Genomic DNA, 56,653 nt, shown 5'->3' with positions numbered 1-56,653 from the left:
CCAAACTTTTATAGTCCTCTCTCTTTGTTTGTTTGGCTGTGCCACTTGAAAATGAGAGGTAGCTTTGCTTTATTTTCTTACTTCTCTTGCAGTAACTGGTGCAGTGGCAAGGAAAATGAGCTTAAAGTCAAGTGGCAATATTGCGCTAGAAATCAAGTCAATTAATTTTTATTGTGACAAGAGGAGGGCTGTTTGGAGGGATGTTTTTTTTTTTAATTGATGAAAAATAACATTACCTGATATTCTTGTCTTTTGTGGGTCCGTCTGGCAGCTGGGCCCAAAGGCAGTTGCCTACCTTTGCCTAATGAATTCCTCTGCCTATAATATGAGAGAGGGAAAAACCTCTCCACTGCCCTTGTTAAAATGGAACAAATACGGTGCCGTATACAAAGGGAGAGAGTGACAAAGAGAGAATATAAACGCAGAGCATTTCTGGTAGGGTTTGTTTCATACAACGTTTCAACTAAACATTGTTCAGAGATACTCAGCAACATCTAAACGTGAGCATTTAGGAGAACGTGAGCAGCAGTGTTGATAAGTCAACATACTGTAGTTTACAGTGGAAACTTTGACATTTACCTTCCCATGTTGGCTGATGATTGAAAGTTTTATGTTACATTCTCTTACTTGCCTGCCAAAATTGTGGATATGATATGGTGATAAAATTGCTCATTGCATAAGCAGTATTATCACAACTTGATACCAAGTATTTTAGGCTACACCTGCAAACCCTGACCAATGTATACATAAGCTAAGCTAAAATGAAACCATTTGTAAGGGGTAAAAAATTTGTGAGTACACTGAAAATCAACAGAAATTAAGCCGTGCACATGACATAAAAACACATTTATTATGAAAGAACAAAGAACCAACAGATTTAAAGCTGATGTGGAAACAAGTACGAGTGGAGCATAGTATTCATAAAAAGTTTTTTGCTTTGTTTTGATGGTTGAAACAATGTTTCCGGTCCCACAGTTTGACCTACCTCAATTCAGATTGACGTATACAGTACAAGATGGAAATGGGAATAGAGTGATTTTCTGGGGATATGGGTGCATTTTTTTTCCCACAAAAGTTAATCCTACTATAAGCTCATTTCAGCATTAAAGCATCAACAAAAATGTCATCACAGATTAGGGGTGTGGTCCACAAGTTTCTACTTTTGGAAGAGAGTTGTTGTTCAAGTTCCCAATAATTAATTGATCTGCAAGCCACAGGAATGTCTCATGTAAATTCTTAAACTGAGTGGCATTCCCATTTAAATGCCGCTCTCAATAAAGGTCAGTGAAACCCCAGAATGGCACTTTATAGGTCTCATCATAAGTCAGTTTTATGGAATACATAAAACCTCAGTTTCCACAGCCAAGAATGGATATTGGCACATGTCTGCAGGCTAATAGGATGTAATAACGCCGGAGACATTGATACAGGCGATAAAGCTTGGTTTACGGTTTCTCAGTATCCCAATAAAAATCATGAGCTTCACACACTGTAAATGAGCTGGGCCTGGTTTCTGAAAGTGAGATCACCATATGAGGTGGCCTGGTTGTCTGAGAGACTGTTCAGCGATTGGAAAGTCACAGGTTCAATCCCCACGACAATCTATCACTCTGTCCAAGCTGCGGTGCCCTTGAGCAAGGCAGTGAGTGAAGTCCTGCCTACTCCAGGAGTGTGAAGTGGCACAGTCCTAATTAAACTGTGTGTAAAATGGCAGTTGGGTGCTGTCACTGCCACTGCTGTCAACTGTCACTGACTGAAAGCAATACTTAATACTTCATGAATGGACAGACACCAATATTAGCTGCCCAGGCTATGCATAGTGGCGTCATTCACTTGCTCCTGTTTTGCTTCCATCAGTCTGAAAACTTAATTTCTGGCACAGAAAATAAAATGGGGCAGCAGAGATATTACAATTTAGTTCTGCTCTTCAAGAAATAATTTCAACATAGGGTTATTACATTTGAATCATTACATTTAATATACATATAGCTATATGAATATATATATCCTGATAATCCAATAACAAAATCTGATCACAAAAGGACATATTTATTAACTCTTTGTAATCGTCAGTAAAGAGATTCCACAAACAGTTGTCATCACCGGCAGTTGAAGCGCATCCCAGTGTTAACTCATGTCGGGGGTTGACTGTTCATGGAATCGTATCAAGGTGAGCGAACTGGAAAATGAAAATGTTGTGCCAAGGTGGAATATCCCATTAAAATGGAACGGGAATAATGCGTTGACTAGAATAACTGTGCATCCTCACTGACAGTTCACAGGAAGGATGGACAGAAATAGACCTCTGAAGTGACAAGGAGTGAGTGTGTTTATGTGTGTGTGTGTGTGTTTGTGTGTGTGTGTGTGTGTGTGTGTGGGGGGGGGGGTTATGTACAGTATGTAGGGTGTGTGTGCTTCTGTGTGTTTGTAGTTTGTGTCTTAATAATTTTCCTGATTATCCAACGCTGAATCAGCTTGAGCGACTGTCCCATCCACAAAGGAGGGACTGTGCGTATGTGTCTGTTTGTGTGTGTGTGTGTGTGTGTGTGTGTGTGTTTGTGCACTGAATTTGTGTATTTGTGTTATAATCATTGCCATGCCACCTAATTCTCTCTCTATTTATATGCCTGTTGTTTTGACAGCTGACTCAGAGTGGAAAGTCTTGGTGGCAATGTGCTTAGGGAGCAGCAATCAGTCACACACACACAAACACACACACACACACAAGTTTGTTTGTCTGTATAATGTCTTTACATTAAAATACATACGAAAAAGACATCTGCACACATTTGCGTGAGCACACACACCTGCACACACAGAGATGATGGGCAACTCATCCTTCATATTTTTATTTATTCTTTTTAAACTTTTTTTTAATTAGCTGCATTCACACACACAAACACACACACGCACACGCACACACATACACACACACATAAAGCAGTGACTATTAAACTTGTGTTGGCATTTTCCAAGAGCCAAATGTGACCCTGATCCACTCTCAGGGAGTGTGTGTGTGTGCCAGGATTTTAAGCAGACGTGTGTGTGTGTGTGTGTGTGTGTGTGTGTGTGTGTGAGTGTGAGAGAGAGAGAGAGAGAGAGACCCTGGTGTCCAGCTCAGACCAGTATCAGATTCAGTGCAGCGTTATCCCCATGTTAATACCCTGCCTATCTATTTTAGCTGCAGGGCTACAGGGGGTCTTACGTAATCGGTCACGTTTTCTCCATACCGCTTTCTTAACCACCACTTTCTTATTTTACATTGAGCAGGTGCTCCTCTTATCAGAGTGAACAACCAAACAAAGTGTGCTACTCTGCTGAATCAAAGCAGAGTGCTGATCAAGTACCAAGGGCAAAAAGAAAGGAGTGCAGTTGGGGCTGGAGCAGAAGGTTTTGGGCACAAGTCCTATAAGGATTTAATCACTATCTTACCTCCTTTGAACTGCCTTCTTCTCCATTCATCTCCATTTAATAGATTTGATAGATTTATTATACCTAGGCTAGTGGGCTGGTAAGATTCTTGGATACAATGGTGTGCAATACAAAGTACAGCACATGAATTCGGGTGTGTTCACACCAAGCATGTTTGGGGCACTTTATTCAAACTCTGGAGTGCGTACTCCTTCAGTTCAGTTCATTTGGGCGGGTGAGAACTGTGACATTTGAACTTAGGTGGCACCAATTTACTGCACCAAGACGCATGGAAATGCAGGTCTTGGTCCTCTTCCAAGAGAGTTGTAAGGTGGTTCATTAGGAGTGAGACTGGAGAGAGGAGTGAGTGAGAAACCCAACTGCAGAAACTGATCCCAAAACATACAGTTTTATTGGTACAAGGAGACGGAGGTTGACATCTGATAGCCAGTAGTTACTCATGCTTGGAAAGCCGAGCATAACAAAATGAACCGAAGGCAAACTGCAGTCGCGACCTATGCTCACAAATAATCAGCTATTTCTTGAAGTGTTCTTACCTGGTATGAACACCACAAATTAAGACAAGGAGCACAGACAAGCCCATCATGCTTAGCTAAAGTTACAGGGACTGGAATCAGATTTGTTTTGACTCCCTCCTGCCGCCGAATGCTCTAAACTGGCAGGATGACAGGCTACAAAAACTCTGTCCAATACACAAGCCACTTGTGAGTCCATTGACTTTTATTTACAAGCCCTGATTCACTTGTAATTGGGCAGTGTGAACCTAAATGCACCAAATACAAAAATGCAACAAAGTAAACTTTTCCACCATGGCTCATCAAAGAAAACAGACTGTAGGTGTTATCACACCTTAGGTATGATTAACTAGATTTAAGCTTGTGTCTCCCACAAGGGGAACCATGCATCTGCTAGTGAAAGGGGAGTCCTCCTCCTCCGTGACAACAGTGTAACTCTGCTATCGTAAAAACACATTCACAAACCATGTTTGAGGCACTTAACCTCATTATGTTACATTATGATACTCATGAAGCAAATATTCTCTGAATGACTGGAAAGTTCACAGTGAAAGTTGGTGAATGTACCTGACTCAGGTCTTTGGTCTTTGGGCATGTACACTGATTTCATTTTCTCTCCTCCTGAATTTGATTGCTCTGTTCTCTCTGATGTCCTCGTTAAGAGGGCACACTGGAAAAAGACAGCTTGCTCCTGTTGTGTCCCTCCCTGTGAAGGTGGAAATTTATTGATGATTAGTTGATTCCTGATCCAGTAAATGTGAGAGCTCATCCTCCTACCAATCCAGCCATAAAGAGGAGCGAGGGATTCAGAGAGCAATCTCCTCTGCTGCCTTGGTGACCAAGGACAGAGAGAGAAGGAACTCGGACAGAGAGAGCGAGACAGACAGAGAGAGAGAGAGAGTGAGAGGCTATACTTGTCGTGTTAATACAGCCATCTGATTCTGATTCTGGAAGTCAGCCAGACAGACTCAGAGCTACAGAGACCGAAAGAAAGACGGGGACAGAGACAGAAAACCGAAAGAAACATGTATTAAAAAAACAAACAAACATAAAAAGAGAGATAGCAAGGCAGAGAGGCAGAGAGAGCGGGAGACAGATGGAGACAAAGACAGAGGCACAGAGAAAGGTGTCTGGTGACTGAGGCCAGTTCACCTGCAGGGATTCGGAGACAGACAGAGGAGCAAGCTTAATGTAGGACAGCTTTCCAACGGGGCTTTATTCAGCCCTAAATATAGACGGGACAGAAGTAGGCTGAGCTGACAGTACTGCCAAAAGGCCAGGAAATTTAGCCATAATGTGAAGTCTTGTGTACAGTGAGTGAGGGTTGAGTCAAATGTTTTTTTTCTTTTTAATGTTTCCTGGTGACTCAGTGGATTAAGGTGCACACCACATACTAGTGATGTCACGGGTTTAAATCCAGCTCATACTGTTCCTCCCTCTCTCTCTCTCTCTCTCTCTCTGTCTGTCTCTGTCTCTGTCTCTCTCTCTCTCTTTCTTCCTCCATCTTTCATGTCACTGTATAATATCCACTGTATCCTGTCCAGCTCATGAATAATAACAAAGCGATACTTGATTGATCTCAGCAGGGAAATTCTCCTTTCGCTTTCCTTCCTCCAGCAGGGTGGAGGCTTGAACCAGGGCGCTCCGGTTTGATGGGCGACCTTTCTACTCACTACACCCCCCCCCCCCCCCCCCCCCTGCTGTGCTGAAAAAAGAAAATACACCATAAAAGGCCAGAAAAATGATCTCTTAACCAAATTCAGCTTTTACACACATATGCACCGACCCACACACACACACACTGTCTCCTACAAACACACCTTCTCCTCGGAAAACCCCGCTGGCTAAGACAACTAACACACACACCGCCTACAGTACCTGTGACTGCATGCTGGCTCATCCTAAGCTGTCATACCTTTCTCATAGCTTCTTTCCTGCTTTCTACTTCATTATACTTCTGAGTATCCTCTAAAAACACTCCCTCCCTCTCTCTGTATCTAGCTGCTCTCTTTCCTTCTCTGTCCATCCCTCTCTTTCTCTCCCACTCTTCACCCTCTTTCAGCCTTTGTCACCATCCTCCACTTTCCAAACGGAGCTGACTGCGCTGTTAACCTCCTGTGCCCATTTTAAATGGAGCCGTGCCACATGAACGCTCACATGTTTTACACCCCGCTGCGACAAGCCTTGACTTGTTCTGGGCACTGGGACCTAGAAACACCTAGACTGTACACTTCACAATTACCGTCAATGACTGGTGTCGACATTCCTGCCTGAGATCTAGGTTAACCGAGCTTAACACAACTGAGAGAAGTGGTTGGAGAGAGAGGAAGAGAGAGAGAGGGAGAGAGAGAGAGAGAAAGTTGGATGGATGATTGTCCATTTGATCTTTGATAGATTTCCCAGTAATATATCATTGTCCTCTCCCAGTAGGTCCTCTGGCTCCAAATTAAAAACACTAAAAATAAACAAATAAACTGTACTGTACTACTTCAACTCGTGTCTTTATTATATTTAGAAAGTGGTTCTGGGTGTGGTGATGATACAGCAAAACAGAGCATAGTTCAATGACACTCCTCAGAGCAGCTCCCTGCGAGGAAGCCAAACCAATTCACATGCACATCAAGAAACGTGCTCTTTACACCTCTCTCTCTCTCTCTCTCTCTCTCTCTCTCACTCTCTCTCTCTCTCTCTGTATAACTGCTTCTCTCAATCCAGCTCTTGGTCCACATCCAAAATAAGTTGTAGTCTTGTTTCTGTTGGGCGAGAGCAGCAATAATGGTTTCAAAATGCCTGGATGTCAGAAAGAGAAGTTGGCCGCTGGACTGACAAAATATTCCCCCGGAGGTTATGAACTCCTTGTATGTCGATCATAAAAGCTCTTACGCACAAACACACACACACACCTAAATAGCGAACCATAAAAAATATTTCCTCAAACCTGCTCCGTTCCTCCTACGCTGGCTAACAGACACTCACACACACACATACCTAACAGTGAATCATTAAGACATTCCCAGCCTCCACCTTGCTCTATATTCTAACAAACACTGCTGGCAGTGACTCACCAGATAGAGAACATTCAGGATAGGTGTGACATTCTGGGACAGGCCGCTGGCTGCTGCTAGTGCGGAGGAAACAGGTGGTGAGATCCTGACTGTGGAGAGGAAGGGGTAAAAAAAAAATCAACTTCAACAACTTCAATCATCTGTTTATTTGAATTAAAGTAACAAGTTTTGGTTTTCTATGATCTTCACCAGACGAGGGACGACTGACAATTTGATGATTGAAAGGCAGAAATTGTTTTTTTTTTATTGTAACCAAGAAATTATGTACTTAATGTGATAAATAATTTGTAATCAAGTGAGTACTTCCCTTCCTTTTTCTTTTCATGATGAAGCTCTAATGTCAAGTTGTTAGACGACAGATGATCTTAGGCCAGGACCACTTGGAGGATAAACCTAGACAAATGTTTCTCACAACAGACTCATAAAGTATCAGAAAAATGTCAGAAAAACTGCTTAGCCACTATATCTTTTCCACATGCTTTTAATAATTGTTACAGCTAGTCACATTACACAGTTTGTGCTGCCAGAGTAAAAATCACAGTACAAATCTAGATCAGGTTTTGTGTACTGTACCTGATAGGAACAGTTCTTACAGTAGCAAGAACCTCAGGTGACCCCTGAGCAAGATAAAGGTTTATCTTTCTGCCAAATGACAAGGTGGTGACAGAAATTTTTCATTTCCAGTAATAAGGGTTACAGCGAGAACCTGTAGAACCCGTTCAGTGTCGGTACCTTATAGGGACAGTTCCTCATGACTGAGTGGGTACAGATCCTCGGTCCCTCAGCAAGGCGAAATACTGCAAGTTCTCTGCAATACAGCCAGTCAGCCAGTCAGGCACTGTTGCCTTTACATTGCTTTAAATAAGCGTTGAACCAACAACACGTCCATCATGTTTCTATTAGGGATATTTCTTGGAACCAAGTGGATGTAGGGCATCAGCAACTCCTTTTACAACGTCAAAGGTTTCTGTGGCTACATTCCAGTCCGGAGGGGTCAAGACTCCCCGCTGCCAGCTCAAGTGTCTGGTTAAGAGTCCCACTGCACCACAGCGTACTGGGAGCATAGGGGGAACCAGCCTCGAAACTCATAGTGAAACTAACTGGCACTATGGTTAAGTCATCTAGTTTAACTTTCTGTGAATGAAGCAATAAAACTAATTTGTTGAGTTTATTTCTTATCGATAATGCCGTTTTTGCCTGTAACTGTGACATTTAGTTGCAATAAAAATTCACATAAAATCAGGGATGATTTACTCCCCAAGGTCTCTGTTTGATGATGTCGGCCATGTTTTGCAATAATGAACACCGATCTCTTCATTCCCAATAGCCATTCAAAGCAATATTTAGAGAAAACTCCCTTTATGTGCATTGTGTTCACCTGAACCTAGTTTTCAAGTATCTTCTTATCAATTTTAGTCAGTAATGATTGGAAGCTTTTTCCCACTGCGAAGTGCCCTTTCCTTTATTGTAAGGGCTCTAAGGGTAGATGTATTTTAACAGCTATTTCAACTAGGCCATCTCAACCACACAAATAAAGATTGAAAACAATACATGTGACATTTTCACCTCGTAGCGCCCTGACCATGAAAATTTGGCTTGCACACCAAGTGTGGTGCTTCTGTACCTCAGGAAATCTTGCAGTATGCCTCAACCCAAGTTAAATGTAGACACCGACATGTTATAACTGTACTGTAGCTAAAAGACATCGACCCATAAGCTCACCAAGCTAAAACGTTTGACCTTAAATTCCAAGCGCTTAAACCCCCAAAACAATAGAGAAAAAAAGAAAATAAAGACACTTGGACGAGGAGACAAGTGCAACATGGGTTTATTGTCAAACTGGTTCTTAAGACATGAAATTGATTGATGCCATATCAAATCTTAAACTCCGTTGTAGTAAAGTGCAGATTCAAAGCAAGTTGCCCTGGGTGTCCCCATACATTTTCTATGTCTGGTTTTGAACTGTCAGGTTAAATACATTGTAATATGAAATCCTAAGAATTATGAAAAGCCCTTTTTTAAAACCACACATCTAAAGCTAATGTGCAAAGATAATTCACAAAGCTTAACTATTCTGTACGACAAGGCGTCCTCCCACTCTGTTTCTGTTTCTTCAATTCTGATACAATTGGACGATAGTTGTACAAATTGGGTTTGAACCGTCCTAGCTCTAGTCTAGGTTTGTCAGAGTTCTCGTAAAAGGTATTCTGCAATGACTGGTTGATATGCTGTTACACATCTGACAGTTGTCAACGAAACTTGCTGTAAAAAAAATAAAAATAAATTTTAACTCAAAACCGCACATGCACAGTTGGCCGTGTTAGTAACCTAACCTACCCAGACTTTTCTTTTGATCAAGATTATTAAAAGAACAATGGCATTTAAAAATCGGCCATGTATGAGCATGAGAGGTCACTTCTGTGTACAAGCCTGTTCGCTCCAATAGTTGTAGACAGACAGTTTTGGCCACTGCAGTTTCTAGTGGCAGTCATGTTAACCCCACAATCGTGCTTTATGGTATCGGCATGAGTGCCACTTGACCAAACTCTTGTCAGTCAATGGTTTTGTATGCTCAAAACACTCTACACACACACACACACACACACACAAGTAATACACGCCACAGCACTCACTCTCTCAAACACACACACACTCACATGCGCGCGCACACACACACACACACACACACACACACACATCCGTACGTACAATCACCCTGATCCACTCACTCCTCTAACAATCAGTACAATGGTTTTGCATCCCCCTCTTTGCATGAAGTACAGGGATACACAAGAAAACGGCAGCAATGAGGTAAACAAAAAAAATCATGATGAGAGATATTGCACAGACAAGTGCCGGCACAGAACACAACAGTCTCTCTTTCCAACAGCCTAGCCTGTGCATAGGAAGAATAAAGCACTTATGGTGTTTGCAGACATTAAACCCTTCTCGTAAAGCTTTGTTATACACTACATCGGGAACGACAAATGAGTCTACGTACTAGAATCCACACCACTCTGCAGATATCCAAACTTGCATGACAACCACGTAACTAAATGTATTGTAAAAGTACAAAAAAGATTACCTAACAATGACTGAGAAAGGGTCCATGACTGTTGGCAACAGTGATGGGACAAACAAAAAATAACCTGAAGTCCCAGCGTGTGTAGAAATGCCTCCGTCTTTGCTTTGAGAGAGAAGCAGGCAAAGTTGAGGCAGGGTCGGGGCCAGCATGGAGAAAAATCTCTCAAGGTTAATTCAATAAATAGCATTGTGGAATATGCAAAAAATCCATTTTGTCTAAAGCAAAAATAAGTAAACCCCTTGCCCAGTTCATCCAGAGATACTACTGTGCATGTCCATGTTATAATCCCCTCCTAATACATCCAAACCCCCATTAGATAGGACTGCGACCATCACCAGTCATTAGCTGCGACTCCATGAAAAGGAGGAACAGAGGAGGAAAAATGGTCACTTCATTCCTCCATTTAGTCCATTCATTTTTCAAACCAGCCCAATCGAACGAGAGCATTTTTGTGTGGACGAATTGCCAGTTCCATCTCTCCGAATCGTGGGTTGTTCGAATATTCAAACCCGACCCACAACACTTTGTCTTTCAGCCTCCCTTCATGCCCTTTGGGTCAGTATGCTTGTCAGCCAGACGGCTCCAGTCCGGTCCACTCATCTCATCACACCCCTCCCGTTTCCATCCATCCATCTGTTTTGTTCCCCCACCCCCTCCTCCCCAGCTTTCCGATCCGTGCCATCCAGTCACTATCTGTGGAGCAGGACGAAGGCCTCCAGCTTCTCGGGGATGTTTCCCCGGTAGTCGAGGCTGTGCTTGACGATGGCCCTGGCGGCGAGGCACTGCAGCGTGGTGTGGTTTATGGGCTGGATGACGTTCCTGGCCAGCTCCTTCTCGTCCAGCAGGTCGCAGGCCGTCTGCTGGAAGGCGTTGGTGCTGTCGAAGTGGGTCCCGCATGAAATCAGCAGGTTCATGATGTCGGGGTGACCGTTGGAAGCTGCCACGTGGAGAGGGCTGAGGGGGTGGCATAGATAATATAGTATTATTATATAATGATTCATTAAAAGACAGAAGAGATAGTTGATTGAATACTGGTCTGGAGAAAAAAATAACAAGTTCACAATGTTGGAGTAACTGGTGGAGGCGTGCTGGTACAATGAAATAGATTAGCACATCATTTCCCACTTTATGGATCTTATTGTTGTTCTACTACTTTCCACTATGTTGTTTCAAATGAACTAATATGAATGAGGAATATTCATCCCAACTAACTCACAACTCAATGTATTAAACAAAACATTTTACACCCCCCAAAAAACAAACAACAAACAACAACCGCTGAAAATGTTAGTAAAATTTGAATAGTCCAAGAACAGGGATGAGAATTACTAAGGCTGAAAACAGCGAAGAAGAAAAACAACAGACCTGTTGTCATCTTCATCTCGACTGTTGACATCTGCTCCACACTCCAGGAGGATGGAGGCGACTGTGAGGGAGGGGAACTTGCAGACGGGGTAGCGGCCCACACAGGTGGTGTTTCGGTCGACCGCCAGGTGGAGTGGACTGTAGCCATTCTTACCACACGGCTGGAGCTTCAGGAACCTGCAGGGAAGGAGAAATGGACGTCAACTTTTCATTCAAGAAACGGCAATGAACTGATAATGGACCACGAACACATCATGGTTACGTCATCTATTTTTATTGCATGCCACAGTGCGCATCACCTCACATAATATTCGGTGTAACATATCATGGTGCATAAAGCTGGTAGAACTCCTGAATTGACAACCTTCTGTCCTTGAGGCTCATCCCACAGTACAAGACAATTTCTGAACTGGAAAAGTAGATTTTGAGGTTTGGATGCTTTACACTATGGAGCAGATGATCTCATTCAATTCAGACAAAGACCAGTCATCTTTATGCACTTGGTTCATTGACGGGAATTCACAAAAGGCATGAAGCAGAGGAGAAATACATGGTTTAGGTTATTTGAAGCGCTTTTCTTTGACAAAGGGGGCTGTCAATGTGTTGTAGCACCTCAACTGGCATAAATTCACAATACAAGAGCAAATACAAGACACTGCATGACAGGCCTGCGTAACTGGCTGTAGCTGCACGTGGGTTTCCAAGGCAATTTTCAGAAATGAGGTCAAAGAAAATCTCACAGTCACAGAAATTTTTGCTCTCTCAAAATAACCATATTTCATAAATGCACGCACACACGCAGATAGCCTCCCTCTACATAGTTTGATAATTACTAAGGCCACTTATAAATGATCTTCCTCACTACAGACAATAAATTAATGTTAATAAATGTATTAATTTACACACAAAACACACACCTATAGATGGTTTCCTTCTTGAAGTGATCCTGCTCGGCAGTACACGGCACCTTCTCCAAGAGGCAAATGAGGTGCAGGATGATTGACAGTGCCTTGCTGAGCTGGGCGGGGTCAGGCGGCACCGGCCCGCTCTGTTTGACCGCCCGCTCAATCTCCAGTACGCTCTTGGTCAGGATCCCCATCAGGTCCTCAAATGACACAGAAGTCCCCAGAAGCCCCTTGGCCCTGTCCTGGAGCATGAAGGAGAAGAGCTCGGCGAAAGACAAGAGGCTGGAGGCTGTCATGGGGCTGAGGGGATCCAGGTTGCTCTGCTGCATGTCCAGTGCGTACTTCCACAGGTTGATGCAGCGCTCAAAGTTCCCCGAGTCGGCGTAGACCGCGCCACGGTAGCGGATGTAGTAGGACGTGTCCGGGTGCTGAGGGCCGAGGATTCTCTCACGGATGAGCAGCGCCTGCATTCGCATCTCATCTGGGTCAGATATCAGCCCGTCCAGCTCTTCTCCGTTGTTTACCTGGGATGAGGATTACAAGGTTAAGACAATGAGTGGTACAACAGCCAAGTTTCTCTGAACACAGTCTAGGAGTTTCCATGTAGAAGACATGGGGAAGTCAAATTTTGCGGAAGCAAACAACTCAAAAAGCTGACATGACACTGCTGCAGTGGGTACTCCATGTGCAAAGCTCAATCAACATCAGTTACAGTTTTCTTTTGTTTCCTTTGTGTCTGAATAACAATTTTGTGAAACAATTCTGGTCTAGTTCTCTTTTTACTATTCCGTTTTACTTTTCCTGCCCCTTTTTAGAACTCTAACAAAACAGTCTCCATTCACTCCAGTTGTTTTAGAGACAGCTGAAATGAAGCTGCGCCAGCTGGCTCACTGTGTGTTATATTGACATACAAAATTCACAAGTGTTTCAACTGGCATGAGGGTGACTAGATAATGACAACATTTTCATTTTCGGGTGAACTATTCCTTTAAGACTGAATCATCTATCAAAGAAGCAAAAGCACAAATAATCATTACACATAAATTGAACATGAATTCAAGAGCACTGGTCCAATTTCAGCCAACCGAGTCATTTACTTCCTCAAAACTTCACCTCGTAATCCTCAAGCTAATACTCACCTCCCTGGCGTAGTCGTATGCCATGATCAGCTGCTTCGGTTCCGGTTTATGGATAATGTTGTTACTGTCCATGTACCTGAGGTCCATGGCCCTCTTCCAGTACTTTAAAGCTCCGAGCAAATCTCGCTTCTTGTCCACGAACGTGGCTCCCAGGAGCTCCAGAGCGTCGATGCGTTCCCTGTGGCTCGTCTGCAGAGGAGAGAACAGAACTTCATCAAGTGTAATTTGTCTTTTTGCGTATTCCTCCAACATGAAATTCATCTAAAGGTCAGACCATAGTTTCAACCACAGCGCCTTGCTGAACGGCACATGGGCAGCGATAGTGGACCCCAACGATTCAATACCAGCTACTATGCAGTTGCCAGTTTACAGCAAGTGTGGACATGGTCAGGTTATGGTCATTTTGTACAGAGCTCTGTGTCTGCACCAAAACCCCTATTGAAAAAAAACTAATGGGCGTGGAAAGATTATCCGCAGAAACAGAGAATCCTTTTTGGAAATACAGAGTTTGGCTGCTACAGCCAACAAATTATAATGCTGGTGACCCCGATATCTTCCCTTCAGTAGAATATAGTTTCTCATGTTTGAACTAGTTGAGGTAGCCCTGAATTATCTTGCCAGACAGATTAATAGCCTCAAAAACAGACACATCACTTGCAAGTTAAACAAAGCACTGCTCATCAGTTTTGTATCCAAGTGTTCAAAATTTGCCCAACAGCTGTTTAGCCCAAGTCTGGTGAATCCAAGCAATGATTGCAGTGGTCACTGCTAATCTCTATAAAGAGCACAGCAGACTGAAAAAAACAATCAAAAAAAAAAATCTATTACAGGGTCACTGCAACTAAAATAGAATAATTGACAATAATAATATGGAGTTGTGCACATGTCTTGCAGATAAACCCTCCATTGTTAGTGATGTAAAGTCTGACCTGCTGGTGTGTTGTCAAGTAATCTACGATGTTAGTGTGGCCTGTGACGCTGGCAGAGAGCAGGGGTGTCATGCCGTAGCCATCCCGCTCCATGGACGCCCCGTACTGCAGCAACATCCGCATTATCTCCAGACTGCCCGACTCCGCACAGTCGTGCAGCGCTGTGTTGCCTGGGGACAGAGGGGAGACAGGTCTTATAATAGGCTAATCAAGATATTTATATTCAGTGACAACACAGACGAACGCAGCGTTTCCACACACAGATTTGTACCTGGAATTTGGTTTTAAAGTATTCATTCAAGTATTAATTCACTGACATCAATATTATTCTAATAAACAACACTTAATTATGATTTAATATTATTTTAATATGCATCGGTTTTACATTCTATTTGTGGTGGTCACCATAAATAAAATGATGTATGGGAAACACTGGAAGGACTACAAACACATTTAATTCTAGCTCACAGCTCCACGCTGCCTAGGGAAGAGCAAGTTGTGGCCCTCGCTGTTGCTATGCAACTATTGGAAAACCCCAACTGAGGCACGGCGCCCTTTTGATAAAGCTGAAATGGTTTTTACTTCCACTGCCTGGTGCGCAGAGGGGCTGAAAACATTCTCCATTCTCAGTGCTGTCCAAAGTGCATCCTTTCCATTATAAATAATGAAAAAAGGTCAATGCTGAAAAAGAGAAGTGGACACGGAGTGGACGATGATGCCAGACTCAACGCTGGCCCAAACAGACTATTGTGATGCGGATTCACAATTGTTGAGTCGCTCTGTGCAAGAGCCATAGTGGGTTTTCTACCTCTGAAAGAAACATGTCAATACTTACTTCAAGGGTGATATGAAACTTTATACGTCTTATAGCTAGTCAACATGAAAATACTATCACAAAACCACTTGTTTATGCTGTGTTTGATGTCTCAAAGCACTCAACGCTACATCGTTTCCATCAAAACACATTAGTGCAGTGTTTAAAAGGTCTCATATTATTCATTTTTCATGGTTTTGTTTTCAAATACACAATGACTCACAATAAGAATAATGTTTTTCATGATGTTTTGCAAATAGGCTAAATGCATTTTAGTTAAAAGTTGAATTGGATGAATGTGAAGACTCCTAACAGGCAGAACAGTCACAATACTGGACCCTGATTGGCCGACTACATCAGCTCCTCTTATTCATATGATGTAAATCTGCTGAGTGGATGCTTTCCAGTGGGTGTGTCAGCTCAAATGCTGCAAATTGGCCTGATTGGAAGGATTTCTGTCATTCTTAAGTGAGGGAAGCCAATCAAGATTAAGTCCAGCTGTGATACGTTTACTGGAGTTAGTCTGAAACTGCCTGTAAAAAAAGGATGGCTTTTTGAAAATGAAACTTAAAATTAAATTAATTAAACAAAATCAAACATTAACAATGTCTTCATTAAACATGTTTAATGTTTAACAGGTCTCTCTACCAAGAAATCAGGGCCAATTACGAATTGTAAACATTTCAAACAGTTTGAGCTGTTGAGCAGTTGCTTTGGTCTGCCTGCTGTTAAAGATGGGTAGTGAGTATTTTGGGGGAGAGAGCTCATATTTCCTTAAAGTAAATGAATCCATATCAAACTTTAAGTTCCTTCTTGTCTGCCTATTTGGTGATGGCCTTAAACTCTTTTTTTCTGTGTAATGCAGCTCTGGCTTGCCTCTGACCTGTTCTCTCCATCAGTATACCATCTGAGGCTAACCCATATTCAAGCAGACAGGACCAAACAGGGTTAGCCAGGGCTTAGGCCTACTCATTATTTGTTCCCCAGTTTTTCCCAAAACTACATTCCTGAGATTTTCTGCTCCTCTCGCTCTTGACAGAGAAAACTAATTGGCTGGGGGGGTAGTTTAAAATAAACTAACTCCTGGGTTTCCTCCAGTGTATTACAGGCCAGACAGGCAATCTGGGCTAATTTGCTAATTTGCTCCCTGCATGTCCAAAATATTGGAGAAAAAGAAGTACCTAGGATCTGTGTTATGGCTTGGGTTGGCTGGCTACTGTCAAATGGACAACTGATACACTCACCGAGCACTTTATTAGAAACACCTTATTAATACTGGGTAGGTATCAACTTTTAGCTCAGTGTAAACCGGCAACCAAAGTGACATCCACCTCAAGGTGTGTTGTGCATTCTGAGATGCTTTTCTGCTCACCACAGTTGTAAAGAGGTTATCAGCTCCAACCAGTCTGGCCATTCTCCTCTGACCTCTCTCATCAACAAGGCGTTTCTGTCCGCAGAACTGCCGCTCACTGCATGTTTTTTGTTTTTCTCACCATTCTGTGTAAACTCTAGAGACTGTTGTGCATGAAAATCCCAGGAGATCAGCAGTTTCAGAAATACTCAAACCAGCCTATGTGGCACCACCAACCATGCCACGGTCAAAGTCACTGAGATCATATTTTTCCCCCATTCTGATGTTTGATGTGAACATTAACTGAAGCTGCTGACCTGTATCTGCATGATCCTATGTATTGCACTGCTGCCACATGATTGTCTGATTGGATAATTGCATGAATATGAAGGTGTACAGGTGTTCCATGTGCCAGAAATGGGTTAAGTTTGGACAGTTGTAGCCCACTGGGATGGGACTGGGGGTAGGACTGGGTGGTGGGTGGATTGGGAGGATGAGTAGGAGAGATCAGGGGGTTTGGAAAGGGGAGGGCAGTTTTATATTTTGTGTATTATATGATGATCTTGTATTATGTATACCAGAACCTTTTGAAAATTCAATAAAGAGATGTTTAAAAAAAAAGAAGAAAAGAAATGGGTTAAGTTTGACCCGTCGGGAGGACAAGTTCACATCCACTAACAAAACAAGTTAATCCAGAACCTCAGACAACCTCTCCAAAAGCAGGGATTAGTCTGGAGACTAATTATGGGCCTCAAAACAGATTTTAGGCTATCGTAAGCCTATGTGAGGGCATCTCACTGACAGGTGGGAGAAGTGGTAGCCTATATTGGATAAATTCATAGTCCAAGAAGTAGTGGTTTGTCTAGTGAGGAAGAGTGCTGGCCACAACTTTTTAGGCAGTTCGATAAGCTGTAATTGTGGTATCCGAAGCACACTTTTTTTTTCTAACTTGCCTGCCTTCCTACATCAAACACTATGTCCATTGGTTTTTGCCGATTTGCCATTTCATACCTAATTCATACACATGTATTCTTGGTCGGCCATTCAGTTGTGGGGGAAGGAATATAATATATTCTTCAACTACGGCCAATTTTTCCCAGTGATTAGACAAATACAATTCCATTTACACATTACATAAAAATAAGAACAATACTATCAACAATTGAAGAGAGTGAGCCCTGTTTTGTGCTGACAAGGTATGAATTTGGCCTAGCATTGAAAGGATTTAGGTAGCTCCAATAAGTAGTCTACCCAAACTTCTGTACATAAGTAACTCAGAGGCCATCTCAAATCACTGTGATCGTTTTTTGTCGTTTTTTTCATACACTTAATTTAATTTTGTAAAAATCTTCCAAGAAACATTGTAGTGTGTATCAAGTCAGACAAGACAAAGGCATCAAAGCCAAAGGGTCAAATCAACTACACAGAAAGTATGAGCTTTCAGGTTTCGGACACACCCACTGAATTGGTCCAAGTTGCCATTGTCTGCTCCAAAGCCTTCCATTGTGAAACCAGAAATTAATTTTATTCTGTTGAGTCATGTGAATGGAAACATGCAAATGTACAGGTTACTGTTTCACATCATTCACCACTGAGAGTTTATGTGGAGTACAGAATTGAAACCAATTGAAATGATAAAATGTGCTCATCTGTATAAACAATCACAGCTGATCTTATCTCAGGGGACAGAGGATGGCTGTGAGTCAAAGAGGCCACTATATCTCATTGGTTGTTATTGATGTGTGTGTGTGTGTGTGTGTGTGTGTGTGTGTGTGTGTGTGTGTGTGTGTGTGTGTGTTTAACAGACCATGTGCATTATGTATTGCGGGTGCCCTGAACCCACTCACCTTTTACACTTTTCCTGTTGACATCTGCACCTTTCTCCAGCAGATACTGCGCTATTTCCTTGTGTCCTTTGTAACAGGAGATCATCAGACACGTGTGTCCGTGTCTGTTGGCCACCTCCAAGTCAGCTTTGTGCTCCACCAGGTATTTCACAATGTCCAGGTGGCCGTCAAAGCAAGCCGCCCTGAGGGGGGTTGAGTTGGTAAGAGTCGTGTTGTTGACAGAAGCCCCGTGGCCCAGAAGGGACTGAACCACCTTGAGGTGCCCAGCCGCCGAAGCGGCCCAAAGAGGGGGGGCTCCCTCGATGGTCTCCCCGTCAAAGTTCACCGACCCCCCGACCTCGACTGGAGCACTGCAGCACTCCAGCAGATACTCCACCAGGTCCAGGTGTCCGTACCGGGAAGCCATCAAGAGCGGGGTGGCCCCGTTTGTTTTCTCTCCCATCAGCTTGATCACCTCGTGTCCATCTTTGTTCTCCAACAGTTTCTGGAGCAGCCGCAGCTTGCCGTCCCTGGCTGCGTTGAATACTGCCGTTTTTAGATCCATTTCCGATGGGATTTCCTTCACCGTTAAGTAAAAAGACAGCGACGTCAGTATACAATGTCAGTGAACGTTAGCTCGGGGTGTAGTTTGGACAGGTGGAGAGCGGAACCCTTTGTTTACAGCTAGCTATGACTTTCTAGCTAAACCAGCTAGCGTTTACATACAAGCCCGACACAATGTTTTGATTCCCCAATGTCAGCTTTCTAGTATAAGCATCACAACTATTAACGTTACGTGTATCATTAAAAGCGACTAACGGAGACGTTTGGGACGAGCCTTCCCGTAATCGATTTGTATTGGGACGCTAGCAAGGTGGCTAGTCAACTTCCTTGATTAGCTAGCCAGTTAGCTTGGCTTAGCTTACTTTACAACTCAGTGTCTGTTTTGGTCATTCTAGCGTTACTCTTCCACCGACATTTCTTTTCCGCCAATAAGTCATCTTCCATCAGATCTTATTCCTGCCCTTGTCATTGTTAACCATATATTCCTGCGACGGCAATGTTTGTATCCGTTTTCAAAGGTATACGCCGAGGGCCGAAAAATAACAATCCACCCCCGCTCGTTACGCTGTATTGCTAGCTTAGCTTGCTAGTTTAGCTTGGCTACAAAACGACGTTTCCTCAGTTGATCAACCAAACAAGCTAAGTGACAACAGCACGGGAAATGCCCAATATCAGCGCCCTTTTTTCTCTCTTTCTCGTCGAGGCACGGCAGGAGATATTATCCATCCATGTAGCCAGTCACCAAGCTGGCTCGACAGTAATCTCAATGGAGGGGAAGGTAAATTGGGCAGGTTTTCCACCCACTGCTCCACCGGATGATCACGACTCAGTTCTGTCAAATCGAAAACAATGCAGTCTTTTTTTCTCGACTCGTTCGACGATTGACGTGTGAGCGCTCCAATCACAGAGCTGCCAGACTCGGACGCAGCCAATGAAGAGCAAGAAAAAAATGAGGGCGAAATAAATGAAATAAAAATCCTGCTCTTCGAGTAACCTGGAATTTTGCATAGTAACTTTTTTGGTGGATCTTCGGACCGAGATACCAACAGAACTGTTACAATGCTTTTATCCGCCGGTTAGAGAAACATTGAAAAATGACTTGAGATGGTAGGACTGACTATGAATTACTTTGATTATATCACACCCTACAGGCTGAAAGAAGAAACAACACCAGAGTCAAAGTGACAGAGCAATCAATTGTGTAGGCTAGTGAATTACCAATACAGATTCACATTACTCTACCTGGGAAAGTTGTTCCTGCAGTTCCTTTAGGTCACTCAAACAAATTTAACCATCGTTATCAATAAGACACACAAGAAGTCTTCATTAATGAGTAAATAAATTAAAAACCAGACATTTACCAGAAAGTTTATTCAGCTATGCCAATAAGTTAACAAGTCCCCAGAGTGCCTAAGAAAAAAAAAAAAGTGTCTAGAGACAGTGGACAAACCTAAAGTAAAATGACAACACCGCACCACTGACGAAAGAAATACCTACTATAAAAGGAAATACAGAATTTTACTTTTAACACACCAGATTCTTATTTATCTCCTTCAGCCAATTATATCAGAAACAAAACTAAGAAGAGCATAGTTTTAACTTGAAAATGAACATAGCATAACATAGGAAGAGAAGTCAAACCACAGTTAACTAATGGCCAAAATAATAAATCTTTCAATTATGATTGTTAAATCTGTTAATAAATTGTAATTTCACAGGGTTCCCACCACCCTACAGACTTGAACAAAAAGAAATACATTTTTGGTCTCTTTTCAAGGTCAGGTGTAAGGTATAAGTGAAGTTTATGACAAAACTCTCACATGAAGAGAGTGATGTGCTCCTGTGTTGCCAGCAGGTGATTTGATCTAGATCGCCTTCATTGCTGTTGTCTGGTGAATCTCAGAGCACCGGGACAAGTGCTTAAAACAATTACATTGTATTAAATGCATCTCATGTTTTCAGCCTCATCTATGAAGAGCTCAATTTGCCATTTGATTTTTTTTTTTTTTTTTTTACAAAAGGTGGCATATCCTAGAAAAACAACAGAAAGAAAGAATCACTGATTGTTGCATAAATCCTGGCTGAAATGAGGGCTGCCTGCTTGGAATTAACCCGCTACTGTGTAATGCTTCTTGCAGGCCTAAATGTCTATTTAAATCTCATGTCAAAACAAAACACAGAAATCTAGGATGATAAGAGCACATTTTCTTTCCATATTGCAGTTTGAATCTGGTGACCAAAGAATCAGGTAATGACAATGGGAGAAGTCAGAGCCACAAGTTTTCAAACACATTTCCTCTTGATCCTCCCAAGCCATCTAAATCTTTACAGTTCCTTTTGAAAAGGAATTTGTTTGCTGTCCAAATGGCCAGTGAGACTATAACCTTTCAAATTACCAGTATGTTCTTACATTCAAGCATTATTTTGCAAAACAATATTCATTTTACAACAGTGTTGTAAAAGCCAAGAGAACAATATGAGCCCACACAATATAAGCTGTTACAGTTTAAATAGCAAAGGCAGAATTGGAGATATAAACATAGTAAGCGATCCTATGAAAGACAAAGTTTTAAAAAAAGTTGTTGCATGTGAAACTGTTGACATTGCCACTTAACTCACAACATGTTTGTTATTTGCAATCACAAGTATCATGTTTTTTTCTTCCTGTCTTCCACACTAACATTCACATGGGTGTAATACAGAAGAGCCTACCTGTAACTATACAATTTCAAGGAGCTAATTCACCAGGGTGTGTTAAAAAGTAAATTTGTAGCATGACCTCATTAACGCGTATAATTCAGCACATGTAATCCAAAAATATGAAATGAAAAACTGCTTTGAATGTTTGTTTGTTTTTGAAGGAATTGTGTCTGCAGCCCCTCAAGGGAGATGAACTGGTTCTGCACCTCTGATTTTTACCCTTCAGCCCAAATGCAAACTTGAGTGCGACTGTTTCAAGCAAATATTAGGTTAAAGGTGGCTTGTTTGATTCTCTCTGTAACATACTTCCTTCAAATAACCGTGTCAAATAAACTGTCATCTTAAATACAACTGATGAAAGGGAACACAATGGCTAGACTGTCTCACACAGTTCAATCAGGTCTTATTAACAAAAGGGAAGGAAAAATGCCCGAGGGTTTTCCTAACCAAATACAGCCTTTGTGGGGAACTCCCTTTACCTAGCCTATGTTGGTTTTAGTGATCCAATGGTAAGGAAAATGTCTTACACTCTGACTATATTTAGGTGCAACTGCCACTCCCTTGGCTATCACAGTGCACACTTTGGGCTGAGAAAGGGATAATAGATCTGGGACAGAGCGGAAGAGATGATGGAGGCAGACCTGGGCAACAAGAACACACTTAGAAAAAAAAAAAAAGAAAAAAAAATAGCACATTTAGAAAAAGAACACATTTAGAAATTATTTCAAATTGTTAAAGTACTTGAGGTTTGCTTAAGTTATTTGACCAGCCACTTGAACTGCCTGCAATATAGATACTTAAAAGCAACACTTAACCAAGCACTTCTTGTTTTGTTTTTTTTACCCCTCAAAAACATTTGAAACATATCTAACTATTTTGCAGAGGGCGCGCTTGCATAAAGCTTCTAAGAATAAGAGTGCTGACTGAGGATGACTTGTCAGACCTTATGAACTGACAGTCTGATATGATACAATCTCAGATAAGCACTGCTATTCTGACCTGCTTTATGCGTACGAGCCCAGATCTGGATGAAGGAAGTGATGACATGGCTTCCAGGGTTCAGAGATTGTTACGATCCGACGCGTGTTGTAGTGGTTTTCTTGTCAGAGAAGAAGCTTCTCAGCAGCACCACCTGGCTGATGCTGACCACCAGAAGGATGAATGCCTCTCCGATGGACCAGAACGCCACACGGGTGTTGAGGTCCTCTGCCCGGCTGCGTCCCTGGGCCTCGCGGAGGCGGAAGTGCGTCTGGTAGTCGATGACTGACTTCAGAGCCTCATGGATGGACACGCAGGCCGACTCCATCTAGGAATGGAGAGGAAAGGTGAGCCGAGACTTAGGCTGTGGCTGGTACTTTGTCTCATCTCCTTAAACTCCATCAGTTTAAAGATCTATTCCATTTATAAACTAGAGGGCACTTTGAGAGCGAAAATCTCTGCCAACGCTGAACAATTCTCCAACATGCCGTTATACCCAAAGACATAATTCCTTAAACAGATTTTCTTGACACTGCAAACATATCCTTAGGATTTGGAATCAAGTCTCTATCTCAGTTAAGTTTCATAGTTAAGGCTAAAAAACAATGACCATCTAATGGCAAAAAATCCCTGATCTGAATCACAGCCAAAATCGAATCAATTGTTCCTTGGCCCAAGGCCGATCTGTCCACAAATTTCATGGAAATCTGTTCATACGTTTGAGATATCCTGCAGTGCTGACAGAAAAACAAACTAACCAACAAAACATAATAGGCATAATAAAACTTTATGGGCAATAATGAATCAAATAAAAAAAATCAATAATAACTATAGCTGATAAAATAGTGACAGCAGACGTGAAGTTCTGAATTAACCGGCCACCGTGGCTGCTGATTAAAAGAGATATTGTCCATCCTGGCTAAAACTGTAGAACCTAGAAGGTGACAGAAAGCCTTTATCGTGGTATAAATTGTGTTTTTATTCATAATTAACTTCAAAATACATACATTATTTTTTGTGATTCCGTGACCATATAGGAAATGTAACTTGTAGATTCAAGAACTATATAACTTGTAGTAGCTAGTGCTCCCTGGGAAAAAAGTATTGTACTGACTGAATTTATTTTACTTTGTTAAAATAGCAAAGTCCAGTTTTTTTTGTCAATGTTACACAAACAAACACATAGCAAATAAACATATAGATCATACACATACAATTTTTGAGAAACATAATGAAACACACTCCCTAACACACAAACATGTGACTCATAAGCTTGTGCAGACACACACACATACACACCACTCACCTGGGTGAGAGCAGTGACTCTGTTCTCATTGGGGAAGAGCGGGGGATCCTCGCCGACCTGGAAGTCAAAGTAGACGGTCTTGTGTGTGAAGGTGGAGAACTCGTTGCTGAAGCAGAACTTGTAGGTGCCGTTCTTGGCTGCTGTGAAGGTGAAGCTGTCGTATTGTTTCTTCATCTCCTTGTAGAGGACAGTGCCGTCCGGATCCTCCAAACGACAGTCCACATCATAGTGGCCACCGGTCACAACCTGGGAAAACAAAAGGCAAACGGACCGTCTATTCAGCAACATCCTGACACGTTACTGCTGGTTTGTCTTTCAACTGCCTTTAAGCAATTAGTGTATTAGTAATACATAGGCTTTTCTTGGAAGTTTTCAGCATTGCAAAGGACTACAATCACAAAGAAGAAAAAGATCAGCCTGTGGCTAGCTGCTACTATTTGGTTTAAATGATGGCAATGCTAACAAACTTTTTCAAGACACAGGGAAATGTCAGTAGCAAAACGTTTCTGACAACAGTCTTAAGAAATTAAATAACAGGCCAAAATGTTTAGCTTTTTGGACATTTCAGTGAAGATAAGCCATAGGAGAGAAAGGTGCCAACAGAATCGTGTGAGCCAGGATTCAAACACTAAAACTACATGAATTTAGGCCTCTGAGTGTAAATGCTGTAAGCTTATTGAGAGGAAGGCTCAGGTTTGATGTTCAAGTCTTAAAAAATTAAAACTTGGGCCTAAACAAAGCCATCCGCAGAGACAGCTGGGTATAAGGTACACACGCACCTGAAACTCCAGTGTACATTTGGTACCAATGGTGATGTCCTCATAGAAACACTGCTTGGCGTTGTCCGGCAGCTCGAACGTGAGCTCGGACCCCAGCACCCACCCACAGAGCAGCTGGGCCCAAAGCACCTGCAGCAGCACCCTAATCGATCCGTCCATCTTGAACACCGAGAGGTAGCAGGTTCAAAGTAAAACCGTAGCGGACCTGCTGAAAAAATATGACGACAATTCAACTTTGGATCAGTGCTGAGGGTGACAACATGACAAAAATGGTGACAAAGCAAACCCGGACGTTAATATTAGCGACAAGTAGCTTAAGGCTAACTAGCTAGCTAGCTAGCTGTTAATACCGGTTTACGGCAAGGGAACCACTTGGGATTGGCAACATTTACGTATATTGTACTATACATTTGCGTATTGTGGCCGCAATCATGGCCGCTAAAGTAAATGTAAACTGGAACATTTACAATATTTAATTCAATATTTTGTTTCACTAAGCATTAGCTACTCACCTCAAATCGCTCACCCGGATGCAAGAAATACTACGTAACGTATCATCAACGTGAGATGCCATTGGCTGGCATTTTTGGAAGCCCGCCTCCTGCCGTCTGCTATTGGTCCAAATAAGCAGCGGAAGCGCTGCAAGGTTCTCATGGGCCGTATTCCAATACTTTTGAAACACATCTTCCCTTTTGCTCTGCTGATCTCAATCACTTGTCTGTACGGAAAGTCCACTTCAACGTGGCTGCTTCTGATCAGCAGGCTTTTTCAGAATACTGAATTTGAAAATTGTGTAGGCTAATAGGTAATCTTTGTACAACGTACATACAATGAAAATGCTAGGATATTGAAAATACCTGCATTTGTATGATCTATAAAAAAAAAATCTAAAAATCTGGATTAAAAATAAATTTAGTTTATCACTGACTCAAAGAAACATGTATTGCCCTTAACCTTGCTCTTCAAGGTTTAAAGAAATACTCTTTAACTGATCAGATCAGTCTCTAAAATCTTCTTAAAATGTCTCTGCTCTCTTGGTATGGTAAACCAAAATTAAAAATAGAACCACTGCTTTAAGGTATGGCAAAGTCCTTTCACCTAATATAATTTCGCACTAAAACCTTGAGTTTTCTTATATTCTACTAAACTTGACTTGACTGATGACTGACAAAATATTAATATTTGGTCAATGTTTTAAATTATTAGACGTAGGTCACCAAGCTATCAGCTTAGAGCAGGAATGGGCAATCAGTGGCATCAAGGGCGGAGAGTCTGCAGGTTTTCATTCCAACCAAACACTACACCGGCTGGTTTTCATTCTAGCCATCCAATCAGGGATTGCTTCACACTTTGGATGCAAGGTGAGTGCAATGAACAGCAATTAACCGCCTGGTAGGATGGAAAAGCAGCAGTACTCTTGAGTCCTGAGTACCAGGCTTGAGAACCACTTGCTTCGAGGGAACATTGGTCCTGGATGTTCACTGTTCTTACCTTTTATATGGCTTCCAAATAAGTTTCTGGCCTTTTTGCTTCATTTATGTTCCCCATTACAATGATAAAAATTACAAGCTCAAATGTGGACTACAGTATGATAAGTGCCTCACAGAGGTGTGACCAAGTCAGCTTTACTTGAGTCCCAAGTCAGCCTCAAGTCTTGAGGCACAAGTCTCAAGTCAAGTCTAAATGTAGAACACCAAATCAAGTTTTGTAATTGTAACTGTAATGTCTACCTAGTACAGTAGCACTTCACCTCTCTGAAGGGCCTCTTCTGTCATGGGCCCCCCTGAAAGTGCTCCTAACCCCGCCCCTGGATGACGCACCTTATCATTACGCACCTTATCTTATCGTTAAAAAAAAAAAGATGCGCTTTAACTGCGTCTTCCTGACGGTTGTGAATACACGTCTGACCCCAAAACACACAATCTCGCGCGAAGCAGGCAGCACCACGAGACTGATGCTGTAGTCAAACGAGGGAGGGAGGGCTGCATGAAGAGCTGGCAAGACAAAACAAAAGCCACACATTTCAACAGGCGCTGGTCGCTTTTTGTAAACCAAGACGTATCGATCCACCATCCGCATCGATTTCCAATTAGCTGCAACACTATATAAGTTTTTTGGACCATGCCTAGTAGCACGTCTTTGCTGGAGGCCGACGAGGGAGAGTCGGAGGTCCCACCACCGCTAGTGCACGCTTTCGCCGGTATAGGCCTCGAAGAGCACGGCACCCAAAACCAGACCACCGAACAAACCGGCGAGAGCCTCTCCCACCACCGCCAACTCCCTCCCGTCTCCCGTTACAGCCTCCTCGGTACGGTTCTAGACTTGAAGCCTCTGTCGCTGCACCGGCCCCCTTCGGAAGAAGAAGTAAACATAGCAGCAGCGCCCGAGGAAGAGACAGAAGTTGTAGCCACCGACTCCGACAACGGGACCGTTAACGTTAGCGGCTGCACTGGTAGCACATTGCTAACGCAGGCCCGCCACCACCACGTCCCGTCGGGGCCAGGCGGGACTGTGATGCCGTCTGGGATGGAGCCGCCGCCACCAACGGCCGAAACCATCTTGTTGTATAACGGGGATGAGCGGGACGATGCCGGTGTGCTACAACAGGCTAACGGCGGGATGGTGATTTTACCGTCCGGGGTGTACGGGGAACCGAGCTACGAGGCCGAACCGTCGTTGTTGATGCGGCGAAAGAGCGTCAACACGACCGAGTGTGTGGCCGTGCCGAGTTCCGAGCACGTCGCGGAGATCGTGGGGAGGCAGGGTGAGTCGGTGTCGGGAAGTTGAGATTGATTGATTGATTGATTAGCTGACGGTAGTTTGGATAAAACTTCAATGATCCCCGTGGGGAAACTGGGTCGTGGCAGCAGCGAAGTTAGCAATGGCTGGGATATAAACAAGAAGAGAGCAAACAGAGGGGAGGAAATGTACCGCGGGCGGTAATTGCAACACGTAACGTTAGAGCATACTGAGGAAAACGAATGTAACGTTAACTGTTATATTCATTTATAACATAGTCTTTGATCTTTTTATCTTTTTTTGCAGCAACATTGCCAGCATTGTTGTCTCCCGCACTTGATTGATTCGCATTATATGAGGCACGTGCTGTCTTAGGTACAACACTTAACATATCATTTTTTTTATAAATTCATTGTGATTTGGTTGATCCAGTATGCTTAAGATGCCAAGAAAAACTTAAAATCTGTGCTACCGCTGGCAGCAGTAGCAGTTAACGTTAGGTTAGCTTAGCAGTCTTGCTAACTGGGTCAACACCACCCAGCACCCTCCACTAAAAGTTAACATCAAAACTTTCATCGACAAGCAGATCCTTCTATATTTTTAGGATGTCACGCTTTAGTGATGATAATATGTATGTTTTGTCTGTACTTCGCTGACAGGGAAACTGTGGTCAGCCGAGCATTGCCGTGCTGCCCTGATTTTGCTTTGTCTCGGTCGAGAACATGAACAGTGTGTTCATGTTGGTCACCATTGCTTTGCCACATCAGCCATAGGTTATAGTTAGCTCCGTATCATAACCATGGCCGACTACTTATGTATTTAGCTAAATATGGCTGTCTTTTCTTAGAAATCAGCCTCTTTTATCTGGTCCTTTTCCCTAAACTTTGCATAACGTAATGGTAGGCTTGGGAGAGTGTTATTATGTCGGGTGGGGGAGGGTGCACACACTGCAGTGTTGACAACAACAGGAAATGGCTCTGGTAATGAATGTTGGACTCTCAACCTCTGAGAGAAATATCTTAATCTGTAAAACATCTACAATTTTTTTTAAATAGCATTACTGATGGCAGACTTGAACTGCGAATGACATGATCTGTTATTACTGAAATTTGAAAAAGGATATTGAACATCAAAGGCTAACTTGATGTGTGTCTCATCTAATGGGTTTATTAAAAAAGTGTGATCCAAAAATGTCCCCCAACTTCACCCCCGTCTTTGTCTTTCTCTCCCTCCCCCTGCCCCTGCCCCTGCCTCTCTCAGGCTGTAAGATCAAGGCGCTCCGAGCCAAGACCAACACCTACATTAAGACACCGGTGAGGGGCGAGCAGCCTGTCTTTGTTGTAACGGGACGCAAGGAAGACGTGGCCATGGCCAAGAGAGAGATCCTGTCTGCGGCCGAGCACTTCTCCCTCATCAGGGCCTCTCGAAACAAGGCGGGCCCTCTGGCCGCTGTCGCCGGCCCTGGACTCCCAGGGACCCCCACTCTCCCTGGCCAGACAACCATCCAGGTCAGCATGTCCTATAATAAGTCAATGAAGTTACATTTTACATGTAAGCAGTGCAACGGACATTCTTATCTCGTGACTGTGAAGTGCAGTCATGATAACTAAGCGTTGGTGTGTCACTATCAAAACATTTTGTGTGTAATGAAAAATCTACTTTCAATGTTTTCTTTGCTTTTAGATCTGTTGTCATCACTTACTTGCATAGACTTACAGCATGTCATTCCAACCCTACAGGTGCGGGTGCCATATCGTGTTGTGGGGCTGGTCGTGGGTCCCAAAGGTGGGTCCTGAATTGATTCATCATCATCATAAACTTTGCTTGCCCCAGTAGGGGAAGCCTGTGCTGTCAAGAGTGTTCATAAGTAATGGTAGAAGTAGACGATAACAGAAAAATCATGGACATGGCTAGCAAACACAGCTATGGACAATTGTACACTCACTATATTTTGCTTTAAAAACAAACACTTTTTACTTCATTAGACAAATTATGTGTTTAGTAATGATAGTTCTTAAAGCCACACACTGACTGTCAGATTTTGGTGCACATTTACTTCCAAATTTTGGGACATAACTAGTCACCATGAAGCCATGATGGACACAGTCTCACTTCCTGGTCAAAATCATAGGGTTGAGACTAAAATTAGGCTCAGCGTGTAAGCTGTGTTTCAGTAGAGACATGAAAGTGCACTTTTTTTTTTACAAAATGGATCTGAATCTGGATGTAGACTGTAACATGGTCTTGATAAATATCTAAAATCTGATCACTTTAAGCCATTTTGGTAGAATTGCCCGAACACAGAATTTGTTTTTCCTTCCTGACCACCTAAAGGAAAATGTGAACTGTCCAATGTATCGAGTATTTTTACTTCTTCTGAATTAGTTTTAATGTGCTCATCTTGACTCAGAAGGTTATTGTTTGCTCTCAGTGAGTCTTTAACCCTCTGCACCAGTGACATTACCACATCAGGTCTGGAAAGACCTGGGGTTGATTTATGAATTAGCGTGTACACTGCAGTGGTTCTCATGTGACAAAGGTCCTAGGTCGGACTCAAACCCACGATGTCGCGGTTCCCTGGTATGCGCCATAACCAACTGAGTCACCAGGACACTCAGGATCTATTTTAGTAACACAGGCTTTGTGCTGCTCAACATTTTGTCCAGTTTGAATGTCAAATTTTATTGCCAAAAAACACAGCTTTTCGTGTTACTGAAAATATATCAGGCTGCTGATGAGGTTGTGCAGTCTTTTATGTTACACTTGGTTTGTTGTGTCAAACTGACTGAATTTGCAATAGAGTTTACAAGATGCGTGACAGATTCCTATGCATGTGGTTGTTTTTTCCCCGTTAAATCCTCATTATGTCAGGACATGTCTTCTAGACTCCTGATATTCTTCCTGTGTATATTCTTTTCCTCTTTTTTTTGGTTCCTTATTTCACTTGTCTGTGCTCATATGTAGCATTTTTCTCAGGAAAGGTTATGCAGGTCATATGTCAGACTAATTTTAATCTTGTACTTACAATGAAGTCAGTGACCAAACCAGTGATTTCAACTTCAGTCCTCCACTGAGAGTAATTTGATTAAATAAGAGCCCTGGTCATCTCTTTCAGGGGCGACCATCAAACGTATTCAGCAGCAGACCCACACCTACATCGTGACGCCAAGCCGCGACAAGGAGCCGGTGTTCGAGGTCACGGGGATGCCGGAGAACGTGGACCGGGCGAGGGAGGAGATCGAGGCGCACATCGCCCTCCGCACCGGAACCTGCGGTGGCATGGAGGTTCCCGGTGCAGACGACAACGACTTCCACTTTAACGGGACAGATGTCAGCTTCGAGGCTTCCGCGGCGCAAGTGGGTTTGGGAGAGGCGGCGTGGCTTCAGGCGAGCACGGCGTCGCCCAGCGGTGGCATACCGCCGATGAGCATCAACGGTACTCAGCGAATCAACAGCAATATTAACAGTGGTGTCAGGATGTCTTCCACCTACCGCAACGACAGCTCCAGTTCCCTCGGCAGCGGCTCCAGCTCAGCCGATTCGTTCTACGGCGGCGGGAACGGTAACCGGATGGCAGATTTCAGCCCGACCTGTCCGTATAACGCCAACGCTAACAACAACAACAACAGTAATGACGGACGTACTAGTTTCTGGTTCGGCGAGAGCCTTCTTCCTGTGGGGTCTGAGGAGCTGGTCGCCCTGGGAGGCGGGGGTGGGGGTGGAGGTGGAGGTGGAGGTTCCTCGTCAGGATTCGACCCCTTAACCATCTCCACTGCCCCAGGCCCGCACCCTGTCCCGCAGCCCCACATCTGGAGCCCCTTCGTGGACCACCAAGGCGTCCAGGCCTTTGATGCCCGTCAGACTCAGGTGTGTGCTTTGGTAAAATGTTGATTAGATATATGTATTTGGAATGATTAGGATTTTAACATTGCATTGATGACGATAAACGATAATAGTGAATTATCGGAGCAGGAGTGTGTAAATTTTGGCCTCCTGGACTGATCCTGCAGTTCAATTCAAACCGAGTGTGTGCTCCAGCTGTTGCCTTTCGTCTTTATGGTGTTTGGATAGTCTGCATTGTGTGATGGGTATGATGTAATGGTATCAAATCACGAGGCTACCACCACTATGCAGTTAGACTGTTGAAATTCATAAGTCTGACATCATTGCATAGTACTTGATCATCTAAAGATCGCTTCAGTCACTTGAAACCTTTTAACTTTTAACTTTCTTCACTTGGATTGAAAATTGACTGGCTTCTTGTGATCTGATGAGCCCTAGAGCCTTCAAAATGCATTGAAAATCCATCACATAAATTCAGAAAAGTATAGTTTTCAGTGTTGGCACACAAACGGGCACTTGAAGATACAAGGTTTCCCCTGATAGCAGTGAAATCTCATGGCCTAATAATTTAGTCAAGTAAATTAATTAATGCTGTCATCCGTATCTCCAGACCAGTCAGCCAGGGACGCCCCGCCTCTCCCCGACCTTCCCCGGGACCGAGGCCTTGGAGCACCCCCAGGCCCAGCGCGTCCACCGGGGGCCTTTCGGTTCGGCCGGGGCCCTCGATTCCCACCGGTTCCCCGCCTACGGCCCCGCCTTCTCTTCTTCCAGTGAAAGCACCACTTCCGCCTCCTCTTCCTCCCCTCCTGAGTCCTCCATCCCGTACCGACCTGGGCTCGGACCGGCCGGGAGAGGACAGGAGATGTGTATCCACTGTATGGATAGCCAGGTGATCGCTGCCTTGGTTCCCTGCGGGCACAATCTCTTCTGTCTAGAGTGTGCCACCCAGATATGCCAGGGTCCAGACGCTGTGTGTCCTGTGTGCCTCTCCCCGGTCACGCAGGCTATTCAGCTCCGTAACATATGATTTTAACTCGTTCACCTGTAGTGAAGTTGCCCTTGACAGCTGACGAGGGATCAGCTTCCCCACCGCTTCCTACCCTAACTTATAACATGAGTGGGGAAATTACAAAACTGGCCCTGTATCGGCGTCAAGGCGCATCCTCACCCTGAGACAGTTTTGTCCAAGCTGGTGTATGATTGACAAATGAGAGGGAGAATAGGTGAATAAGGAAAGATATGTATTTATGGCATGGGTTAGGGTGTTAAGCCCGTACATGTGCCTGCTATTGTGAAGTCTTCTTCCTAGATTTATGATTGATCAATGGAGGGTTGGAAACTCTCTGTGTAGCATCGGGTGGGGTGGGATTCTTTTCTTTGCTCATGATTTTTGATTTTTTTTTTCCTCCCTGAAACATTTAGTGATCATTTTCTGCCTACCTATATTTTTATTGTTTTTTAAGTATGTATTTTGAATTCTGTTAGATGAGTTCAGCTGGCTTTTGAGTCAACCTTTAAGTTGTTTCTCTTGACATCTCAAAAATTTTATCTTTTTTTTTTTATTTTGCTGCTACAATTGTTTTTATGTGCTGAAATTCTAGCCCCGCCCCATTGCCTCTCATTCATAGTGCTTAAGGCAGGAACAGTGGAGGAGAAAAAGAGGAGGGAGTCATTGAGCGTGTTTACATATCCTGACCACAAGTATACATGAATTAACAGTATTCCCATGATTACCAACTACAGTTACCAGCAGTAAACTGGATATAATGTACATGTGCTTCTTTATCCTGGCTAATGCCACTATATGCCAGATATCTTATTTGTGTTTGTCATAATGAGGCTAGAAGTGAATCTGTACTCTTGTAAACGAGATACGTTTACATGTGCCAGCTCAAAAAAACCCTGAATCTTTAGTGTTTCCATTAATGACAGGATATTGCTGTGCATGCAGACACACCCACACAGGCTTTTTAAACTAAGTGGGTCAAACCTGCTACTGTAAAGCTGTCACACTCCAATAGCAAAGTCCCATTGCCTCAGTGACCCCTCCTTCTCTTTACTTCCTAGACCAGAGCCAACAGGTGGCTAACTCCTTCTTTTAGAGTACCAGGATGTTATGCCACTTCACTACCGCCATGTTGCTTTCCATCGCTACTTTAAAAGAACTCTGTTTACAGTAAACTTGTGCCTAATTCCGTTCTGAGTAATCAAAACAAAACAACTGGTTCAGTGGACACACAATGTTGCTATGTCTTAAAACAAACCTGTGGCCTTTTTGGAAAGCCTGTAATTATCTGACAACACTATCTCCAAATCCAGACCTATGCTCGAAAGAACTCACACTGACAAAAGACTGAAGTCTTAACGTACTCATCGAAGTTCAATTTCTTAAATGCATCTCGGCACTACAAGTTTCTTTGTCCATTGCCTTATAATGGAACAAAGCTTAGTCCCCCATTTCTTTGAGAGGCTTTTTTTAATGTTTATCACCTGTTGCAATTTTTACGTCTTTTCACTAACAGACACTCCCATTTAGTTCATTTTTTTTCTTGTCTAATTTTAATTTTTTTGCCCTTTCCTGTTATTTTTGGCTTTTTTGTGTTTTAATCCTGGTCGCATCCCTGTTTGGGAAACCATGCCCTGGTTTTGTGATCACCAGCAAGGTGTGCACAACTTGTACCTTTGGTTACATTCCGCATTCCCTGATTTGCAGTCACTTTATTGGTTAGTATAACATATTTATGGTTAATTGACGCAAACCTCACTTACCCAGGAACTGCGAGGGCTAGTATTCTGTGGAACTGTACTGCAATGAAATTATTTAATTTGAAACATTTCCCTATACTATGCAGTTGGGCTGCTGACATTTCAGCCATATCAACAGCATCTTGCTTTCACGCGAGTGTCACCGCTCCCAGCTGCAGCCATTTTGTGTTCCCACTGGTCACCATTGGGGACACAAAGTCGGGAATCTCCATTGAGGAGATGAAGGCTGCCCATTGCTTTACTCTGTTTATATTTAATTCTCCATTTCTTGTCTACCAGGCCTATGCAAAAACGGTTTCAAATATATTCAGTACTTGAGGAAGCACTTGATTTAACTTAGAGGCACATCTGACCTCGGCAATAGTAATACCGTTAGTTGCAAATTAAGATGAATCAAGCGCTCCTCAAGGGTTTTTAATTACAACACAGGCTTCAGGCCAGAGACAGGTGATCTTGGATTCAAACTAGCAGACAGACATAACCCTTCTATTCTCAGATTTTTATTATTATTATTATTTATTACACACCATTACAGTTCAGCCTAGTTTAGCCTTCACAGCCTGCCCTAATGCATCGATGAGCTGAGCTCCTCTCTCACTGGTACACACTTATATTGCTATACTCATAGCTGGAGCTGCCTTCTCATATGTCATCGGCTTATTTTCTGTCGTCCTGTGCCCCACCAAGCACAAACTTCCCCTTATCACACTATTGACTAATGAGACTCAAACACATTCTCATTTTGTTTTTGTTTTTCCCTTCAAAGTGTGTATTTGTTCACTCCTCTGCCTGGAAAGTAAAGGAAAGGTACAGTTCGGTGGAAATCATCTCAAATCCTAGCTTTAAACACCAGTGTCTCTTAGTCTTTGTTTTACAGGAGTGAATGAATCGATGTACATTTTAAAGGGGGAAGCGGGTGGAATGAGATCATCTTGGACTGTGTAGACACTACATGAGGTCAATACTATTGCTTTACTGTGTGGTGTGGTAGTGTGGACATTGGACCGCAGTCCCTCTAGCATTCCAGCCGTAACCGGGGTCAAAATAGTATTTGGGAGTAATTTGATCGCTTAGGTCTACTCTTTTTCTTAATATTCTCTTTTCTCTCATGGGTGATTGATCTTTCCCGAGGAGATGGAACCAAACCAGTCCCAAAAGTGCAAAAAAACAAAACAAAAACCCCATCTGCTTCTCCAAACAGCCAAGCTCGATCAAACTCTTGTAAAATATTTGAACGAGTTGGACTTGATTGGTTACCGCCTCCTCCTCCTTGGACCTTCTATCCGTCCGTTTTATTTTACAGTCACAGCTCTCTGAAGGGTTGATCTCTTTTATTGATAGATGCTCTCTCTCTTTCTCTCTCTCTCTCTGAGGGAATGCAATACACTGTTGGCCCTCAGTTTCTTGACATGAATCTATTGACATTTTTGTGTATGTATTATATTATTACTGTTAATGACTGATAAATATACAGAACTTATTTTTTATTTTGTTACATTTCATATATATAAATATATCTATATAAAAATGTTTACAAATAAGATTTTCTTTTGAATTTTTTTTTTTTTACTTTTCTCTAGTGAGTGATTAAGTGAGCGAAGAGTTGGAAACCCAGAAAGCATTGCAGGAGGGGGGGGGGGGGGGGTCAGTGCTATTTGCTTAGTCTAGTTATTAGTTTACAGTATTGACGATAATAGTATTGATAGCTGCCGTTTAACCTAGTGGAAATGGAATGTGCAACACAAGCATGTCTTCATAATGTACCGCCAATGTAAAACGTCACACTGCAATTGTAAAAAGGCCAAGGATCTAAGCTGCCTGTCATGTCTGTACGCCACCAAATTAAGAATGGTATACTGTAAAATGTATCTTAGATATCTATATATAAATATATACATATATTATTAAGCTGTACCAACAGTTTAAAGTATTTGCTAATTTTACTACACTTTTGTTATGTATATGTAGGGGGAGTCTTATGGCATATAAATTCTTCAAATTGAGTCAGGAGTTTAAAAGCAGACTATATTTTATGATAACGGCCTTTTAAGTTATTGCGGCCAAAGCACTGATATTATATATTTGCTGTAAAGAGAATTTAAGAGTTTTATTTTTCTGATATTAAAGTTACTTAATAAAGACGGTTTCATTTAAAGCCTTGTCAGACTGTTTTCTGCTGTGATTCGTACTAAATGGTGTTCCTTATTTATGATTTTTTTTATGCCAATCTCCTTCCACAGTCCTGGGGAATGGCCTCTGTATTATGGGTCCTCAACATGTACAATTTCCTGGAATAGATCTCAAGTTGTGGTACTTTTCCCCGCAGCATGCGTCATACCTCAGTACCTCCTTAAACGGTTGAATCAGTTGTGCAACTTACAGAGGCAGTAACAATAATTTTCCAGGCTTTCATTTACATCGTCGTCTATCGGTTCAGCAAGTTTTCTGAACCCATGAGACAACTGCAAATGAGGTTTTTGTAATTCCTGCTGCTTATGACAACAGCAGTTATAACTTGGATGCATTATCACAAGATTTTTGTACCGATCTGTGCTGTATCAGTACTAGGCACAGGGATGTTTACCCCCCGCCTAACAGGCTGACAGCTACAATATTACTTGTAATGATGTGATATCTTATTGATCCCCATTGGAAAATTATTTTTGCTTGCCCCTCCTCCCTTGGGAGGTCAGGTACAGAAGAGCACCCATGGAGCTGGTAGATTCAGTGATACAGATTCAGATCTTCCTACACACTCCACCACCCTGCTGCACATATCCACACCTCAGGACTCTATTACAACACCTCAGTTTAACCCCAGTAAACTTGAAATGAACCCAAATGGCCTCAGGATGTCTCCGTTATTCATTTGCCTTGACTTGCATCTTAGAGTCCAAACGTCCAAAGACCAGATATTGTGAGGACTGGTTCTTATTGGATGATTTCCTGCTCGAACGTGCAGCAACATCTTGAGGTCGTTCAGGTTAATCGGAACTAAAACTGAACCAAACTTCCTCTCAGCTTCTTGGTGATTAAATACAACAGTCCATCACTTCTCAGTTCTGATAAGTTTCACTCGTTTCTGCCTGTAAGCATATTAGTTGTTGAGAAAATGAACAGGTCACTAGTTGTAGAATATCAGGCCATGTTTAATAATAGATTCTCACATAAGAAATACAGGTAAAATTTATATCTGCAATTTGTCATAGTAGTCACCATCAGCCCATTTGGGCTGTGTGTCTATAGGCTGCTATAATAACTGCAATATAAAAAATGTCTGTCTGTCCACCTTGGAGCACAGCACAAGATAACAGGTTATTTCTCCAGATAGAATTCAGCAACAGTTCTCTCTCAGAAACATCTTGTAATGATATAAATGTCCTGTTTCTTGCCATTCAGTCAAAGGCATAATTACACTGGTAGAGTAAGTGAATGAATCCTAAAGTTTAATTCTTTAATTCCTCATGTAGGACAAACGGCTTTTTAACAATGCTGTCCAAAAGAAGAGCAAAGGGAAACGCTCATGGGTGGGACACTTAAAAAAAAAAAAAAAAAAAAAACAGGACAGAAAAGCAACCCATTACTTACAGTTTTGAATTTAAAAAAAAGAAAAAAAAAAAAGATACTTTCACATCAACTTGATTCATTCATATAAACTCCTATAACCAAAAAAATAAATCTGTAAATTCCAACAAAGTTTGGAACAAATCCAACTTTTTTTTCTGCCAATATTTCAGCTGTAAACCGTAGAGTCAGTGTTGTGCTAAAATCCGTACATCATAGAACCTTTAACACTCCTGTTAAAGGACGTGAAGACAAATTTGTAAAAACCTTTATTTCAATCCTCGTCCTCCTTGTCATAAATAAAAAGAGATATGTTAATAGACCCAAAGAATGAAGATATGGCAGTTTGGTGTCAAAATCAACTAGCATGATCAGGTGGGTCTAAACATTACGGGGGGTAACTGAAATTCATATTCCTAATCAATTTGTGTAATCTACAACAAGTGGGTATAAAATAACAATGTAATAAAATGTGTCACATGCAGCTGGGGGAGGGAAGGGGGGTCAAACCAACACTACAAGTTGGTGAGGTAATTTTCTGTTTGAACCCCTTGTGAATGCAGACCAGAGTGGTTCTGCCTGAGACCTTGTAGGCCTAATGATCTTCCTTCAGTTTCCCCATGTACTGTAGGGGAACTTAAAGACTCAATGAGGGGTGAGAGGGGGGCATTTTCCATTACTACTCACCATTCATGCAAACATAGACATGCATTTCAAAAACAAAGTTATTTACATGGAGAAAAAAAACCAACTCAAAATCGCCAAAAGATAACCCTACAGATGTGTGTAAATGCCTATATAGTGAATGGGCAAACATGTTTTATTTTTAAAAGGTGTCTTAGTGTTACGCGTGTTTTCAGTACAAATTTATCACAACATCGCTTCCGCTCGCAATTCTACGTAAAATATAAATCCACCTCTCCGCTCCCTTGTTCATATCACAAGACAACACAACCTCAAAATAAGGGCTATAGAATTAAAACCAAGAAAAAAAATAATAAAGTGCTAAAAATAAAATACAAATTACTTAATGAAAGCAACAAAAATAAAAACCAAGGAAATATATCAATATTGCTGGGAAATTGTCCTAAAATTCTTAAATTCTCTTTTCTCTCTCTCGCTCAGTAAACTATACACAAAAGAGACCAAAACCTGGATCAAGTAGTATGTGTGGGCACCAAGTCATAGTATAATTAAGTACAATGATTCTCAACTGGTGTAGAGAGACAGACTGGTATGCCTTGAGATTTTGTTTAAATCGTAAAAGCCAATTAAAAAAACAAATCACCTTAAAATTCAATTCAGCAAGTTTTCTCCAAATGAATAGAACTTGAGCAAAAGTCCAGCAGCTCATTGGACAGAATTTCTCATGGTCATACCACTAGGCTTCTTATGATTTTTAATTTGGTGTCACCTCAAAATTTCAGTGTGCCTCAACACCAAAGAGTTTGAAAACCACTGTTTCTGTATACTCTGATCAAATCTCAAATGTCCAAGATCAACTGCTTGCCCAGTGGTGTTTTTTCTTTTCTTCAGAGAAGACAAGGAGTTCACAGAAAACGTTTGAGATTCATCCTTGGCGGCAGCATAAGAGAGGGCATTTTTCCAAAAACAGAGATCATACCTGGGTGGTGACCCATGATGAGTGATCACTTTGAAGTTGAAGTCAGCCGTCAGAGCATCTTGTCATCACTTGTTTGTTTTTTTTAAAGGCTAAATTGAGTGAGTGGTGCGAGGAAATGATACAATCACAAAAAGTCAATAAAAGCAGATAAGTCACCAATGGGTAAATCTTGCTCCTTAAAATAAGAGTTATTGCATTCAAAAATCCTGCATCCGTGTGGACCTAGTCCAGAAACGGGGGGGTGTAGGGTAGAAAACATTGTCTGGTCCAAAACCTCTACTTTTGCTCTGGGATCTTGTCTAAAGGAGAGAAAAAAAACACTAGTATTATACGTCACGGGGCACCCGCCAGGCATAGACCTGCAACTGTTTTTTATGTGTCCAAACCTGCAGTTTGACAACACCTGACCTACAGTAGTCCGTAACCTGGGGTAGACTTGTAGTTCAGAGGCTGAGGGTCAGCTTTAGGCATGGTGAGTCTTTCATACTCTGTGATATATCCTTGTACAAGGGGATGGCTGAGGCTCTGTAAGCCTAAATGTCTAGCATGACCTGATCCAGCTTGATTGTCCTCAACCTGATGGTCAGCTGTAGGCTTGGTGTAGAGCAGCAGGCCCTCATATCCGGGCCCTTGGGGGTCCAGAGTGCTGCTGAACAGAAAACCAGCGGTACTCTGGACCCTGAGGTCCAGATACGAGGACCAGCTGCGTAGAGTGTCTCATCTCCAAGTGTACAGCGCTGTGATGTTCTTGTCTAGTTCTGTAAATCTAATGTCTGTCAGTAGTCAGTGGTTGTGTATGATCCAGTTTCATGGTTGAAATCCGCAGGTCGTGGGTCAGCTATTAGCGTGGTGTGGTTCTTTGTCCGGTAACTTCTCTGTGATATACTCGTCTAGTTCTGCAACTCTCCGTTCCAGTCATCACACATCAAAGCCATCTATCAAAAATTAATCTAAATATAACTTGGATATATGGCTTTGGCCCATGTTAGTGTTACCCCTATTTAATAAGCAAGGGTGGGGGCCACAGTGCGTGGAGGGGCCTCCAACACCACCTGGAGGAATTTCTCACTGGGGACAGCTTTCTTGTCACAGCGTCACAAATTATGTTTCAGAGGCGTTTCCAACCCAAATCAGTTCCTTTAGGGAAGACTTTCCATCACCATCGTATGTTACGGTGTGATGTGGGGGTCGTCGCCAACCTGAGAAGGTCTCAGTCCAGAGGTTGTGGGTCGGCTATAGGCATAGTGTGCAGAACCTCGTCCAGCAGCTGTAGAGCTCTGTGCAGGTGGATCTCGATCCAGCAGGGCGTTTCCTTGATGCTCTGGCGGGGGTAGTCGGGCCCCCAGCCCTTAACGAAGCTCATCCTGAGAATACACAGCCTCCGAAGGTCGTCCACCCCAATACCGGCTGCTGCTGACAGACCTGAGAGGAAAGTGGGAGATGGCAGTTGCAATCAGATAAGTGTGCTGCTCCTTGTGTTGTCAATGTCCAACATGAAACATGGCATTTTCCCTCTAGCTTGATTTGAAAGCGCATGTGATGTTTCATGGGGTAAGTAATAGGGATGGGCACAAAAATACTATTCGATATTCACTGGGAACTATTCGACCATTCTCCGAAGATCTTCTTCCTTTTAATGTTAAAACAAGAGAAGGACCGGTTCGGGCTAATCAAGCCATAGCTATTTACTACTAGCAAGCTATGAAAATATACTTTTTAAGATTTAATGACTAAAAATTCGATAATCATGACCCATCCCTAGTAAATAAATTTCATGAACCTAGGATCCATAAAACAAATTGAAAACCAATCGATTCATATTAACTACATGTCTCTAATCAACACAAAAGTGAATCTTAAAGTGATGACACAGGCAAATATTTTGGGTGGATTTTTCTGGCAAATTTTTGGAGCAATGTACCCATTAAATATCTAGACAAGCTGGATCAGTGGCAAACTTAACCAGCAAAGTTTCAATATCAAGCAGTCAGATAAAAGATAAAAGGTCCGGTAACCTTCTCTATTCAAAACAATGTCAGTGACAGTGCAAGGCATTGTGCCAAACTCAGTTCAGCTAACATAACCTTTAACTTCAGCAATGTGACTTCATTTTTTAAATTTCAGTGCAAATGATGTATGGCAACTAGCTCAGGTGGTAATTAATTAGCATTAGCGGTGTCAAATATTACAGATTTCAATATTGATGAAAATTAAAAAGTACATGAGTAAAAGTCTATGAGTCGAGTGCAGTACAAATCATGTAATTTAATCCATTTTACTGTCAAAATATGGTAAAATTTTCCCTGAATATATTTGTCCTCTTTACACATGGCTCACACTCAAACAAATCTGTCCTAACTTTGCCCTGAAAACCTGCCTGCCATCAGCTTTGCTTCCTACTGATCCAGGTCACACAACCTGCTCACTGTCACAGCATCTGCCTGTGCTTCTTCCCACTGTGTCTGTGTGTGTTTTTGCGTGTGCATCTACATTTACAGTATCTGTGTGTATTTGTATCTTACTAATAGCCGGGGCAATCCCTCCAACTGAGCCAGGTCCAGGTATATTCCCAGCCACAGCTGCTGCTTGGGCTGCTGCTGCTGCTTGGGCCGTTGCAGCCTGCTGCTGCATCTGTCTGTGGCACTGACGAAGGTCAAACACCTAGCAGGAGAGAAGAAAATTACTGTATATATACAGTATGTCATATTCAGAATTCTGAATACATGGCAAAGGATATGAGTGGCTTGGACTCAGCAGTTTCCCAAGAGACATAAGTATTATATATGAATGCCAATGCTGAGTAATATCCTCTTTTTACAGCAGAGTGTGGGTTCACTGCAGGGTGAATATTAGAGAGGAGAGGCGAGGAAAACTTCTCTGACGTCGTTACCTTGATGTAAGCGCTGGGGTAGATTTTATGAACAGCGTCTCCGGGGGCACGGCCCGCCTCTCTGTCCAGGTAGTAACTCTGAACAAATACTGCGTGGTCACTGAGGCAACGTACCCACACGTCTCCCTCGCCCTTACACTCCAGCTGGACCCCTTTACCGATGTGCAGCCTGGGAGAGAGGAGGAGGAAAGCAAAGAGGAAGGGAATTATTTTGAAATGACATCTTATCACAAAAGGCCTACTGGCAGATACATTTTTAACCATCAATGTTGCTCCTTAAATTTCGATATCCTCCATCAGATGAGTCACCTACCTTGCTCTTTCAATGGCCTCAGTGCGGTGAACGTTACTGAGCTGACCCAGACAGAACCGGTCCCCTCCTGAGGGGTCAACATAGCCGTCCACCGTCACAATGGGGCAGGTGGAGGGCACCTTGAATGTCTCACCAACCTGAACGTCCATCTCAAAATAGGCAATGGAGCACCAGTAGTCAGGGGCTGGGACAGAGGGAAGAACCTGACGTTAATAAACTAGTAATAAGTAGTAAAAGGACTTACAATCCTACACATGTGAAAAAAAAAGTTCTGAGATTAATCTCAGAATTCTGAGAATAAAGTCAGAATTGTAAGAATAAAGTCAGAATTGTAAGAATAAAGTCAGAATCTCAGAATTCTGAGTTCCAAGTCAGAATTCTGAGTTCCAAGTCAGAATTCTGAGATTAAAGTCAGAATTCTGAAAAAAAAAGTCAGAACTCAGAACTTTTCACTTTTTTGGAGGCAACATTGCCTTCAGATCGATGAGAAAACGGATGACAAATTTTCCCATTTACATAATATTTTGTCCATGGATTATGTAGTTGAGGGTTGTGTGTGTTCTCACCTGGATGATTGGATATAGGAGGCTGAAAGGCGAGCTCATTATGCACTGGCCCTAAAAGACAGAGAGAGAGACAGAGAGACATGACACTGATGAAGATGTAACCGCCCAGTTTGTGAAGCAAGAACTTGATGGTGTGTATGTGTGTGTGTACTGAGAGCAGTAATGATGGTGTGTGAGTGAACTTACAGTAGTGTCCGGGGTGTGGCATAGGTGGGTGGTGCTGCAGATGACCGTTGGTGTGGTGGGGCATGTTGGGGGTGAAGCTGCTGTTCCTCGACCAGGTGGAGCTGGCGTCTGTGCAGAAAAAGAGGACAGAGGTCAGGTTGGAGAGAACAAACTCGGACCTTCTCTTTCTTAAACAACGCGTGACACTACAAGGCAATAGCTAAGAATTAAGTAAGAATGTTTCTCAGTGAACTTGTCAGGTTAACATGTCCCAACCCAATGCCGATGTAGCCTACTTTGAATTTTTTACAGGGTTCCCACACTCAATTGGACATCAAATTCAATGACTTTTCAATGACTTTCATGGTCTTGCTGGTGTGATTCAAAGACTCAAAATAAGCATGTTTTGGGGTTGGATAAATTTTAGGATGGGAAGTGCCATCCATTCGTTATCAAAAACTTTCAAGGCCTTATTTTGTTTTTCTCAAATTCACAAATTTTCAAGGCCTGTGGGAAGCCTGTTTTTATGAATGCAGAATTTAAGTACAAAAAGTGACCATTTCAAGAAACAGATATAAAAGTTGCCAATGTATTTACTACAAGCTAAAAAGTCTCTCTAAAGTCTATCTCACTGTCATCACACAGAAACACATACTGCATATACACACACACAAAGATAAACATAGTAATATCATATCTTCCACCCTGATCTGGCAGTGATGGCAGGAAGGCCTTTAGTGATGTGAAAGCGGAATCACACAGACACAAAGACAGAACTGCAAACAAAACAGACAGGCACAGAAATCGACAAGGCACAGACAGAAGCACAGACAGATAAACACACACATACACTCAGTTGAGAATTTAACACTGTATCTTACTCCCTGATCCAGCAGCAATGGCAGGGAAGGACGATGATGAGGCGGAGGTGGAGGCCTCGGAGGGCGGGAGCAGGGTGGGGGTGCCGAAGGGCTCGGAGGGGGCCGAGCGGCTGCTGGAGGGGGGGTGCTGGATGGTCTGGATGGAGTGCCCTCCCTCGATGGAGGGCAGACTGGGCTGTCCCTCAAAATCATACTCATCCTTAACCATCAGCCCTGTGCTGGGTCCAGAACTGGTCAGTGTCAGCCCTGATAAGTCTGAGGACAAAGAAAAAAATAAATGGGTGGCGCAAGGCACTAACAGTGCCACGGTTAGGGGTTCAATCCCCATGAGTGTCATACATAGAGCTGTAAGACATTTTGGGAACAATCACTCTGGGATGGGACGATATATTGAAATTCAGCATATCGCAATACAAAAATGTGACTATGTATCATGGAGCAGAAAAATGAATTGTGATATTAGCTACATTTTATTCTGCTGTAGTAATCACAAATGAGATGGCCGTCTCATCACAATTTCGCAAGCTCTCAATCGAAATTATATTATTTGCAATTTCTAATGACATTTTTAAATTGTTTACATTCTAGCAAGCCAATGCCATGGCTAGAAAGATTTGTGGCTCAGAAACAAATATAATTCTGCACAGTCATACTTTGTTGTCATTGAAGTTTTATTTATTTATTACATCATATTGTGGTTGTAAACCCCATGTTGCGTATCGAGTCATACTGTGAGATAAGTGTATCGTCTCATCCATAAATAAGGTTAATAAGAATTATGTCATATCACATGTTGCGTTAGGCATTTTAACCGGCTCGAAAACACCAACTGGCCAGAGAAAACTCCTCTGATTACTCACCTATTCCAGGAGACACCACTCTCTCATAGTGGTAGGGGTTGACACACACGCTGTCACACTTGAGATCAAAGGCAAATTGGCAGTATTTGACGTGCTTCAGTTCATTCTTATGCAGGTCTGGCCACCTCCACAACCTGGCATAGATTACATGGGGGAACCCTTTACGCCCAGCCACCTTGGAACAACAAAGCAGGGAAATGATACAGAAACACTGAGTCAGATATTCACAAGATCAGTAAGGAGAAGAACAATGTGACAACTGGAAAAAATAATCATTCCTCTCACTGTCTTTATTGCTGTCTATACTTTAGTGTGAAGTCAAATCGTTGGAAGAAAGAGAACACAGCTTTCTCTTGACTGTTCATACCATTTTTCTTTGTAAGGTGAATAGCATGTGACAACTGCACAAACACGCATTCGCTCTAATGCCGTTGAAAATGGTTACAGCACAACTACGGTCTACTGCACAGAGACATAACTTCTAGCTGCTTATTTCTCATGACTTCTAAAAGAAGGCACTGCAGCTTTCTGATTTTCCAGGACTTACTTTCCAGGACAGCAAAGTTTTCCATGACATATTGCTCATCATCTACATTTGTGCTCTCCATGACTGCAGCCTTTAAATTTTTTTACAGCATGTGTGAGAATATTAGAGAATTACTTACCGGTTTCCTAGACATTTATGTGCAAAATTCCATGACATTTAAATGACTATTCCATAAAACTATATCACAATATCTATGGCTTGTATATGTAGGTTTATATGGTCAAACATCCCAGGTTTTGTTTTAGCTAGTTGTAACTAGGAATATGGAGCATTATTTGTTGAAATGTAACTTGATCTACCAGCAGCCAAACCTGTTGTTTGAAGTGTTAAACGATTAATTTTAGTTGAAAATAGAAAAAATGTTATGTAATTTCAATAACATCTCCAAACATTTAAGTCTGTATAAAATGAAAGGGCCAGGGGCAACCCCCCACCCCCCCATATCCCTCTAGCTCTATCCTCATACCTGCAGCCGTCCGTCCAGTGTCCTCTGGATGGTTACACACTTGCTGGGATGGGCCCCATTGGTGGTAATAGCCGTGATGAGTGAATCCAGCTCATCCTTCTTCTCCTTCAGCTTTTTCACCAGGCTCTCGATGGCCCGCTTAGCAAAGGTCTCGCTCTCACCACCCTGCCTGTGACACATCAGGCTGTGCACGATGCTCAGACAAGCATCATTGCTAGTAGGCGTGTTGGTGATAGACATCTTGACTGAACTGTGTGGCTGTATTTCTTAGAGAAAGGATGGGGGAGTTCCCTTGACCCAGGTGTAGATGTATTGTTTATACTGTGAAACACAACATCAGAAGGCGTATGCAGATGGGAGTGTCTTCACATGGGTCACTCAGACGACTGGATCCATGCAAAAAAATAACCAGTAAGTTGTTTGGGTTTTAGGTAGTTCTGTGCTCAGAAACCTCTCAAAGATTACAGGATCTGAAAGACAAGATAACACACAAGGTTAGGGACTGACCTGTGAAGCTACCGTGACCACACAGTCTAGCAGACAAATTAGCTTATATACGCTCAAAGTCTCTATTTGTTTTGAACCTGGGTGGCTGACGAAAAGCATGAACCTCAAAATTATAACGCGATATCTATTACCTGCATAACGCTGGCTCACCAACTAGATAACGATATGGCGAATCAATATTTTTCACAACTACGACTAAGTTTGGGAAAACCCTGAATTGTTTACTCAAGGTAAAAACTTTTAGCCGTTCAGCTCCGCTAGCAGCTTAGCGGCGCCAGTGTGGCTCCCATTAGCTTTGGGAAGCTGAATCAAGTTACCAGTGAGAGACACAAAGACAGGAAGTGAGCAGTCTTTGCCTTCAAAATAAAAGCGTCTAATTTGTCACTTAAAAAATATGCAACGATAATACAAAATAGAATGCAACTAAACAGCATTTACATACACACTTCAAAGATTATATTGTATTATCGGGCATGATATTGCCTTTGGGACAAATGAAATTGGTTAATTATAATTATCGATGACTTTAACACAAAGAAACATATCGACAACTTGGAGAGAGTCTACTAGTCTAGTTTGGCTTATATCAGTGGCACATTTGATTCTGCATCCTGGTGTGAAGTCAGACACAATTCACCTCAATTTAAAAGCATTGTGCCAATCATCTAATTGTTTTTATATCAATAGCAGGTTTAGTGTGTATATATTTATATTTATATATACATATCTATATATACTACATCAGTTTAATTATGTGTGTGTATTTGTGTTAAACATATTTTATATGCGTTTTCTTATTGATCTTTTGCTCAACAAGTTCTCTGGTATTACGTTTTTTTTTAGTCCTCGTGAGCTGTGACGGCATTTTAGTCAACACCTATCATGGCTGACTTACTGTAGTAAAATGCTATAACAAGGATATTTTGCAACTGTATTTACATGTACTTTAGAAATTATTTTTTCACTTCTGTAATTTGTCAAAAAAACGGCTTTATTTTGAAAGATCGCCCGGAAATACTATTTTTATTCCGACTGACTTGACACTACACTTGCAAGCTAACTGCTACTAAAAACATAAGCTAGCACTGAAGATTGTTAGTATTAGCATACTAGCTAGCTAACGCAGCAAGCTAACGATAGGTTAGCATGTGTGTTTGTTATTGACAGTTTCAGGCAACGACAAACATATGAATTTGTTAGCTACTTTGCTTGCTAAGTAACAAGAACAACCTTAATCTGCTGACTAAAATCGTGATAATAATGATCGCTGTGTCGTTAAAAATTGCGAACTAAAGCTAACTAAATAGCTAGCTGGCTAGCTAGCAGTTAAGCTACCCCTAAGTTAGCTAGTGGTAGCTAGCAGGAGAGCCCTGTCTCTCTCCAAGTTACCGTGCCGTCGGGGCCGACGTTGGGGCTGTGCAGATCATGTATGCCTCTCGGATTATCCGCATATAATTCCTCAATTGTTTACAAAAACATGATTTAAAAATCCCTTCTCCCGCAACAGTATCCTTACATCCTCAAAATAAGAGCGCAGATATTGCCAGAGTAAGACTGGGAATTAAATCACAGATTTCGTGTCAGGGTTTCTGCTCCCTCCCGACCCAGTTCACTCACACACACCGTACGATTTCCTTCAATGGCGCGTTGAGCATGCGCAAAGAAGGACAGGAGTGTCACATTTCTCAACAGGCCAACAACAGAGTTGGTTTCACAGAGGTAAGTGCTTGCTGTTGTTGTTGTTGTTGTTGTTGTTGTTGTTTTTAAAGTCTATGGTCATAGTCATGGTATGTAAACAATGATACAGTGACGCTTCTAGAAACAGCAGCTGACCAAGTGTAGCATGTAGGAATCCAATAGTAATCATTTATGAATCCATATACAAAATTTAATATGAACATAAATATTTAATTTAATTTTAATTCAATTCTGTTTCATTCTGTTAGTTTGGTTCAAACTTTTTAACTAAATAATTACTGCCAATGTGAAAATTGGAGGTGGTAAAATAAAAGACATTGTTAGCCTATATTTAAAATATCCAATGCGGGGCAGTTCCAACGTTTTTGCACAGATGTTCTATGAATGATACTAAATTATGAATCTCATAAAACCTAGTTTTCCTTAAGCAGCAACTTAAAACCTATTTTCTGCAAAGGATTTTGAATATTAACATTTGTTGATTGTGCCACCCTGCATTATTCTATCAATAACAGTCAGCTCATGTACAACTCTAGTTTAGTATACCTACAGAAAATAGGGATAGGCTTGTTTGAAACTAAAGTGGAGATTGCATACGGTGATTAAGTGATTTAACATAACATTTAACATGTTATTTTATATACTGTATATATACAGACGCTGTGTGAGTGTGTGAAAGACAGAGTGAGAGACTGAGAAAGAGAGGCTGATCAGAGAGACCCTTATGAAAAATAATTTTAATAATACTGTAATACACTTTAGAAGGATACAATACAAATATCACAGCAAAACTTTAAAATATCACGCACCTACTATAGCTCAAAAAATGATACAGAATATCCTACCATAATCCATAGGAGATAAAAACCAGGCAACAGTAAAGATACTGAGTAAATGATAGGGACTTTTCAAAAGATTAGGATTTGAGATTTCACCTTTTGCCGGTTGTCTTTTTATCTGGTTTGAACCGAACAGGTTTTTGGAGGTTTGGGTGGCCAAATATTGCTCCATGTTGGTAAGAGAACCTTGATGAGAGAGAGACTGTGTTTGGCCTCAGCTTGGCTGCCGTATCTTGCAGGATGACAAACGAGGTAAGAAGTGTTGTTTGGGCTGACTGCTGCTCTGCCTCGGTCGGTGGTTGAGTGGTGCCTCCCCTCTCCATTAGGGAACTAGGTATGGAATTAGGTATTCCTGGTCCAACATGCTTAAGTTTAGCTACGTTTAGTGAGTATTTTAAATACAAAATGAATAATGTGGGTATTATTCAACAATCAGTACTGAATTTTTTTTTTTACAATCTCATAAACTTTGCACTGTGCAAATATTTTTATTGCTACCAACCCATTTATTTACTTTAGACTATAATTACTTTAGACCTGTAAAATGTATTTTTATAACTGTTTTTTTGTTCTTGTTTCAGCAACAATAGGCTGATGGGACAGCTGACCTTTCTCGACTGAGACCAAGGCCTCATGCTGCTGTTGCACTTATCCTACAACATCTGTGTTCTGCATGTTTCCTGTGTGGGACCCCCAGTAGAGGGCAGTGTTTTCAGCTTACACCCATGGCTTATACCAGTGGTTCTCAACCTCTTTGGCTTGTGACTCCTTAAAATGAAGTGATACCTACTCCAAAGTATGATTTTCCTTTTTCAGGTTATTTCATTTAATTATCAGAGGAGGACTAGTATGGAGACTGAAAATTATTCAGTATTAAAAAATAGAGAAAATTGTAAAAAATAAGTATGATAATTAATTTGTATAGTATATGTTTCTTTCCTATCCCATAAATATTCTCGTGACACCCTGGTGGGTCCCGACCACCAGGTTGAGAACCACTGGCTTATACAACTTCACTTATTCATCTTTTTGTTCTGAGGGTTTCTTTGTGAAAAATAAACCCTAAAACACCACCACCCATTATATAGGAAATCAGTGAAATCAGCAGCTGTAGTGTTTGACTGGAATGAAAACCAGCAGACTCTTTGGCCTCGATGGCATATTGTTGAAGATCACTGCACACACACACACACACACACACACACACACACACACACACACACACACACACACACACACAAACACTCACACGCACACACACAAATGTTCGAAATGCTCCACTGGTTACCAATTCATCCCAACTACAGATGTGAATATTACCCGCTGACAAGCAGCAAAATGGTGATTAATTATCAGCCCTGGTAGCTAATGAACTTGGCATGCTCCCATAATTTGACTTTAATTGTCTATCATCTCTCTCTTTCTCTCTGTTTCTCTTTCTGTATCTCTCCCCACATCCTACCTCTCTCTCTCTCTCTCTGTGTCTCTCTCTCTCTCTCTCTAATAACCTTAGTGGAAGAGGTGAAGTTGAGATAATTCTGTAATTAGAGCAATGAAAATGACAATGGAATAATTTTCTTCATTTTGGTGTCCCAAATTCTCTCTGTCTTGTTTCCTCTTTCACTTGCCTCTTCACTTTATTCTCATTTCCCTTGCTCACTGTTGGTATGGTGTTTCTCTCTCTCTCTCTCTCTCTCGCTCTCTCTCTCTCTTCAAAATAGTGACCCGTTGCCTGACTTGATACTATATTTTTTCCTTTTCATACAGAACGAAACAGAAAGAGAAACGGAGATAGCGGGAGAAGGGAGAGACAGAATTGACAACCACAACAAAGCGCCCGAGGAAGGAATCAGAAAAAGAATAAGAGTCACTTTAAAGCACAATATACTGTATGTAAGAATTTGTCTGTGTCACATTTGTGGCATGAACATATCGATAGTACTGAAGTAAATCCTGGAACATGGGAGAACTGAAATCCCCCCTCTCTAAATATTCATACCGTATATAAATACACATATAAGCACACACAAATACATAACCTCCACTCACAAACAGTAAGATTTCCCATCCTGACCAGCAGAGTGCAGTAATCACCAGCCTATAAAGTCTGTGCTGTGGGCCTGTGAGCGGGGCTGGGAGCTTACTTCATTCAGAAAGTTCATAATTAAACTTTTGGTGTGATGAAGCTGTCATATGAATGAATGTTCTGTCATTAGCAAATTAATTACATTTTTTGAGTTATAAAACTGAAACGATCCCTGACATGAACTGAATAAATCCGTCAGTTGACTTTTTGTGTTTTAAAGGCTAAGTAAAATCTTGTGACTCTAAAAATCTATAAAATACATTCATACATTCATTCAAAACCCTATGAACCCAAAATAAAATGAAGCACATTTATTTATTTATTTATTTCTGAAACACAAACCTTTTGGAAATACTAGGCTTTCATCTGACAGTTACAGAATGGCATGTTATTAAAGGGATGTTCAACCAATTTAGCAGCTCCAACACAAACTTAAACTACAGAAGAGGTTAACTGGTGTTTGGCAAATGACGTTAAGTAGTCCAAACTTATACACAAGTGTTGCATTTTCATGTGATGTTCAGATAATTCTTTGACCTGAAGGCAGTTTTACAACCGTGTAAACCTGGAATGAATAGTGTGACTTTCTGGTAATAGCTGTACAAATTGAATTTAGCTAAATTTAGCTCCCTGTAATGCAAAATGAATGGGAGTTTCAAATGTTTCAAATCTGAACATCAAAGTTCCTGTTAAAGTTGATTTAATGTGAATTGATCATGAACTGTGAAATGTGGCTGTTGCCCTCGTGACTGCCATTCATTTAGCATTAGCTGTAGCGGATGTTTGTGTGGCAGTAACCACCTTTCAGACCAATCATCTGAAAATCACATGGAGAAAAAAAAAGGAATCATGCTTTAAATGTGGATTTTATCTTATATTTCACATGGCCGGCTGACATTAATTAGTAAATATTAGCTGTTGCCAGGTAATTCTATCACTTCTCAAGCAGTTTACAGTCTTATCAGTAGTAGTGCAGTTTTATGATTGTTGATCAGCTGGCTTAAATGCCTACAGTACACTGTTGCTGCCCCAAGAGCAGCAATACTCTGTATGCAATAAAGTGATAATAAGGTAACATGTCAAACACCTAGAGTACACTATTCCTGCCCCGAAAGCAGCATTGCCCTATAGGCTAGGATAAAATGTTAACTGATCAGTTACTGCTTACTGCATATCTAACACTTGTGTATAACACTTGTGCATGCACACACACGCACACACACACACACACACACACACACACACACACACAGACACACCAACAAACGTACACACAACAGCAAACAACAAGTGAGACACTGTGATTGGTAAGGCTGATTTCCTTCAGGGTCTCCACAGTGATGATGCTGAGGTTGACCAGACCATTATATATCACCTTGACAACCGTACCTCAGAGGCAGGACACATGACTGCTCTGTGTGTGTGTGTGTGTGTGTTCCTGCATGCTCAGTGCATGTGTGCACACAAGAGCCATGAGAATCGAGAATCGCAAACGTCACGAACGTAAACGCAAATAGACAAGCAAGAGTGGAACGTATGTGACTCTCTCTCCGTCTCTCTCTTTGCTTTGCTGGGAGAACAGGATAAACTGACAGCAGCTTTCTAACTTAAAGGATAAATTTGTCGATTTTGGAATGTAATATATAATTTGTCTCTGTAGTACTTGGACAAGAGGCCTAGCAACGGAGCTCGCCGTTTCAACCGACAGCTGCCGTGGGACTCGATATTCTCTCTGTAAGTACTGCAGGTATCTAAGAGACAAACTTATCCTTTAACACACCAGATCACCTGCTTACAATCTCCACCCCCTCTCCCCTCCTCTTCCTTGTCCTCCTTTTCCATTTCCTCCTCATTCTCAACCCCTTCCACCTCTTCTTCCCCATTATTACCCTCCACTTCCTCTTCCTCCTCCTTCTCCTCCCATCCCATCCCATACCTCATCCCTGCCCTTCTTCTCACCTATGCTCACTCTCCCCTGCATCCATCCATCCATCATCCCCCGTCTCCACTTTCCTCCCCACCTGTCCTCCCCTCTGCCTTTTCTTTACCGAAACTTTCCACGCCTTCGTCACACCTTCCGCTCCTCCTTCCACTCCCTTCTTCCACTCCCTCCTTCCCGTCTCCTCTCTCCTCCTCCCTCGATCCCCTCGCCCCTCCCCCTGAAGCCTGAGCACATTGCATGAGGGGGATGTATTAAATCTGAAATCTTTCCACTTCAGTGGGATTCAGGAAATTGTCTGCCCTGTGGGAAGTAAATGGGCAGGGAGGGATGGATGGATGGATGGAAACAGGGAGGGATGGAGAGGAGGAATGAAATGGATGGAGAGATGAATTTAGCGTTAGGTGGAGGAGGGAAAAGAGGGAGGGAGAGATGGATGGATTGGTTGAGAGAGGGAGCCAGTGATGGAGAGAGGAAGGGATGGATGGAAAAAAGGAAGAGAGAGAGGGAGATGTGGGAGAGGAGATGGGTGAGCTGTCTGTTTGAGGATAAATCAGAGAGGCAGTGCAGTGAGGAGGTCTATATGCATAAACACACACACACACACACACACAAACAGATGTGCAAAGACTGTGTGCACACTCATGCTCGTACTCACATGCATACAAACACACACACACACACACACACACACACTCTGCCCCACGGCGAGGTGGTAAAAGGCCACGGCTGATTGGGTGCTGCAGGGTGATTTCGCCCGGAGTGGCAGAGCAATGCATGTTGGGATGTTTGGATACAAATGCAGTCATCCATGAAGGCATGAGGTAGGTCACCCCCTTTCTCTCTCTTCATCCCTCCCTTCATACATCTCTGTCTCACTCCTTTCTTTCTTTCTCTCTCTTTATCATCCCTCTCTCATTTCTTTTTCTCCCTCTCTGTTTTTTCTCTATATTCCTTTTTTTCTGGCTCTATCTTCCCCACATTTCCCAGAAGGCCGATCACTAATACTTCCAAATCTGCTCCTCTCTCTCTCTCTGTTGCTTTCAATCCATCTTTAACACAGAATGTATATTCGCTCTGGATATTAATAATAGCTCTGTCCCTCTCTCTCTCTCTCTTTTCTCTTTTTGCCTGGCTTCATCTCTCTCCATGTCTAAATCTGTCTTCCATCTCTCCCATTTCTCTCCTCTTTATCTTCCAGTTTTCCTCTCCTTCCATCTTTCTCTCCCTGCAGCCCAGTCTATCTCTCTCTGTCTCTCTCTCTGTCTCTCTCTCTGTCCCTCCATCCCTGCAGTGTAGTGTGCTAACAGAATAATTAGTCGTGCTTGATGTCTCTGACAGATCTAATCCTTCTAAATGGCCACCACATGCCTCCCCTAATCAGCCCAGGGCTAGATACACACACACACACACACACACACACACACACACAGAGACAACTGCATGCATGAACACACATAGTTTGGAATTAGAAGCTTCCATCTGTGTTCAGAGTAGTTTTGAGATGTCAAGCGTAAAGTTTTTATGCCCCAAATAGTAAAACTAATAGGTAAGGTAATTAACTATGGCTACTCAAAGCCGGCATCTTCAAGATACTTTGAGCGCAGAGTATCAAAACCCTTCGATATCTGGAAATAGCGCTTGTAGAGATGATTAGGTTGCAGGTGAAACCCTCTGAGAGTGCCAGTTCTGCCCAGAATTATAAAGTTCCATCTGGTACTGCATTAAAGACAAAAGAAAGAAAGAAAATGAATGTTGTAAATAAAGAATACTGGCAATAAAAAAAATCAAATTTCTCAATAAAAGGTATATGACATATTTTGAGTTTTATTTGGAGCTTTTTATTGCTTTATTGCGGGTTTATTAAAGGTTACAAAATGAAACAAAGAGCTTAACATTTAAATAGTTCACTTGTTAGACAGCTTACTAACCCGAAGAGAGCGTGAGAGACGTTTTGAATCTCAAGTCATCTGCTCTAAGTTGATTTACCTACATGTGGTTTGAAGCACAGTGGATATAATTTCAGGGGCTGCAACAGTTTGTCAAGGCTTTGTGCTGGAAGGAACACGTATGATTTCCTGTGCATGTTTTTATGTTTGCATATGAATGTGTGTGTGGGTTTGTGTGTTCTTTGTGTCTTTTTTGTGTCTGTGTGTGTGTGTGTGTGTGTGTGTGTGTGTATTTCCATATCTCCCTGTAAATGCACCCTTTTGATTGTGCATGTAAATGTGTATAATTTTCTCTGCATGTTTGTGTGTATGTGAGAGAGAGAGAGCAAGAGACAGAGAGAGAGTGTGTGTGTGTGTGTGTGTGTGTGTGTGTGTGTGTGTGTGAGAGTGAGCGCTTATCCCTCCCAATGGAACATGACAAGCATCATTATTGTGTTGCTCAGAGTCAATGTGCAATAAATACAAACAGACAAATACATTCTCTCCCTTTCTCTCTCGCTCTATTACACACATGCACGCACACACACACACACACACACTCACACACTTGGTGCTGTGCTGTATGCCTTTGTGTGTTGTGCGTGTGTGTGTGTGTAGTGTGCGTTATTGCGTGTTTGCATGACTGTGTATGTGTGCTCTCTGTGTATGGTGAATCCTGTAAGGCGGTGATAGGAAACAGAGACGGAGCCATCAGGGGTTTACAGCTTTATACTGTTCTACTGTGTGTTTCCCCCTGAGACAAGACTATCAACACTAGAGAAACACTGGCGAGAAGCAGAGAGAAAACAAGAGAGAGGGAGGAGGAGGAGGAGAGAGACGGGAGAGAGAGATATCTCAAGAGAGGAGGCAGAGGGAGAGAAGGAGGGAGGGAGGGAGAGATAAACATGAGGGAGGAAAAGGAGGGAAAAGCTGCAATGAGGAGAGGGAGATGAGGGATGGAGGGAGAGAACAAGATAAAGTGAATGAGGGAGGTAGATGGTGGAGGAGGGAAAAGGAGAGAGGAGATAAGCGAGAAGGCTGAAGAAAGATGGGAGGAAAGAAAATAAAAGAGACTGAGGGGGACTGAATGATGAACAGAGAATGGGAGAAAACTATGGTGGAGAAAAATACAGGGGAAGGAAAAAAGAGTAAAAAGGTGCAGTGGTGGAAAGAGGAGGGGAGGGATAGAGGAAGAAGAGGGTGATGGAGCTCTTACTGTAAAGGGAGGAGGGTGTGAATTATAGGAGTGCGAGGGCAAATCAGCATTAGTAATGGGTGTACTTGTTATCTCTGTTATTTTATCAGGAAACACCTATAGGGAGAAGCACACACACACACACACAGATAGAGAGAGAGAGAGAGAGAGAGAGAGAGAGAGCAGGGTGAGCAGGCAAATATTTACACAACACACAAAGTATGTTAAAGAGTTGCCCAAGACACACATTCACATGGCTCAAAATACACAAACACTCATCTTCAAATACACATGCTTTATTTGGATTAAAGCACAAGGACACACAAGCACACATGAGGATAATTGTGTCTAGTCTATTTATCTTCCCTGCTGTTTTCACATCATCGGTGAAAGCAGAGTTTTACCATTGTCACTGTAACTCCAGTTTTGTCATGTTTCTTTTTTTTTCACCACTTTGTTTATTAGTTTTCACAATTAAAAAAGA

The 56,653-nt window shown here is 42.2% G+C and overlaps 4 protein-coding genes across 5 annotated transcripts; 1 reads left to right on the top strand and 3 right to left on the bottom strand.

The window, feature by feature from the left end:
- Positions 1 to 8,563: 8,563 nt before the first annotated feature.
- fem1c (fem-1 homolog c) lies at positions 8,564 to 19,806 on the bottom strand. Its single transcript, XM_071546441.1, has 6 exons — positions 18,448 to 19,806; positions 14,436 to 14,605; positions 13,507 to 13,695; positions 12,380 to 12,891; positions 11,463 to 11,639; positions 8,564 to 11,051 (listed from the first exon to the last, which is right to left on the bottom strand). Exons 1-6 carry the CDS (start codon positions 18,989 to 18,991, stop codon positions 10,787 to 10,789), a joined length of 1,857 nt encoding a protein of 618 aa, XP_071402542.1. The 5' UTR covers positions 18,992 to 19,806; the 3' UTR covers positions 8,564 to 10,786.
- Positions 19,807 to 20,342: 536 nt separating this feature from the next.
- On the bottom strand, positions 20,343 to 25,352 carry tmed7 (transmembrane p24 trafficking protein 7). Of its 2 annotated transcripts, none has more exons than XM_071546429.1 (4): positions 25,266 to 25,352; positions 24,754 to 24,961; positions 23,975 to 24,220; positions 20,343 to 22,996 (listed from the first exon to the last, which is right to left on the bottom strand). In XM_071546429.1, exons 2-4 carry the CDS (start codon positions 24,910 to 24,912, stop codon positions 22,760 to 22,762), a joined length of 642 nt encoding a protein of 213 aa, XP_071402530.1. In that variant the 5' UTR covers positions 24,913 to 24,961; positions 25,266 to 25,352; the 3' UTR covers positions 20,343 to 22,759. The 2 variants fall into 2 exon arrangements, with proteins under 2 accessions (XP_071402530.1, XP_071402531.1); XM_071546430.1 differs by having other exon boundaries at positions 24,754 to 24,958; positions 25,266 to 25,291.
- Positions 25,353 to 26,778: 1,426 nt separating this feature from the next.
- Positions 26,779 to 36,239, top strand: LOC139667048 (RNA-binding protein MEX3B-like). Its single transcript, XM_071546428.1, has 5 exons — positions 26,779 to 27,517; positions 28,753 to 29,000; positions 29,232 to 29,277; positions 30,608 to 31,359; positions 31,946 to 36,239. Exons 1-5 carry the CDS (start codon positions 26,875 to 26,877, stop codon positions 32,360 to 32,362), a joined length of 2,106 nt encoding a protein of 701 aa, XP_071402529.1. The 5' UTR covers positions 26,779 to 26,874; the 3' UTR covers positions 32,363 to 36,239.
- Positions 36,240 to 37,248: 1,009 nt separating this feature from the next.
- LOC139667047 (mothers against decapentaplegic homolog 4) lies at positions 37,249 to 48,091 on the bottom strand. The gene is made up of 10 exons (XM_071546426.1): positions 47,874 to 48,091; positions 45,978 to 46,447; positions 44,965 to 45,139; positions 44,105 to 44,359; positions 43,245 to 43,352; positions 43,059 to 43,109; positions 42,493 to 42,676; positions 42,180 to 42,348; positions 41,812 to 41,950; positions 37,249 to 40,711 (listed from the first exon to the last, which is right to left on the bottom strand). Exons 2-10 carry the CDS (start codon positions 46,215 to 46,217, stop codon positions 40,500 to 40,502), a joined length of 1,533 nt encoding a protein of 510 aa, XP_071402527.1. The 5' UTR covers positions 46,218 to 46,447; positions 47,874 to 48,091; the 3' UTR covers positions 37,249 to 40,499.
- Between the last annotated feature and the right edge of the window lie 8,562 nt (positions 48,092 to 56,653).

The sequence above is a fragment of the Centroberyx affinis genome, unplaced genomic scaffold (genome assembly GCF_046629955.1).
Source record: "Centroberyx affinis isolate AG114_WGS23_722 - 3 ecotype Tasmania unplaced genomic scaffold, CSIRO-AGI_Caff_v1 ptg005270l_1, whole genome shotgun sequence".
Lineage (NCBI taxonomy): Eukaryota > Metazoa > Chordata > Actinopteri > Beryciformes > Berycidae > Centroberyx > Centroberyx affinis.
This window is presented reverse-complemented; position numbering and strand designations above follow the sequence as displayed.

Coding starts and splice junctions, on each gene's coding strand:
- fem1c (XM_071546441.1), bottom strand. CDS start 18,991: ATGGATCTAAAAACGGCAGTATTCAACGCAGCCAGGGACGGCAAGCTG. Junction 12,892..13,506: donor CATACGACTACGCCAGGGAG/GTGAGTATTAGC, acceptor TCCTCATCCCAG/GTAAACAACGGAGAAGAGCT. Junction 11,052..11,462: donor CGAGATGAAGATGACAACAG/GTCTGTTGTTTT, acceptor CCACCCCCTCAG/CCCTCTCCACGTGGCAGCTT.
- tmed7 (XM_071546429.1), bottom strand. CDS start 24,912: ATGGACGGATCGATTAGGGTGCTGCTGCAGGTGCTTTGGGCCCAGCTG. Junction 24,221..24,753: donor AATGTACACTGGAGTTTCAG/GTGCGTGTGTAC, acceptor TTGTTTTCCCAG/GTTGTGACCGGTGGCCACTA. Junction 22,997..23,974: donor GAGTCACTGCTCTCACCCAG/GTGAGTGGTGTG, acceptor CTCCATTCCTAG/ATGGAGTCGGCCTGCGTGTC.
- LOC139667048 (XM_071546428.1), top strand. CDS start 26,875: ATGCCTAGTAGCACGTCTTTGCTGGAGGCCGACGAGGGAGAGTCGGAG. Junction 27,518..28,752: donor GGAGATCGTGGGGAGGCAGG/GTGAGTCGGTGT, acceptor TGCCTCTCTCAG/GCTGTAAGATCAAGGCGCTC. Junction 29,278..30,607: donor GCTGGTCGTGGGTCCCAAAG/GTGGGTCCTGAA, acceptor CATCTCTTTCAG/GGGCGACCATCAAACGTATT.
- LOC139667047 (XM_071546426.1), bottom strand. CDS start 46,217: ATGTCTATCACCAACACGCCTACTAGCAATGATGCTTGTCTGAGCATC. Junction 44,360..44,964: donor AGTGGTGTCTCCTGGAATAG/GTGAGTAATCAG, acceptor CTTTGTCCTCAG/ACTTATCAGGGCTGACACTG. Junction 41,951..42,179: donor ACCCCAGCGCTTACATCAAG/GTAACGACGTCA, acceptor CTCTCCTGCTAG/GTGTTTGACCTTCGTCAGTG.